Source organism: Cannabis sativa, chromosome 1, assembly GCF_029168945.1.
Source record: "Cannabis sativa cultivar Pink pepper isolate KNU-18-1 chromosome 1, ASM2916894v1, whole genome shotgun sequence".
In the NCBI taxonomy this organism is placed as follows: Eukaryota; Viridiplantae; Streptophyta; class Magnoliopsida; order Rosales; family Cannabaceae; genus Cannabis; species Cannabis sativa.
In genome coordinates this window covers 31,852,299-31,909,670 of record NC_083601.1, presented here as the reverse complement: position 1 = coordinate 31,909,670, position 57,372 = coordinate 31,852,299, and the positions used below count along the sequence as shown (strand labels likewise).

At 34.3% G+C, this 57,372-nt stretch overlaps 4 protein-coding genes, 1 long non-coding RNA gene and 1 other non-coding gene across 15 annotated transcripts; 3 read left to right on the top strand and 3 right to left on the bottom strand.

Moving 5' to 3' along the window:
• Window positions 1-5,195: 5,195 nt before the first annotated feature.
• LOC133029228 (uncharacterized) lies at window positions 5,196-5,816 on the bottom strand. Its single transcript, XR_009683381.1, has 2 exons — window positions 5,560-5,816; window positions 5,196-5,439 (listed from the first exon to the last, which is right to left on the bottom strand). It is a non-coding gene; the product is annotated as an uncharacterized LOC133029228 (long non-coding RNA).
• A 1,389-nt stretch (window positions 5,817-7,205) lies between these two features.
• On the top strand, window positions 7,206-9,499 carry LOC115723531 (casein kinase 1-like protein HD16). 10 transcript variants are annotated; one of them, XR_009685609.1, is made up of 6 exons: window positions 7,206-7,851; window positions 7,950-8,067; window positions 8,149-8,368; window positions 8,473-8,505; window positions 8,626-8,716; window positions 9,243-9,497. XR_009685609.1 is itself a non-coding variant. In XM_061108194.1 (6 exons), the coding sequence occupies exons 1-5, from the start codon at window positions 7,848-7,850 to the stop codon at window positions 8,672-8,674; spliced, it is 303 nt and encodes a 100-aa protein (XP_060964177.1). In that variant the 5' UTR covers window positions 7,206-7,847; the 3' UTR covers window positions 8,675-8,716; window positions 9,243-9,499. The 10 variants fall into 10 exon arrangements, 6 of the variants coding, with proteins under 6 accessions (XP_060964177.1, XP_060964176.1, XP_060964174.1 ...); XM_061108194.1 differs by having other exon boundaries at window positions 7,967-8,067; window positions 8,149-8,264; window positions 9,243-9,499; XM_061108193.1 differs by having other exon boundaries at window positions 7,958-8,067; window positions 8,149-8,264; window positions 9,243-9,498.
• A 2,743-nt stretch (window positions 9,500-12,242) lies between these two features.
• LOC115705998 (protein RNA-directed DNA methylation 3) lies at window positions 12,243-21,621 on the top strand. Its single transcript, XM_061108199.1, has 20 exons — window positions 12,243-12,578; window positions 13,135-13,388; window positions 13,480-13,635; window positions 13,730-13,888; window positions 13,984-14,067; window positions 15,229-15,296; window positions 15,393-15,887; window positions 16,040-16,091; window positions 16,160-16,315; window positions 16,424-16,570; window positions 16,651-16,753; window positions 16,854-17,003; window positions 17,134-17,185; window positions 17,280-17,344; window positions 17,621-17,690; window positions 18,261-18,300; window positions 18,393-18,450; window positions 18,527-18,628; window positions 18,704-18,805; window positions 18,881-21,621. The coding sequence occupies exons 1-20, from the start codon at window positions 12,362-12,364 to the stop codon at window positions 21,355-21,357; spliced, it is 5,007 nt and encodes a 1,668-aa protein (XP_060964182.1). The 5' UTR covers window positions 12,243-12,361; the 3' UTR covers window positions 21,358-21,621.
• Window positions 21,622-23,108: 1,487 nt separating this feature from the next.
• Window positions 23,109-27,361, top strand: LOC115706010 (serine/threonine protein phosphatase 2A 57 kDa regulatory subunit B' beta isoform). The gene is made up of 2 exons (XM_030633505.2): window positions 23,109-24,609; window positions 26,798-27,361. The coding sequence occupies exons 1-2, from the start codon at window positions 23,455-23,457 to the stop codon at window positions 27,125-27,127; spliced, it is 1,485 nt and encodes a 494-aa protein (XP_030489365.1). The 5' UTR covers window positions 23,109-23,454; the 3' UTR covers window positions 27,128-27,361.
• A 4,383-nt stretch (window positions 27,362-31,744) lies between these two features.
• LOC115706008 (probable pectate lyase 18) lies at window positions 31,745-36,794 on the bottom strand. Its single transcript, XM_030633502.2, has 4 exons — window positions 36,043-36,794; window positions 34,833-35,730; window positions 33,931-34,136; window positions 31,745-32,133 (listed from the first exon to the last, which is right to left on the bottom strand). Exons 1-4 carry the CDS (start codon window positions 36,177-36,179, stop codon window positions 31,848-31,850), a joined length of 1,527 nt encoding a protein of 508 aa, XP_030489362.2. The 5' UTR covers window positions 36,180-36,794; the 3' UTR covers window positions 31,745-31,847.
• Window positions 36,795-52,079: 15,285 nt separating this feature from the next.
• Window positions 52,080-52,186, bottom strand: LOC115721458 (small nucleolar RNA R71). Its single transcript, XR_004012480.2, has one exon. It is a non-coding gene; the product is annotated as a small nucleolar RNA R71 (small nucleolar RNA).
• Between the last annotated feature and the right edge of the window lie 5,186 nt (window positions 52,187-57,372).

Below are 57,372 nucleotides of genomic sequence, written 5' to 3'. Positions count from 1 at the left end.
AGGTGGTGGTAGCAATTCAATTGTCGGAAAGTTTAGTTATCATTGTTTGTTTGTTTTTAGTTTGAGTCTTAGTTTACTCGGGGACGAGTAAAGAGTCAGTTTGGGGGAATTTGTTAGGGTATTTTTAGCCTAGGTTTCGGATCTATTTTATGTGCGTTTTTCGCTGTATTGTACGGAATTACGCTTGTTTTCTATGTTTTCAGGTTCTTTGGAATAAAAGAGATCTCGGGGGCAGAAATTCAACAAAAGACGGGTTGAGCCAAGGAAAACACGAATTCTGAAGTATTGTGCACATCTGGTCGCGGCTAGACACAGCTTGGCCGCGGCTAGAACACCAAACGAATGAAGGAAAAAAATGTGCTTCAGTCGCCGCGGCGAGAGGAAGCTTCGCCGCGGCCATAGTGAAGTTACAGAACCTCGTATTTTCAACACCAATCTGGCCGCGGCGACACCATATCTGGCCGCGGCGAGATCCCGTACGGACCAGGGGCATTTTTGTCCATCGAACCCTAAATTTTAGTTATAAATAGAAAACTGCGTTTGGAAGTCAGAGAGAGCGATCAGAAACCCTAAAATACAGCAGAGAGCGGCAGGAAGAGCACAGAGATTCAAGTGACGATCCAAAATTCATCCACCAGCAGTTCTTTTCTTTATTCCTCTTTAATTTATTTATGTTGAATATTGCTATAGGAATGGTTATGGATTTGTTTCTGAACTAAATTTCCCATTTAGGGAGGATGATGATTGTTGTTTAATGTTTTGCCTAGTTAATGTTTAATTACCATTCCTCAATTCTTGTTTGTGAAATTATCTTAATTTGTGTTTAATTTCATGTTTAAGATTGATCACCTTGTGCATGCTCTATGATCTCAATTCGAAATCTGAAAAGTGAGAATTGAGAATGCTAAAATTAAGATAATCGATGTTCTATGTGAAACGAAAGTATTCACATGACTTATGTGACGAGTAGATTATTACTTAATGCTGATTTCATGTTAGTTTAATTAAGGAATTAATTAGATAACATGTGATTTAGAATCTAGAAGATCTGAAAGGAGCTAGGTTATTTCATAATCTGTCATTCACTGCAAGAATAGGATAGTAATTAAGCATTAACGATTTAGGTAAACAACAACAGGATTCTCCTCCCTATCATCTCATATTGCTTAAACTTCAACTGTGTTTTGTGTTTTCTGAATTACTTTACTTTTCTGAAATCATAATTATTTACGATTTGCCAAATAGAATTATAAGTATAGTTTAGTGGTATTTAATCCAATTCCCTGTGGGATCGACCTCACCTGTGTGAGATTTACTACTTGATTGCGTATACTTGCGTAGTGTTTATAAATTATAGCAACAATATTTATTTAAGACATCCTGCAAAATTTTGAGAAATTCAAAAAAATTTAACCACTACTACAAAAACACCCTTTAGAGGCGGTTTTTAAGCCCTTTAGGCGTCGGTTTTCGCGAAATTCGCTACCGACGCCTATCAGGGCGACGCTAAAGGGTTTATTTGAACCGACGCCATATATACCCCTATGGCGTCGGTTATTAGCTAGGAACCGACGCCATAAGGGTATATATGGCGTCGGTTCCTAGCCAATAACCGACGCCATATATGGCGTAGGAACCGACGCCAAAAGTGAGCAGATTTCAGTTTTTTTTATTTTTTTAATTTAATTATATAATTTTAATTTTATATTTATTAATTTATATATTATTATATTTAATTTAAATTACATATTTATTTAAATTTTAAATTACATATTTATTTAATTTAATTATATATTAATTACATTTTAAATTAAATAGTAATTAAATTTGGGTAAAAACATAATTTGATTTCATAAAAATAATTAAATATTACACAAACATGTAAAATTAGTTAAAAATATTAATAAGTTAATAAATCTAATTACAAGTTAATCTATAAAAATTACATAATGAAGAAAAATTCTTCGACCTTTGAACCTCAATCGTCACCGTGAATCACCGCCATCAATTGTTCGATCCACTTTCGCTGTAGTGGTAAAATTTCTGTTTTTGGATCGTATTGCTTCTTACCCCCAAACTGTTAAAAAAATTAAAAATTTATATTAGTTTATGTATATGTATATTATATATTTGTTATTATAAAATTTATATACTATGATCAATAATTAAAACTTACAGCTTTTTGATCTTCTATGTAACGGTTGGGGTTGGCACGTGCGACGATGTCAGTGATATATTTCAAAACATAAAAACTGCATTCTTGGCTTTTAGGTTGTCTTGGACAGTTTGCTTGTGAAATTCCTTGCCACGGGCCAAGATACTGATGTGCGTCCCCTATATACATGAATGCCCTGTTTGGGAAAATTATATTAGCATTTCAATTCGTTAGTTAATTTAAATTCGTTACATAAGAAGTCATTAAATAATTACCTTCCGATCATTTGTTCTATTTCTTCGGGAATTGGGCGGCCTTTTAGAGGGTTTAAATGGATAATTTTCCTTGGCGCAACCACCACTAGCGTCCAATGCATCCTAGAAAATTATATTGGAATATAAGTAAGATAGTATAAAAATAATTTGAAGACATAATATAGAAATGAACAATTAGCACTAAAGAATTTAATAAAGTTTACCCGATATTCCAAGGAATAAAGAACATTTGGTGGTTGCTGTTCATTAATGATAACCAATTAGCCAATCGTCTTGCCGCATCGTCAAAAGATCGACTACGTTCTTCATCGCCGATCCCATGCACCGTGAGAAGCTGCGGGTCGTAAAACTTGAAAATTTTTCTCGGTACCGTTGATGCTCTCCCATATGTGCCTGCCAAAAAAAAGTGTTAGTGCCTTATAATAATTTAACTATAATTTGATATAAGGTTAATTAGATTAAAGAAGAGTATACATCATTCCAAACAGCATTCCCTGGTTGCCGATGTAGTTACACGTAGCAACCTGCTGCAAATCCTCTCCAGATAAAATGATCTGGGTACGCGGTGCAATGAATCCTCGGGGGACAGAAATTGTGATTATATCACGTTTATCTTTGAGCCTTAGGAATTCATGAATCATCCATTTTAGCGAATTAGGGATCAACGCCATCTTCTCTTCCGTGAACAACTCATCTTCCCGTGCACCACGGCTTTGTGGAGAAAGCATCGGAGCTTTCCCCTTTGACGCATCACGTCTTGAGGGCGGTTGAGCGAGTGGACCCTAAACAAAACAGAACATAATATATATATATATCAAATTTTATCTAAATTCTACCGAAATTTCGGCAGCATAACGGTTGTAATTGAATGACCCCAAAAATTTTGAACATGGCTGTATAACGACAAATAACACATATATAACAGTAGTTTGTTCATCCATCCCACCGCAAAGACATATATTCGCGTAACCTACTTCACTACGGATGAATATTGAAGATATTCAAACTCCACTAATCATTAATAATTAATTTCAGTTGAGAAGTTACCTCGGTTGTTAAAATTAAGTGTTTAGGCCAAGGAAGGAACATTTGGTACACGTCCCTAACAGAGGTAGATTCCGGAAAGCAGTTGGCAAATGGTAAGATATCTTTAAAAGCAGCTAAAAATTGAGTAAAACATTTATCGCTCACTCCATTTTCTGCTTTTATGTTGTAAAACTTTACCATTGTTGGTAATCTTAGTTTTTTACAACCATCGAACAGAGGTTTATCAGCATCACTAAGAAAATTATCGAATTTCTCAGGATCATTAAGAAATTCCTCCTGTGCTTCGTTAAGCAAGTCCAATGGATAATCATCGAAATCATTACCCTCGATATCATCTACCCCCCGCTTTCCTAATGGATATGGATCATTAGGTAAATGTTCGCCATGGTAATACCAATTAGTATAACTTCTATTGAAACCTCGTAAATACACATGGTCCTTAATCATTGTAATATTCCCTTTAGATACATTACAACAATCTACACACGGACAATGAATACGATCGTGATTTGTAGAATTCTTTAAGGCAAACTCTAAAAATGCATCGAACCCTACTTGAAATCGCAGTGTGTCTCTCTCCTCACGCATCCATGATTTATCCATAACAAAAATCCTATCCAAAAAAATTCAGTATTTAGTAACTACTTATAGCTAGTTACTAATTACACAATGTAACTAACTAAGTTTCTCACAATTTATTCATATTAATTTATAAATTACTTAAATTCTCGTTTTAGATTAGTTCATATTATTAGGTTGTTTTGTTGATTAGAATGTTATTAAAATGTTAAATATTTTTAATAAATAAAATTGAGGGGAAAATTTTTTGGTAAAGCAATAAAGGTATTAACTAATATTTTCCCCTTTTAATTAACTTTTGCTCTTTATTTTCTTTGAAAATAAAAATCCACATTTTGAGAGAAAAAAAAAATAAAAAAAGAAGGATTTTATATGTTTATTTTGTTAATTTATTTAGTAACTAATTATATCTAGTTACTAATTACACAATGTAACTAACTAAGTCTCTCACACAATTTATTCATATTAATCTAAAAATTACTCAAATTTTCGTTTTACATTAGTTCATGTTATTAGGTTGTTTAGTTGATTATAATGTTGGTAAAATTAAAAAGTTTTCATAAATGTGAATATTATTATTTTTTATGTGACCTAACTTCTTATTACTATGTTATAATTAACTATATTATGAATGGTTTTAGTAAGATTTATCCTAATTCTACCGAAATTTCGGCAGCATAACGGCTGTAATTGGACGTTCCCAAAAATTTTACAAGTGCCTAAAATAACAAACAAAACAGATAAACAATACAAAATTAATCCACCCATCCGACCGCAGTACATGTATTCGCAGAACCTACTTCACTACGGATGAATATTTAAGATATTCAAACTCAACTAACATGCATTGATAATTAATTATATATTAAGAAAAAGTTAGTAAAAGTATATACCTATAATTGCAAGCCCAAATACGCTACACACAAAATTATGCCGAACCCCTATAATATAAAGAAATACAACGAAATTACAAAATTAATTATTTCATAACTTATAACTAGTTATAAAAAATTGTAACAAGTTACTTAGTTACTAAATTATACATACATATATATAATCAATTATATCTCACACTATTATCTCAAAAAAATAAAATTATATCACACACTAATTCCATTTTAAAATTTTTATTTCTAAACTAATGAAATCCCTCCAATGTCATTTTATTCACAATAAATATATATTGCAAAAAATATATAAAATACAATTACAAAATTTATTTTCATAAAAAATATACACACACTATATACACACACACAATATATACACACATTATATACAAATATTCAATAAAATATACAAATACATATATATACTATACATTGTGGTATAAATTATTACCTAATAACCGCAATCCGACGACCACCGTAAAAAATCCCGACACTATACACATAAAACACAATAATATTACTAATAAAATAAAAAAAACTCAAATAATAATTTACAAAAACAAAAAATAAAACAATATACATAATACAATAAGAATAGAAGCAATATTTATACCTTAAACGAGGTTGAGATTGAACAATTTCTCAACAAAAATGGGTGGCCGGATTTCACACCCAAAATTTACTATTTGGGTTCGGATGACACTTTTAGAGGCTAAAAAATCAGAACTTTTTAGGTGTATGTTATTAAGTATCGAAAATGCAGGATTTAAAAAAAAAAATGGGCTGAAATGGTTGAGAAATGGGGGAGATATGGTTGAGGGAAGGTGGTTCGGCGAGGGTTTTGGCTGGGTTTTTTTCTCTCTGGTTTTTGCTGGGTGGGGAAATGGTTGAGTGAAATGAAGGAGGAAGACGAGCCATAGGGTTTATTCAGAGATCGACCCTATGGCGTCGGTTCCTTCATAGGAACCGACGGCATAGGGTACACGTGTCAGGTTTTCGTGTACCACATGCGCGTCGGTTCCTATGAAGGAACCGACGGCATAGGGTATTTCAGAAAAAAAAAATAAAAATTAATTTCCAACCGCCTCTAAATGGTATAATGCAATTTTATACCTACGGTTTTTATCAAAAAACCGCCTCTAAATGTCAATTTCGAACATAGCGGGTATTTTCACACCCTTTAGCTTCCCTTTTTATAAATGGGGTTGAAAAAACTGCCTCTAAAGGCTAACATTGTAGTAGTGAACACACCGAAATCAAGTTCAAATAGTGTGTTGTATGCGCGACTATTTTATTTTATACGCCTGTGAAATAGACTGTTTGAAGTTTGAACACTGTTTTCTATATTATAAATTATTTCAAATTTCTTAAAATTTTGTAAAATATCTTAAATAACTATAATGTACACAGATATGAAAAAAAATTAGACTAAAAAATTCTTTTAGATGTCAAAACAGATAAAGTATGTATAGTGCATCTGAGGGCTGCAATGTAGAATCACCTAGGAGTGTTCATCCAATCCAATCCGCACTTTTTTGGTCAAACAACATCCAATCCGCACTAAGTGCGGATTTCATATTTTGGATCCAATCCGATCAGCATAATAGTTTACATCCGATCCAATCCAATCCACAATAGTGCAGATTGGATCGGTTATTTTGGATCGATTATTTTTTTAATAATAAATTATTTAATATTTCATAGAAAAAAAATTAAAAAAAGACTATTGTTTCTTAATCTCCAATAATAATCTATTTCCATCTCCATTTATATATAAATCAAACCCATATACATATATGTCAATATATAATTTACACTAAAATATATATGTATTTATTACTAAAATAAATAAGTTAGTATATATATTTAAATTTGTGTGTATGTATCTATGTGAATAATTTTTCTAGTGTTTTTTATTATAAAACAAATAAAATACACTAACTCAATATATTACTAAAAAAGATTAATAAATTAGAAGTTTCTGTTTTTTTTTTAATATTACTAGAATATTAATATATATTATATATTATAATTTTTTAAAAATATGACATTTCTTGGTTTAACAAAATATACCTTAAAAATAAAAGAAAATAAAAGAATATTCTGTTAAATTTAACGATAGGTTTGATTTCCCGTTAACAAATAAACCCAATAATTAAACACAAAAAATTAAACAATTTTTTTTTTAAATTAAAAAAAAATTATATTAAAAAAAATCTTCTTATCAACATATCTCTCTAACAGTTTTTTTTTTTAGGTTAACGGGGTTAAATTCCCAATTTATTTTAAAGATCCGTAACATGAAGTCGCCCACAATCCAAATCTGATATTCCAACTATTTGCAAATCGAAGCCAAAAATTCCCGATTGGCGAATCGAAGCCAAAAATGAAGTCACTCAATCAATTCAAACAACCATTCTTTCTTGGAATCAAATTCCACCTTCTTTCGAGTCTACAATGGTGAAGCACCATCAAACCACCTCCGCAAACCAAGAACAAGAAGAAGAAGAAGATATTTATAATATTCTCCTCCCTAACGTCGGGGACCTTCCTCTTACTCCTCCATCGGCTGTTCAATCCAACTTCATCTCCTATTTCGCCCCAGATTTCTTGAAGCCAAGGCACGATCAGTACGTTTATCGTCACGCAAACGGATTATGCGTGATCGGTTTGACTTCGACGCATCTGGCTTTTAAGGAACAAGAAGGAGGAGGTGGAGGCATCACGGCCGTAGATTTCAATGTCGGCAAATCTAATAGAAGCGAGATGAAGGTCACCGGAAAACGCAAGAGGAACCTCAAATATTAGAGACGAATTCGGTTCTTTCCACACAAAACCTCAAAAAATCAGCTTCTTTCACTCCTCCTAGGGCCTCCATTTCATCAGAATCGAAATCCATTGATGGGTATTAATTTTGAAATCTCTTTCTCTTTCTCTTATCATTTTGTTTGAATACAATTAAGTTCACATGATTATTATTCGAAAATGTTTGTTTAATGGCAGTACCAAAGGTTCTGTAGCTTTCCTTGCTCCTCTTGAAGCCATTCTATTTGATATTGATGGGACTTTGTGTGACTCGGATCCTCAACATTATGATGCTTTTCGCCTAATGCTTCAAGAGGTACCTCTCTCTCTCTCTCTATATATATATTATATATAAATATATCAATTATACTAACGAGTGGTAAAAAAACCCAAATAGGGTTCAATGGTGGAGTTCCCATTACTGAAGAATTCTTCATTAAAAATATTAGTAGGAAATTGGGATTTCCAAAAAACAAGCACATTTATGGAGGAAAAAAAAGGCTTGTTTCAAAGGTAATACTATGAAATTACTGCTATTCGAACATTGTTTTTGTTTGCTTGTCTATAGGACATGCTGCTTTGCTTTGGGTGTAAATTTACACAATCACCAACTTTAAGTATATGATCTATTTTATCGTATGGATTATTTATCAGTGTCGTGGCCTCGTCTAGAAACCTTTGGGCTCTTATTATGGATGTTGACACTGGTTTTTCTTCGCAGGTCTATGAGTTATCAACATTTTTCTTGCATAAGGTATTGTAAAGAGGACCGACTACTATGATCTATTGTAGATTATTAACTACAGTGATATTCTGTCATTATTAAATCATGTTGCTAGGCTTTTCATAGTGAGTGTTGCTCATTTTAGATCAGGATTGGATCATGGAACAATGGGAAAAGAATTACTACATCAGTTCAATAGTTGGTGCAACTAACGGTAGCTCTTTAGTCGTTATGTCTGAAGGTAACATTAATTTCTTTGGCTGCATATGAATCAATATCGAAAGTGCCATTAATGTTGGTAGAATAGCGCGTCGTTATGTCCAAAGATAACATTAATTTCTTTGGCTGCATATAAATTAATATAAAAAATGCTATTAATGTTTGTAGAATAGTGTGCTTGCACCTGTAATAATTAGCTATAGCCTATAGGAGCATGAATGTGAGCTTTTTGTTTCACTGTCTGGTCTTGAATGTTCGAGTCAGGCTAGCTTAATTATTTTATTTCTATGGCCATCCTGGTATAGAAACAATCCTGTCAACATACTTATGATAGTGATATTATGGAAAATAATGTAATTTATTTAAACATATGAAAGAATCATACTTAGAGAGTGGATTATTACTTTTCCCCTAAGAAAGGGAATGAGCTTTATATTGCTTAAATTTGAATCGAGACCCGATATTATGTATCTGCTTCTGTATGTGATGTGTTTTGTTATTAAACAAAATCAATGCTTACTGTTACTCTTAATGGTGCATCATTTTAGGTACCCCTTACACCGAACAATCCTACAAAGTAAGTGAATCTTTTCTATACAAGTGGATAAATAAGAAGTGGAAAGAAGGTTTCCATGTCACATCCATGACAACCGCTGGCAATTGATGGGGTTTGGTCATGTGAGAGGTGGTTTGGAGTTTTGAATAATATACATTGTGGTCTTAATTTAAGCTTCTCAAAACTCGGAGTGTTTTTTTGGCTGTTTAATAAAATATCTACGAATTTTGAATCTATTGCACAAAATTTTCAGATTAATATCAAATGCTCAATCGTAACATCCTAATCGTAGAACACGAGACTAATTTCAATCATAGGTTTATATACACAATTATTGTATTCTTAACAAGTTTACTTTTATAAAACAAATCGTTTAAAAAAAATAACTTACAATTACTTATCGAATTCTTAAACAAAAACTACTAAAACTTAAATAAAACTAATATTTACGTGGCTCGCCACGTAACTTTCATCTAGTATATAATTAAGTGCGGATTGGATTAAATCGATTATTTTTTGAGGTCAAACAACATCCAATCCGCACAAGTGCGGATTTTAGATTTTTCAATCTAATCCAATCCGCGCAAGTGCGAATATCTACATTTTGCGAATTGGATTGGATTAGATCGTGCGAATTGAATTAGATCGGATACTTAGTACACCCCTAGAAGAATCACCCAAAAATTTTAGGGAAAAAAACAAAAAAATACAAAAAAGGAAAAAAAATTACAAAAATACTTTGGGCCGGCCCATTAAACATTTATACAGTCCACATACAAATATTTACAAAAATACCACATGCACTAAGCCTTCGGTATGTCGAGAGCGAACCATGAAGATGAAAATACGCGCTCGTTTCAAAAACGAAAAACAACCAAAATGAAACCAAAACGAGAAAAATACAACTATTAATTACGGCAAAATCAATGGAAAGAATACTGCAATGATCTAAAGGCGAAAATGACGAAAAAAAAATCAGAAAAACTGTGGAGAAACTGAAATTACACATTTGTTTTCTATTTTATTCGATCAAAATAACTCCCACTAATATCGAAATCTATATTCATGAAATATAGATCAGAATAAACAGGATACGGAGCTCCCATTAAATCCAAAACAATGTATGATGTGAAAAATTTAAAAAAAAACCTCATGAATAATACATCTACGTTATATACAGTTGCATTTTGATTTATTTTTTGTTTTAGTTGCCTTATAGTTGCATTATCGTTTTATGATAGTTTATATATTATGCAAGAATTTAATTTGATGGGGACTAAGAAATAGTAGTTATACATAGTAAGTTTTGTGCAAATAGTTGCATATTAATTTTATAGTGAAATAATATATGCAAGTAGCAAAACTATAACAAAACTACAAAAACAATGTATGTATACGAGTGCAAATAGTTGCCTTATAGTTGCATTATCGTTTTATGATAGTTTATATATTATGCAGAAATTTAATTTGACGGGACTAAGAAATAGTAGTTATACATAGTAAGTTTTGTGCAAATAGTTGCATATTAATTTTATAGTGAAATAACATATGCAAGTAACAAAACTATAATAAAACTACAAAACAACTGTATGCAAGTGCAAATAGTTGCCTTATAGTTGCATTATCGTTTTATGATAGTTTATATATTATGCAAAAATTTAATTTGATGGGGACTAAGAAATAGTAGTTATACATAGTAAGTTTTGTGCAAATAGTTGCATATGAATTTTATAGTGAAATAACATATGCAAGTAGCAAAACTATAATAAAACTACAAAACAACTGTATACAAACTAAAATACAGGAAAAACTCTTTGAACATCAACATCCATGATAAATCTCATTGTTACCCATTGATGATATAAAAATGGGATGCCCAGGAAGTTAATCTAATCTATTAGCTTTGCCACCTTCACTCATAAATCTTAATCATGTTTGTCCTAATACTTTTCTAATATAAAACATGCTGCATGCAAAATATGAAGCTTGATCTGGTGATTTTCTTTAGTAGGATATGTATTCAATTTAGTGACTAAAAAATTCTTGATTAAATAAATTTTAAATTTTCATACTTATTCTAATCAAAATTAAATTAATAACAATTTATATCTAAATTCAATTTTATTGTGATTAAATTCACATTTGGTTACATGTGACTGAAAAGTTTGTTTGTACTTTTTGTGTATTACAGAGAAAAAAGTAAGAAATTATTATTATTTTTTTTGGTAAGAGAAAAGTAAGAATTATTATTTGAATAGAAACTGATATGTATGGTTCAATACACATGATGGTAGTTGTGAAAAATTACTCATAATATTAATGTGTATAGTTGTAGAGTAGTAGTACGTATATAATATCCATGCAATTAATTACTCTCATCTGACACAGTTTTTACTTTTTTTTTTTTTTAATATTTTAACTCAAACTAGGAATTATTATATATATGTATATTATTATGTCATGCATGGCAATTATAACAACTTGGACCGACAGTAGAGGATGATCAGAAATTTGAAGCACACATTTCAAAAATATTTACTATTCGATCTGAATAAATATAAATATAAATTTACCTGTTTTGGACATTTTCTAATATAAAAACTGAAATAAAATTAAAAATAAAAAGAAAAGAAGAAAAAAAGAGAGTGAAATGATGGATTGATTTATAGAAAATGAAAAAAGAGAGGGAAGAGAGTAGGATTTGATTGATGATGGATGGAATGATGAGTAAGTGGTAAATGTGTAATAAAAATAGGTTTGTAAGTATAAATGTAGTAATAGGCGTGTGAGGGTAATTATGTAATAAAGTGTGTAAAAAGGATTTTTCATGTAAAAATTTCAAAATTTTATTTGTCTATATAAAACAAACCTTTATTACAATTAATTCAGAAAAAAAAAAAGAAAATAATAGAAAACAAATATTATTATGAAAACAGTAAAGGACAGGATTGTCAATTCACCAACATGTTATAAAATTGTGCACAGCTCCACCTGTACATTGTCACGCAAAATCGCAGCTATTCCTCTCTTCTTCTCTCTAAATTTCATGGTCTTCTCATCTTCTCAGACCTCTTCCTACTGTGAATGTGAAACCCTTCTTCCTGCATTGTCATGGGTTTGAAGGGAGTCGCCCAGAAAGGCAAGGGCGTCGCCGATAAGGGCAAGGCCGTTGCCGATAAAGCTTCTCCAGTCGGAAAGCGGAAGCGCAGCGACGACGGGAAGAAGTCCGGTCGTCTTAGGAGTAACCCGGAAGTCTTAAGGTTTTTTGAAGATTCCGCTGACGCCTCCGATGATAGTGATTCGAGCGATATCAGTGACTACTTCAAAGGTGAGAGCAGAAACCCCTTGTGTCTTAAGATTTTGGTTCTTTTTCTTTTCCCCCCCTTTTTTTTCTTTTTGATTTTTAAAGGATTCGAGGTTGATTTTGACATTTTGAAGATTGAAATGGTCACACCCTACTTTCGTCGCATTTCATTGTTTAAATTGTCTAGGGTTTTGGTTTTCATTTTCGGTTTTGATCGTACAGGCGACTTTTTGCATGAAATTGTATGGTGTTTTGTATCCGTTATATGTGCTTGTTCTGCGAAGCTGTGTAAATTTTACTTGATGATTGAAACATTTGAAAGCTAGATAGGGAGTGTTTGATCGTGAGTCGTGTCCGTTGGGTTTTGTAGACAATGTGGGTGTGTGTGTGTGTTCACCTGGATTGTTTGAAATGTTTAAATTTCAATCATTTGTGAGATACTATTCGAAAACATATTTTTTAATCCGAAAATTGATAAATATGTTGTTGTGTTAACGATCAGCTTGACAGTATGAGCTAATTGTTCTCACTAGTGAAACTATGTAAAAGCTGATGCTGAAATTTAAACCAATGGTTGCAGATTTTATGGAAGAGGATTTTGGACTGGGAGAAAATGTTGATACTGAAGCAGGAAAATCCTCAAGTATTCCATTTATTCCTAAAGAAGAGGAGATGGATGAAGAAGAATTTGGTAGAATGATGGGAGATGGATATAACGATGTCTCTCAGTCTGCTTCCTATGCTGAAGGTGATCATGAGAACAAAAGATCAACAGACAGAAGTTCGCGTATGCCTTTTGATGATGATGCAGTTATCTGGAAAGTCAAATGTTCGGTATGATTTTTGGTTTATGGATCACAGTTTTGTTATGACTTATATTCACCTCTCTCTTTCTCTCTCATACTAATTTTCACTTTTCTTGTAGGTTGGACGTGAGAGGTTTTTATCTTTCTGTTTGATGCAGAAGTTTGTTGACTTGAAAGCATTAGGAAAAAAAATGCAGATAATATCTGCATTTGCTCTTGATCATGTGAAAGGATTTTTGTTTATAGAATCTGACAAGCAAAGTAATGTTAATGAGGTACTCTTGTCCTCTCTTTTACGCTCTATTTTAGATAAGGTGGCTGTTATTTTCAGCTGACTTGGGCTTCCCTCCCGTCTTGGTTTAATTCTAGGCATGTTATGGTCTAACTGGTATATATGCTTCGAGAGCAATGCCAGTTCCTAAGAATGAAATTTCTCGCCTGTTCTCTATTCGGCCTCCAAAGAATGAGATTTCAACGGGCATGTGGGTCCGTTTAAAGAATGGAAAATATAAGGGTGACCTGGCTCAGGTATGATTGACTCTAGACTTAGCAGTCATTGATTGTGATACTTTTTCCTCCCTCTACATTTTTATTTTTTCTAAAAGCTAATATTGGCGTTGCAGGTTGTGCATGTGAGTAATCCGCCTAGAAAAGCAGTGGTGAAGCTGATACCAAGAATAGATCTACAAGCGATGGCTGAAAAATATGTACTCCAATGATCTAAATTGCTTCTTCCCTTCTCGTGTGTGTGTGTGTGGTTTGTTTTTATTTTAATTCTGTTGTATATGTGCGTGTTTTGTTGTTTCTTAGTAAGAAATTTTCTGTGGAATTTCTGTTTAATACTCTAGCTGCAATCTGTTTCTTTAGTTAGGAGAACCAGGGTTGGTGGAACCTTTGAGTAGATCTAGCGAATGGTTTTATAATATATATTAGGCTGCTTAGTTCAAGCCTGGCTCCAGTGTTTTTTAGATTTTAGATGCGCTTGGGTTCCCTATCTAGTGATGTAGAGTAGATATTTTGTGTTAGTAGGAAATGTGTTTTTCTTCTTACGAGAAAATGCTTTTTATTGCTTGTCGAATGGGGATTTATGACTTCATAGCCTTTTTGCTCGTGTTTTGCAAGACTTTTCTTTTCCTTTTATTTTTGGTCTGTGTATCTGTTGGTTGCATTTCTCAATTTAGATAATAGCGATAATCTATTTTTGTTTTTTTTTTTTAAAATTAGTTCTTAGCTTCAAGAGTTCGGAAAATGAACAGAGCTAGTGTACTATTTACTTGTAGTTCTTATATAATGTACCTTGTCAGTGCCACTACTACAAATTTAAGATTCAGTTTAACTATCGTGTCTGTGGTTGAAGTTTAAAAATTATTTATGTTAGTATTTATGGATGTTCCCAATCAAGCTACTTCATAAAATGTGACTAAGAAAGTTAATCGAGTTGCCAGCATATTTTTAGTGAAGGGTGCCATTGGGATTGTAATGGTGCATAGGTGGAAGGATGAAAGTTAAAGTGCCCTAAGCCCAATTTCTTAGGATATTTGCTTACCTTTACCAAATCTGATTTCTGCTTGAATTGTCATGATTTAATGTCCTTACACTAATTACTGGGGATAATGTATTATGAATCATAGTAATGATTTTTTAAGTCCTTGTGTATATGTGTTTTTAGTATGTGAAATTTGGTTTTTAATATTGGAAGGTATAGGTTATGCCGCCCATTGTTGGATAATTAAAACGAATATCTTCTGTTTTGTCCATTGTTAATTTGAATGCTCACAATTCATTTTGAAGTTGTCATCTCAAGTTTGAATTGTTTCGTTTGGAAATATTGTTGGCATGATTAGATTTCCCTATTACTTGCGTGTTAGGGTGGAGGAGCTACTGCCAAGAGAGTATCCAATCCAGCACCGCGATTAATCAATTCAAGTGAACTTGAGTAATTTATTTAATCCCTTCCTCTGTATTTTTATGATTCTTAGTTTCATTTCAGTTTTAGTTTCTGAAATAATTTTTATTTATTAAATCTGTTTAGAGAGTTCTTACCTCTCATTCAAACCAAGAAAGATCGTGATACTGGGATGATTGTTCAAGTTCTTGATGGCATGATGATCAAGGATGGATATTTATTCAAAAAAGTAGCCATAGATTCCATAAGCTGCTTCGGTGTTGTTCCATCAGAAGAGGAGGTGATGAAGTTTAGCACTTCTAAGAACAATGAACCTGACAATGCGGAGTGGCTTTCACAGCTCTATGGTGAACAGAAGAAAAAACGTTCCATTAGAAATGATCCATTGCGCGACAGAGTGAGCTCAGGGTCAGTTGCAGGTGGTAAAGGGGAGAGCTCAGGGTCAGTTGCAGGTGGTAAAGGTGAGTTCTCAGGATCAGTTGCAGGTGGAAAAGGAGAGAGCTCAGGGTCATTTGCAGGTGGAAAAGGAGAGGGCTCAGGGTCAATTGAAGGTGGAAAAAGAGAGTGCTCAGAGTCAATCTCCATGAATAGTTTTGAAGTGCATGATCTTGTGTGTGTTGGGTGAGTAGTATATAATAGCTTGTTGAAGAGCAATCTTTCAGTTATGAACTGCTCATGTACAATCTGATTTTTAAAATATTTAATGCTGTTAAAATTTATTTTTATATTTGTTGTTGACTTTCTTATGGTTGCTATTCTATATAATGTTGCAGCCGCAGAGACTTTGGGGTTATCATAGGTGTAGAGAAAGATGATAGTTATAAGGTACATAGTTTAGTTAATACATTCATATTTCTTTATTATGGTGACTGACATTCTGTTCAACACTTCAGATACTGAAAGAGGGTAGAGAAGGACCCATGGTGGTAACTGTTCAACAAAGTGAGTTAAAGAATGAGCCATCGGATATGAAATTTACTGCTTTAGATCACCGCATGAAGACGATTGGTGTAACTGATACTGTGAAGGTTATGGAAGGGCCATTGGAGGTTTGACATTTTATTTAAGATCTTGCCATCTAAATGTAGTTGACTTGGGAAACGTGCTTGTTAAAAGGTGCCTGGAAGATTTTACAATTCTTTCTTTTACTTTTTTAGGGCAAGCAGGGAATTGTTAAGAAAATTTATAGGGGGATTGTGTTTATGTATGATGAGAATGAAACAGAAAATTGTGGTTATTTCTGCTGCAAATCTCGTATTTGTGAGAGAGTGAAGCACACTCCTCCTACCACTTGCAATGAAAAGGTTGGAATTCCTTTCTTATCATGCATGCTTTGTTGTATGCAATTTAGTGTACGCATTGTGATAATATTCTCATGATTCAGGGTGGCGAGTCTAGTTTCCCTTCTTTTGATGATTTCCCATCATCCCCCAAGTCCCCTCTATCCCCTAAGAAGCAATGGCAATCAAGAGACGACAACCGTAATTGTATGTGTGCCCTTGCTTGATTTTGTAATTGAAGTTCTCAAGTTATAGCTTCTGACTAGCAAGACTTTTGCTTTATCACTGATTGGTTTCTTGAATGCAGTTAATCAGACCGATAAGGATGGTATATTCAATATTGGTCAAACTTTGAGAATCCGCATTGGTCCATTAAAGGGGTATCTTTGCCGTGTCATTGCAATACGTCGTTCTGATGTCACAGTCAAGCTTAACTCTAAGCAGAAAATTCTTACAGGTTTTTCAAACCTTGTTTATTATTGATATTTGTGTCCTGTTGTTACTAAGTTGTTTTTAGTTTGTTTTTTCTGTTAGTATATTATATTCTTCAGTTATATGGTTAACTCTTCAGATTGTTATATTTGCAGTTAAAAGTGAGCATCTTTCTGAGGTTCGTGGGAGCAGCTCTGTTGTTCTGAGGTAATCTTCATAATCAATATCTGTTTGTACAAGCATGATTGTCATTCTTAACATGTGCTTACTGTTCTGATGTTCTCGTGTCTCTCTTTTAAAGTGAGGATCCAGAATCTAGTTTCCTGAAACCTTTTGATCTGTTAGGAGGCGAAGGATTGTCTTCAGGTGAGAGTCTGTCTCCTTTTCTACTCTTTCTTTGTTTGTATAGCTAATAAATTCATATTTGTGTTTTTCTTTTTTCCCTTTCAATAATTTTTAAATTTGTGTTGATCCTTGATGGAGTTTGACTTGAAGAATTTTGATTTATTTTGTTTCTTTGTTTGTATGGTTAATAACTTCATATATGTGCTTTTCTTTTTTCCCTTTTCAATAATTTTTTTTTGTGTTGATCTTTGATGGAGTTTTACTGAAGAATTTTGATGTTTTTTGTTTCCTTCGAAGACTGGGCGGGTGGTGCAGGGACATCAGGAGCAGGTGATGGGTGGACTTCTGGTGGAGGGGCTAGTGAAAGGTAGCAATTTGTCCTATTTGTTCATTCTGATTCAGTTTGTACTAATTTTATATGAGGTAGTGATTGTCGATGAATCATCTTGTTTTGGTGAACTTTGGTCATTTAGGATTTTTTTTGGTTTTAATCATGTTACAAATCTCAAAGGTATAGTAACATTTAAAAAAATTGGATTTTGAATGGGCATATATTCCTTTCGAGCTGGGATGATTGTTTAGAAGCAGAACTATTAGTTTGAAAAGGGGGAAATATTTAATGTAAAAGAATCTCAATTATATGTGGTTCTCATTGATCGTTCAGTGGCGTGGCTCACTGTGTAGCTGCATGGTTTTATAACTTCTGAATATTATTGATTAATAGCTGTTATAAATATTTATTTGTTACTATTTATATGAATTAATTTAATTTGATGCAGTTTTTGTTGTAGTAGAAACAAGAAAGAGTGAATATGAAAATAGAAAATCCAATGCATTCCTAGCCATTAATTTGTTTATAATTGTAGCTTTGCCTTTTATGCTCTTTTGCTTTTGTAATGTGCCACTGTCTAATTTAATGTTCCGCTGATGTTTGTAGGAGTTCTTGGACTAATTTATCTACTCCAGGCTCTTCTTCGGTTTGCTCTTAACTTGTTCTGCTGTTTCATTCTCTTTGTGGGTATGGTGCATGTTGGGACATTTGCTGATAATCAACCTTTTTAACATGCAGATGCAGTGGGAATCTGGCAGTGCAAACGATGTTGGTGCTGATAACAATGCTAATAAAGGTATCAAGGGAAATACATTTACTTATCCCAGTCTTGTGACTTATGGAAAGTTTTGTAATAGCATACAAATTTACAGGCGTGGAAGATGCTTGGGGGAAGAAAGTGACTTCTGAGACAAGTGTTGCTTGGGGTGCTCAGGCAGCTGACAAAGATGGTGCTGAAAATGAAGCTAATGAAGGTATCAAGGGAAAACATTTCATTATACCAATCTTGTGAGTTATGGAAAATTTTGTAATAGCATACTACTTTACAGATGTGGGAGGTGCTTGGGGTAGCAAAGTGACTTCAAAGACAAATATTGCTTGGGGTGCCCAGGCAGCTGACAAAGTTGGTGCTGAAAATGATGCTAATAAAGGTATGTAGGGAAAAAAATTACTTGGACTAATCTTGTGAATTATTGCAAATTTTTTAACAGCATATTCCTTTGCAGATGTGGAAGATACTTGGGGGAGTAAAGCGACTTCAAAGACAAATGATGCTTGGGGTGCTCAGGCAGCTGACAAAGTTGATGGTTGTTGGGGGAAAAAAGACAATGATAAAGCTCTTGATTCCTCAAATGGTGCTTCTGCTTCCTGGGAGAAGAACATTAATGTGCATGACAATCAGGATAGTGGAAAAGCTGTGGAAGAACCCTGGGGTAAAGGGAAGAATATTTCTGAAAATTCAGCTGGGAGTTGGGGGGCTGCAACTACTAAAAAGAATCAATTAGATTCTTGGGGCAACAGTAAAAGTGTGGCTGATGACAAAGTCTCTGACGATTCATCTTCTTGGGGTAACAAGGCTTCTTTTCTAGATAAGAAAAACAGTGGAAAATTTGGTTCCAGCGACAATGATGACAGCCGAGATTCAAAGAAAAGTGGTTGGAATTCTGGATCTGGTGAAGAGTCTGTTTGGGGAAAAAAGACCAATTTGAATTCAGAATCTGGGGGTAACAATGAAAATCAAGACTCTGTGTGGGGCAAGAAAAGCAGTTGGAATGCGGAATCTGGTGGTGTAAGTGGAAATCAAGATTCTGGTTGGGGCAAGAAGAGTGAAAACAGTGATAATCAGGGCATGAAGAGTGACAACAGTAATAATCAAGACTCTGTGTGGGGCAAAAAAAATAGTTGGAATGCGGAATCTGGTGGTGTAAGTGGAAATCAAGATTCTGGTTGGGGAAAGAAGAGTGAAAACAGTGATAATCAAGACTCTGTGTGGGGCAAAAAAAGTAGTTGGAATGCGGAATCTGGTGGTGTAAGTGGAAATCAAGATTCTGGTTGGGGAAAGAAGAGTGAAAATAGTGATAATCAGGGCATGAAGAGTGAAAACAGTGATAATCAAGACTCTGTGTGGGGCAAAAAGAGTAGTTGGAATGCGGAATCTGGTGGTGTAAGTGGAAATCAAGATTCTGGTTGGGGAAAGAAGAGTGACAACAGTGATAATATGTGGGGCAAGAAAAGTAGTTGGAATGCTGAATCTGGTGGTGTAAGTGGAAATCAAGATACTGCTTGGGGCAAGAAGAGTGACTGGAACTCAGAATCTAGTGGAACTAATTGGAGCTCAGGAAGTGGTTTTAAGGAAAACCAGTCAGATTTTGGGGATGATAGTAAGCGTAGTGGTGGAAACTGGAGAGGAGGGTTTGGAGGTAGAAGCGGAGATAGAGGAGGCTACAGGGGTAGAGGTGGAGACAGAGGAGGCTACAGGGGTAGAGGTGGAGACAGAGGAGGCTATGGTGGTAGAGGTGGAGACAGAGGAGGCTATGGTGGTAGAGGTGGAGACAGAGGAGGCTATGGTGGTAGAGGTGGAGATAGAGGAGACTTTGGTGGTAGAGGTGGAGACAGAGGTGGCTTTGGTGGTAGGGGTAGATCCGACAGAGGAGGCTTCCGTGGTAGAGGTGGATCAGACAGAGGAGGAGGGGCCTTTGGAGGTAGGGGCCGTGGAAGGAGGGATTGGCAGGACGGAACTACTTCCAATGTTGAAGATTGGAATACTCAAGCAACCCCAGTTACAAATGAATCAACTGAAGCGTGGGGATCGAAGTCTTGGGGTAGTGGTGGAGGCAGTGGTGAGGGAAATACTTCCAAAACAGAAGCGTGGGGTAAGCCACTGCCATCAAAGTCTTGGGGTAGTGGTGATGGAACTACCAATACAGAAGCGTGGGGTAAGCCACCGTCATCAAAGTCTTGGGGTAGTGGTGGAGGCAGTGGTGATGGAACTACTTCCAAAACAGAAGCGTGGGGTAAGCCACCACCATCAAAGTCTTGGGGTAGTGGTGGAGGCAGTGGTGAAAGAACAACTTCCAATACAGAAGCATGGGGTAAGCCACCGTCATCAAAGTCTTGGGGTAGTGGCGGAGGCAGTGGTGATGGAACTACATCCAATACAGAAGCGTGGGGTAAGCCACCACCGTCAAAGTCTTGGGGTAGTGGTGGAGGCAGTGGTAACGGAAGTAGTTCCAAAACAGAAGCGTGGGGCAAGCCACCACCATCAAAGTCTTGGGGTAGTAGTGGAGGCAGTGGTGATGGAACTACCTCCAACGCCGAAGCGTGGGGTAAGCCAACACCACCATCAAAATCTTGGAATAGTCAACCAATTGCTGCAGATGCAAAAGACACATCTGATGCATGGGGTAAGCCACCACCGCCAAAATCTTGGGGTAGTGGTGGTGGCTTCAAAGAACCTAGTTCAACTGCACAAGCTAAGATTTGGAACAGTACAGAATCAAACTCAAGTACTGCCAGTGGAGGTTGGGGTAGTGGTTCCGGCTTTAAAGAACCCAGTTCAACGGCACAAGCTGGCAGTTGGAACAATCAGGGGTCAGAATCAAATGCTGCAAAAGATACAAGTGATGCTAGTGGATCAACTGATTCATGGGGTAAGCCACCATCAAAATCTTGGGGCAGCGATGGTGGGAAAGGAGGATGGTAATCCACTTGTTAGTAGAGAATGCTTTCTTTTCTTTTTCTATTTTAAGAAGGAACATGATCTTCATTCTTGATCTGGGATCTATATAACTCCTGACACAGAATGTTCGTATGGCTTTTGAGGTTAATCACTTTTTATTTTGAGCATATCAGACTGACTAGAGGAAAACCTTTGGGTTATGTTTAGAATTTAGATTTGCTATGCAATCTGTTGTTTATGTACAGTTTTGGAATCTCAATTAGCAATGCGTAGTATTCTATTTAGCTAGTTGTTTGTGGCTGTGCATATGTTATTTCATTTATTCAGAAAGGAGAAAAAAAGAAGCAGCTCTTTGTTTGATCTTCATCAGGATCGCATTGAATTTAAACCAATTCTCAAGTTCGATCACAGGACAGACTTCTCACCATTGGATTGGGATATGTATTGAATAGAATAATACACTAATGACTCGTATGATTGTAAATGTGTAGAAGTTGACATTGTGGAAAAGATTTTACTGGGTAGTAGGTATCCATTTAAAATGATCATCAAGAGTACAGGATGTATATAGATATAATCTAAGTCTAAATCTAAATGATAATTAGCATTTCCAATCCATATGGCTTCCTGATCTAGGCCTTTGGCTAAGCAATGAATAGCAGATACAAATCCCTATAGGTGGAGGTTTAGGTTATGCTCAGAGCTATTACAAACGTAATCAACAAGTGTTGTACAATCAGATTGAAGGTACTTATGGGAGAATGATTTTGACACCATTGAAGCGAGTGGTGGAGTGAATGAGCTTCCATAATGAGAGGCGGGTGGCTTCCCTAACATATTTTCCTTTTAAATTATAAAGCACAACCTTATTTGTGCTACTGGTCTTATTAACACCACTAAAGTAAACATGGTAACTTGTACGATTAACTTACTGCTTAATATAAGTTGTGTAGCCACCTGAATGTTATTTCATTTGATCATTGTAACGAACTTCAAACTTGCATTTACCATGGAGCAAGCCAATCACTGCCAGTTTTTTTTACCTTGGAAATAATCATGAATGGAGCCATGTGGAAGAGAAGGGTGGTTTTGGTTCTCCTCGATCTTTATTTTTTCTTTCCTAAATTCTTTTAAAAGTTATATTTCACTATTTTTTCTTTCCTAAATCCTTTTAAAAGTTATATTTCACATTACACTTTGGTCCACCTTGATTTGAGACTCTGCCATCGTCTCTAGTTTTGGCTAACGTTTTGGCATTTAGCCTTGAATGGGAATTACAAATCTTTATCAATCAAGAAAACCCTACTACTTAAAGATAGATTAGCATAATATAATAATGCTGTACGAATTTAACCTACTACTGTTCTCTAAATATTTATACAAATTGCATTTTAAACCAATCATTATAACATATTATTCTGTTATTTGTCTACTCATTTTCATTTTCTGTACAAAACTGAGAGCAACATAATATAAAAAGGGACTAAACATAAATTCATGTCAAAGAAAAAAAAAACCCCACTTTCTAACGAATAAAATAAATAATAATTCCCGTCCTAAAATAAGAAAAAAAAGTGACAAACTATATTCTTCCAATTAAATAAATAATATTACAATATTAAATATAAATTCCTTGAGAAATAATTAAATTAAATAAACAATTTCTCCGGTTATGGTTGTATAACACAATCTTTTTCTTTTCCTTTATTATCATTTTATCCACACATCACATCATTCATTGCAGACATAATAATATTAATATTAATAATAACACACATCACTTAAAAAGAAAAAAAAATCAAGAATCCATTTTGTGCTCTCTACTCCCAATTTTTTTTTTTGTTGCCATCGCCATTCGCCGCTCCTTTCCTGGCCTATCGGATCAAATGAAACCCATCTCTCTATCTTCTTTCTCTCTTCATCTTCTTCACCCAATTCAGCTTCACACCATTTCATTTCTTTTCTTTCCTTAACTACCACCCAATCCAATCCTTCTTCACTCCCTTCTTTATTAGGTTTTAAATATATATATATATATATATATATATATATATAAATATACATATATTTGTTGTTTACTGATTAATATTGGCGAATCGACCTGTTGAAAGGGGAAAAACAATGTTGAACAAATTCATGAAACGGGGTCACCGGAAATCCAAGTCCGAATCCAACGACAATGCCGGGTTCGGGCTTGGACCCGGGAACGTTACAGTGAACCACGCTTCTCGGACGACCTTCAATTCAGCCGTTGCCAATTCCGAATCACAGAACGTTACTTCATCTCAGGCGCCTCCTCTCAACCCTGGTGGCGTCATCGAAATCCTACCTTTTTTACGAGACGTTTCGGTTTCGGAGCGCTCGGCATTGTTCCTCCGCAAGCTCAAGGTATGTTGGGTACAATGCGATTTTTCAGATACTCTCAAAGGGGTTCGTGAAAAAGAGATCAAGCGCCAAACTCTATTGGAGCTTGTGGATTTCATACAAGCGGGTTCGTGTAAATTGAACGAGACAATGCAGGAGGAGCTTATCCGAATGGTTTCCGTTAATGTTTTTCGGTGTCTGCCTCCGGCGGCTCACGAGAACACCGGCTCTGAAGCCGCCGGTGACCCCGAAGATGATGAGCCTTATTTGGAGCCATCTTGGCCGCATTTGCAAATTGTGTACGAAATTCTATTGAGGTATCTTGTTTCTTCCGAGACCGATACTAAGATAGCCAAGCGTTACATTGATCATGTCTTTGTGCTGAAATTGCTTGAATTGTTCGACTCCGAGGACCCACGTGAGCGAGAATATTTGAAAACTATTCTTCATCGTATTTATGGCAAGTTCATGGTGCATCGACCCTTTGTTAGAAAAGCCATTAATAACATCTTCTACAGGTTTATATTTGAGACTGAAAGGCATTGTGGTATTGCCGAGTTGTTGGAGATTCTTGGGAGTATTATTAATGGATTTGCATTGCCCATGAAAGAGGAGCATAAGTTGTTTCTTTCAAGAGCGCTTATACCACTCCATAAACCCAAATGTATAGCAGTATATCACCAGCCATTGTCCTATTGCATCACGCAGTTTGTGGAGAAGGATTACAAGTTGGCGGATTCAGTTATTCGCGGGTTGTTGAAGTATTGGCCTGTCACAAATTGCCAGAAGGAGGTTCTCTTTCTTGGAGAGCTAGAAGAGGTTTTAGAAGCTACTCAGTCTGCTGAGTTCCAAAGATGCATGATTCCTCTTTTTAGACAGATAGGCCGCTGTCTTAACAGTCCACATTTCCAGGTTCATAAACAAGTTTATAGCTTTGTCACTTAATCCATTTCTCTTAAGGTCGTGGATATACTTAACATGTTTCATATTTCTGTTAGAAGTCAAAATTATTTTTTTTATTTCAATGGAAGATTATTATATTCAGAGTCAATGCGTAAAACAATTTAAGACTGTAATCAGGTAGTTGCTTGGTCGAACTTTTTTCCTTGCATAACATTATTCTACAGAGTGATTAATTGTTGCTTAACTTCTGTAGTTGATGAAATTTTTTGTAGATCCTGCTTCTAATGTCTTTAATTTTGTTGCTTCCTGTTTGTAGCAACTCTTTAATTCACCATTAAGTACATTAACAATTACCTTTAAAACATTTTATCATCTTAAGAAACATAAGCTGCTTTGGCCAATGGCTGAGCAGTTCTAGGCATTTGACAGCACTGAAATCTGCATGTTATTGATATGAATCTTTAAAGAAGGTGAGACACTTATGTTGCTGAAGTTGAGTTGATAATGAGTTATTTTTCCAAACACATGTTGATGCATGTTCTGTTGTTGCTCTTGCGAATTATTAGCACTTGTTCTAATACGTTTTCTTTTTTTGGCTCTTTTGATGATTGAATTTTACCGAGTATTTTTGCTGACTGCTCAGTTTCCTGGACTTTGTGAAGTAGTTAGTGGAATCATCTATTAGTATATATTCCCTCTTTGTTGCTATGTGCTTATTTTAGCTTTAGTTATGATCTGCAATACAGAATCTGGGCTAGTATCTTTGCTTCATTATAGAATTCAGATGTATCAGATCTGTTGTAACATGGTCAGTGTGATTAATGGGGTGCTTGAACCTAATCATAGCATAGTATGTTGGTCAGTGTGATAAAGATCAAAGTCCTTAACAACATTTTTTAGCTGATTAATTGCTCTTGTATAGAAACATATTCTTGTAGATACAATATATTGCGCAAAAATTAACATTATTTTTCTCTCTGTTGGCCAAATTTGGAAACATGCTTACATCTTTCAGATTTGAAATCTCACAGGCTTTAGATTCGATGTCTATGTTAATATTTTCAGTTAAATTTTAACCGCTATGACACTACCAATAATTTTCACTTGCATTACTCTCAATTTATTACTTTCCTTAACTTTTTTTTATTTTACTTGCACCTTTAAAAAGTTTTACTTCCCTGTTACTTGTATACCACAAGTTGCAGTGTACATATTCGGAAATTACTTTTCAACCTGTTAGGCCTTAGGATAAATAAAAAAGGTATATAGGTCATTGTAATAGGGATATTGGGAGAGTATATATAGGAGAGTATTAGAAGGGTTTTGGGTGTGAATCATTTTAGTTAAGTGAGCTTTCGCTCTTGGGAGAGAGCTGGGTCCCTCGAATACCCAGCAACTTGTTCTCTTTTCATTCCAATATCAATATATTAGCTCTATCATCTTTATTTTGCTACTGTTTGGACCGAAATGGAAATTCCTATCACAACCTTAATGTTTTTGTAAACATAGCTTTCAAGCTAACTTAGTTGCGGACTGATTTTGATTGTAGGAGAAATTATTACTTTGATACAGAATAAAGCAGTTGCAAAGTCATATAGTGTATCTATATAGGTCATATATTTTTTACACTCTCGCTCTACTAAACCTCACAACTTTTGGGAGGCTTAAAACACTAGCAAGTTGGTAGGTAGGTGCAAATCATGGGCATGAATATTTGATCTATTGCGTTGTATGTTCAATTAAATAGACTGTATTTTTGTCAGGATTTTTTCTTCTTGGAATTTGCCATTGCTCATCTGAATCATAAAAGGCTTTTTTCTATTAGGTTGTTGTATGTTTAACAATTAGAGTAAAAACAGAGCACTGAATCATTATTATAGGATGGGGAGTATTCTCTACCTACTTCTGAGCTGCCATACTCGTGTCATTGTTTCATGCTATTACTTTAAAATGTGTTCATTATTTGTTCGTGTTAGTCCTTTGTTAGTCTTAGAATGTTTGAGTTTTGTGTATGTCATGGTAGTTTGATAAAAGATATCTGTGGAAACAATATGTATGATTGAATTCGTGATTGTGTCTTAATTTTCAGAGGTTTTGATCTGTAATCTCTGTCATGTCTGAGCAGTTTGCCAACTTTATACATATTTAATTGACTCTTTCATTGGAAAGCCTTTTCTAATACAAATACATCTGACAGGTTGCAGAAAGAGCCCTTTACTTTTGGAACAATGAACATATAGTAAGCTTGATTGCACAGAACCGAAATGTGATACTTCCACTGATTTTTGAAGCACTGGAGAAAAATATTCGAGGTCACTGGAACCAGGCTGTAAATGGGCTGACGGGAAATGTGCAAAGGATGTTCCGAGATATGGATAGCGAGTTGTTTGAGGAGTGTGAGAGGGAGTACTTGGAGAAGGAAACCAAGGCTAGAGATTTGGAAGAGCGGCGAGAATTGACATGGAAGAGACTGGAAGATGTAGCAGCACAAGCTCCGCGAGAGGATAATATGGTATGGGTTAACTGATTAATTTCGGTAGACATGCTTAATATTTGTTTCCACTGTAGTGGCTATTCTTTTTGTTTTGTTTTTGACATTAAAGTCTTAATCTTTTATTAAGACAATAACTGACATAATATAGAAAGGAGAAGAATATATATAAATATATATCAGTTTTTTTTTTTTTCCTGTAACAAAGAATTTGAATTGTTCTTTTGCTGATTATTAATAGTTAAGATGATTCATTCCCATTTCTCCTTATTCCTCTTTCCACTTTCCCGAGATATGAAGAAAATTTTCACAAAAGACCTCAAGGTGAAAATGGCCTCTCTTTCTTGTCTTTCAAAAGGTTCTAAATATTAATTTCAGTCACAATAAATATAATATCAAATTACTGACCGCCATTCTGACTCGAACTTTAAATCTTTCTTTAATGATTTAGTTTTTTTATGAGATGTATCTACTATTTCATTTTTGTTGTACATAATCCAAGTGTAATTAATTTTTATTATTGGAAAAGGAGCCATTGAAGTATTGAACAAGCCATGGACAAATCGAACAGAGTTATGGTAATAAAAGAAAGCAAATTGTAATTATGAATAAATTTGGTCAAACAGTGTGGATAGCCTGATCAAGACATCATTCAAGTACGAGATTCAAAGCTCATTCATTGGCCAAGAATAGAAAGAACAACGTGGCTATCTGGGGAAAAATACCGTTTGGATTTTTTATTCATCATCTTTTTCATCGTTCGGTCGTGATCCTTTTCAAACGAACATTTTACAATTTTGATACAAAATATGCTTGCAAGAGAATGTCGTTCATGTTTATGCCAAAAGAAATGTTGGTATTGATGTATTTTTTTTTTTTCATGGATACCATTTTGTACTTGCTTTCTCTACACATAAAAAGTCTTGTAATGGATTTCAAGGTCTCCCATGCTCATAGATAAAACATATTTTTTAAGAATGATCATTTTGTTTATAAATAAGAATTATAAAGTACAAAGCTCACAATAAGGTGAAATTTCTTAAATTATCTATACAAAACTTCTTAATGGTGTGGCTCCAATTCAACAGTACCCAACCCAGTGCACCCCATTTCACTTGTAAATTATAAAATATTATTAACAATATAAATAAAATACTAAACCGGTCTTCGTTGGGGCGGGAAGTGTCATCCCCGTCCCCGTCCCGTTTAATATTCGAGGACAAAAAATAATCCCTATCCCTATCCCGTTTCCCATTTAGCAGGGAATCCCCGCAGGACCCATCTCCATGAAAAACATGTACATTCCTACTTGTGGATCTTTCCTCTCGCCTATAGTGGGCCATAATCTAAGTTTTGTTTGGCATTCTATTGTGGAATCTCAAAACTTGTTAGAGGAAGGATATCATTGGAGTATTGTCAATGGTGCTTCGGTTGATGTTTTAAATCAACCTTGGTTACCAAGTGAGGAGAATCTTTTTATTGCTTCGACTCATCCTAGTTTGGAGAATATTAAGGTAGCTTAGTCTATGGTTCCAGGTTCTCAGGTTTGGGATGTTTACTTGTATGTTTGTTCTTTTTAATGAGAGGGACAAGTTGCTTATTCAAAGTATTGTTCTTAATGATGGGTTAGAGGAGGATCAATGACATTGGAATAGAGAGGTTTCATGTATATATAGCGTTAAGAATGCCTATAAGTATCTTCAAATTTTAAATTGAAGGTGGGTGAGCTAAATAATTATGATCTTTAGAGGAATCTTTGGACTTTGAAAATCCCACCAAAGGTGCATCATGTGTTATGGAGAGCTTGCTTAGGTATTTTGCCCACATGCACGCAACTTTGGAGAAAAGTGTGAATGTTCCGTTGATGTGTCAAGTGTGTCGTGGAAGAGCCAAGTTTATTATTCATATTATGGTTAAATGTCCATTTGTCTCACTTTGATGGCACCAGTTTGATTCTTTGGTTCTAGGGACACTATATCCTGATTTTTTTAATGTTATGACTGTTTTCTCGAAGGTCAAAGCTAGTCAGGTGGTAATGATTTATTGGGCTTTTCGCATGCTTGTAATGTGTTAGTTTGGCAAGAAAAAAATTTTGTTGCCAATGGAGTTGTTTCATTTGTATTGCTTATCTTAATTAGAAGTTGAGCATCAGTCAATTTGGTTAGTTTTTTTTTCTATATAAAAATTCAAATTTTTGTTTTCGGTCTGAATTGGTGCAATCTAAAAACCGACAGACCAATCCAGAATCTATCTTAAAACTGACCGTTTTGAACCTCGGTTTGGTCGGTTCAAACTGCCCAAACTGAACATCTTTTTTTTTTTCTTGAAAATATGATCCAATTTATTCTATAAACACATTATTTTACATTTTATAACTACAAACATATAAATTACTTGTTCAAAAACTAATTATCTTATTCTTTTAATTTTAATATCAATAAAATAATAATATATTATTAATAACTACAATACATAAAAGAAGAAAAACTTAATAAATTAATATATATATGTATAACAGTCGGTTTATTACCAAAAAAACTGACCATTCAATGGCAGTTTTAACCGTTAGCGATTTTTTTATTTTCGGTTCCGTCAATTTCGATTCCAACGGTGTTCGGTAGGCCAGTTTAAACGGTTTTTTTTATTTTTTAGATTTTATGCTCAGCCCTATCACTGAAATGATGTTCTGGTAAGGGAGTCTACTTCCTCCTATGTTGGTAGTGGCAACAAGCAAAGCATTGAATTTTTCCTATTGAGAACATGATAATGTGAGTGCTTCTATTGTTCGTGTGAATAATAGCTTTGAGATTAGTTGGGTAACGCGTGACCATGAAAGAAATGTCACTTAAGTTAATTCAAAGTTGTTACTTGCTTGTGTACAACCGATTATGACAGAAGTTATGGGAGTCAAAGAGATTCTAATAAGCTTGATCAAACATTAAATTTTTTCTCAAATTGTTGTTGAAATTGATTATCAAGTTGTTGTTCACGCAATTCGTCATACTCTTTAAATGTCATTTCTATTTGGCTTGATTATTTCTGATTGTAAACATTTATTTTTTTCTTTAAACAATGTTTCTATTATCTTTGTTAAACGATCAGCAAACAAGACGATTAATTATTTAGCTTGTGATGCTTATTGTTTTTTAAGTCGTCAATTCAGCCTGATCTCCATGCTATTTTATTAGTGAATTTACAAATTTAATAATACAAAGAAATTTCTGAATGACCAAATTGCAGCCAACAACTATTAAAAATTGTTACATTTATTAGCCTAGTTTTATTATTTCTCCAGTGTAATTTTTGCGCCATGCAATATCTTACAACCAGTCACTAGTCACGGTGTAATTATTGTGGTGTGCCTTTTGTGTTTCTTATATTTATTATTTTTTAAAAAGGAATTTTGTTTTTCTTATAGATCCATGTCTTGTTCCCTCTTATATTTGATCATGCATGTTGGTATATCTTAGGCATAGTTATTTATTATGTGCTAACAAAATAATCACATGTGTTGTTATGGTTTCCTACTTTATTCTAATTCTAACGATACCTTTTCTTCATTTACCAAACAAACTATTAGATAAATAAAAGTTTAGGAACCAAAATAAATATTTGAGAATAATAATGATACTAATAATTGGGCAAAAAATACAATTTAAATTATTAAATTAGGTTATACATTATATTTTTATATAGTATTTATGATAAATTTTAATTTATATTAAAATATTATATATAAATATTAAAATAAAATATTATATTATATATTTAAGTATCTCTATCTCACCCTGATGCCTGTTCAATTTGGACACTGTTCCAGTTGAGTTGTTGTCTAATTTGGTAACAGAGATTTTCATTTAATAAAATGACTCTTATTTTCAAAAAAAATAATATATCTATAAAAGTCAAAATTACATATAATTTTACATAAAAAATATTATATAAAATACAATACGGCCCTACTAAACAAACTCATACTCATAATTTCTTATTTTGTCTTCTTTCGATCTACTTAACACTCCTATAGGAGCTCACATTCGTTGGTCTATATGCTATTAGAAGACTTTTCGTAATGTTAGACAGCTTGGCTGTTTTAGCTGATTCACTCAGACATGCCATGTTAACTACCTTATCAATTTTTCTTTTCCTTTGCAATATGATGATAATTCATTTTTATCTTAGAAGGTTTTGTGTGAAAATTGTTATTATTTAGAGAGAAATGGTAAATGAGATCTACTGGTATAATTCAATATGAGATACCACTTATAAGCACCTTAATAGCATAGATACTATAATAGTGAATTATTAGCTCTTTGAAAAGAGAGACCATGCCAACTCAGCCACTCATATTAACTCCACTCGGCACTTTTCTGCTTGTGTAAGCATGTGGTTTTAATTTGTATCCCATAAACTCACCAAACACTCTCCTAAGTCAAAAAGAGCCCTCAAAATTAGTTTTATGAATCCTAATTTGAAAAGACCCAAAAACTTACAAAAATATTATAATAGTTAATAATAATAATAATAAATCTTTAAAGATTCTACAAAGGAGGGGTCCATTTTGGCTATATGTAACTCCATGTTCTTGATGCCTTTCAAACTACAATAATGGCCAAATATAAACAAAGGTGGGACCCAAACGAATCCAATCCATTTGCGAAATTTTCTTTCTTTTTTTCATTTTTTTGATTTCTTTACTCATCTTCATCTAATTATGAAATTTCACACAATATTGTTTCTTGGTTTTTTCAGCCTTCTATAACAGTGATGATGATAATAATAATAATGGTAATGATAATTGAGCACCACAGTTGGTGGTGAAAGAGATGACTAAAATAATTAAAAGAGACAAAAAGATAGAGAAAGAAGGGGAAGGGGTCGGGGTCATGGGGCCGGCTGCTGATGACGAACCACTCCCAAATATCATTCCGAAGTAGTCGTCGTCGCCATTGGAGGTGGAGGAGGTCCCATGCCCGGTGTTGCTTGTGGCCCCACTTATGCTCCCACCGCCGCTGAATCCAGGTAGTGATACGCTCTTGTCCCTACCATAACGTTAACATTATACATTTTAATAATACCGAAAGAAAAAAGTCATGTAACAATATTCAAATCCAAAATAAACTTTATTTTTTTTAAGAACTAGATTTGATGTAGTACAAGAGTGTGACATCAATACACTAAAGGCTTCCTCAACCGAAACTATAATAAAACTAAACTGATTATGGCATAAACATTTGGTATTGTGGGGGCCAAGAAATAGTAAGCTCTAGTTGTTGATAAAAAAACTCAAGTTCCAAGAAAGAGAAATGGGGGGCCTTAGGCCACCATTAAAAATATAATAAAATATCCTATGAAGAAATCATATTAATAAGATTAGGAACATCCACAGCCCTTAACCATAGTCACTACTCCCACCAAACTTAACCCAACACATCAAAATAGGTAGCAGTAAAAACAAGTGTTAAAATAGAGTGCATTTAACGTTTGTCTTGCCAAAAGCTTCCGTTTTTGGCCACTGATGGACAATTCATCTTGACTGAAAAAAATAACGACAGCTCTTTTCCATGTTCAGACCAATTAGGGACCCCCTTTAAAAAGCTCACTCTTACACTCGATTATAGTAAGAGAGAACAAAGATTTACAAGAAAGAGTAGTGAAAGGACAAAACTTAGAATAGAAAAAAGGCAGTAAAGACTAAAGACTACACAGAAGAGCAAAGGAAAGTAAGTTGAGATGGGACTTGGTGAAGCACCGGTTCTTATGCTGTACTGTGCCCTGTGGTTGTGGCTAGTAGTATAGGTCCAGTTCATATCATATCAGAAGTGGGGTCCAAAATTTCAGATAAAATAACAAAGGGGTCCACTCTTCATTGCTGGAAAGCAAGTAGAGAGAATAAAAACCCAGCCACATTCCCCATACAAACAAACCATGGTTAGTCAATATCAAAATTCCCCAATTTCTCCCAAAAAATTATTAAATAGAGTCCCACTTGCACCCTTTTTTTCTCACTTTTCCCCCTAATACACGTACATGTATTTACTTCCTCATTTGAAAACAATCTTTTCTCAGCAACGAATAATCAAAACAATTAATAGAATGACTATTATACATAACAAGATTATCATCAACCTTTTTCTTCAATACCTCTATTAACTATTATAATGACTTGTTTAGAGAGAAATTAATCAAAATGTCAATGTAATAAACTGAAACGGGTAGAGAGGGGTTTTAAATACCATGGGACAAATTTAGTAGAGTAAAGCTTTCAGTACTGATATGGTCAAATAAATGTCTGACAACTGGACCCCACAAATTACTAATGGGTATCCAACGAGCATAAAAGAGAAGAAAAGAGTGTATGTATACTGCTATGATGTATATAACGTATATACTCTTTACCCAATCCCAAGGTCATAAAAAGATGCAATTTTGCCAAAGGGCAAAAAGGGTTGCCAATAAAAAAATGAAAGACAGACAACTGAAAACTGTAAAGCTACTTGCTTGGCTCGAGCGAGCCAGATTCCATATCATCGCAAGATCACGTGCACCCATGAATACAAATCCCACTATTACATAATTTACATATTCCCACTATTTATTAAATTGTCGTTCCCTGAATAAGGAGAATTTTTTTTTTCTGTGTGTGTGTGAATTAACCAAAACCAAACATACCAAAACCAGAGAATAAATTAAAAAGTAAAGAGTATCACAAAACTTTAACAAAAAAGAAAAGAAAAGGCGATGACAGTTAATGTGACAGGTAAGCTTGAAACTGACTTTATTGTAGGCAAAGACAAAAAAGTCGGAAAGGGTAAAAAGGTAATTAAATAAGATGTTACCTGGGGTCACCGAAGACGCCAGCGGTGGAAGTGAGCTGGTCGATGAGGGCGGCTGATTTGGGCTCAACACTAGAGGCCTTGGCGTACTGTGTGCTAAGCCCTCCCCCGGAGGGCACGAAGAACGCTCCATTTACCATCATGTCCCCTTCTGTCCTCCAGTTCCACCCAGTCCAGTCACCCTCGTTTGTATCCACGCGCTTCGTCACCTAAACCAACAACCAACATGAGAAAATCTCATCAGTCCACGTGTACCTATACAATAGGCGCGTACAATAATTCACAGTAACTTATTACTGCCACCCTAATGGTGGCTGATCTGGCATGCATAAGCACAATCGCTTTCGCAGCTGCCTCTTTCATCTTCAGTTGAGTTCATGCAAAAACTTTCAAAGAAAAAAAAAACAACTTTTTCTTGTCTCGTAGGAAGAACAATTTTTAATTTTTCGCCAATTAACAGCTCTATCTATAGCACAGAAATAAAAAAGAAAATAAAGAAATGAATTTGGAGGATTAAAAAAAGAGGACCATTCTTAAATTTGTCCAATAACTTTGCATGTTGAAAAATTCAGACATGACGTGACACAAGATGCCTACTGGCCATAATAACAGTGTGCGGCGCGTGTTTATGTCATTCACGCGCCACCGTAGCAAGTGGGATGCAATCAATTCCATTATGTCTGTACATTTGAAGAGAAGTCAAAAGAAAAGTTTTCCAAGCACAAAATATCATGAAACAATTATTCCACTTTTGGCAATAGTATTATTAGCCCATACCTCTGAAACCCCTGTGTTTATTTATTTTTCATTTTCACCAAAGGTAATATTAATTATTTCCCTCTTTACCAAAACAAAAAAGAAAGAAAGCAGAAAATTACGAAACTACCCCTAAAGAAGAATCTTACCTCTTTGGCGTTTTGGTTTGCTGGGGCAATGTATCGATTACCCTGGCTGTTAATGGTGGGGTTAGCACTACCGCCGATGGCATACATCTCCCACTGAGTGAAATCGTTGTTGACCACGTGTATGTACCCGCGTCTACACCTGGGCATACGCTGCACCAGCGCCGGCCCAAAATGGTTGAAGGCAATCGTAACCTGCATACCTGAATCTGGCAAGTAGTTATCGTTGTGGCCCAAAAGCATAACCTCATCATGGTGTGAGAAATGGTTGTTCGTGATCGTAATCCCCGTCGAACCCATTATTGCGTCGATCAAACCGTCCGTACAGTAAGACAGCGTGCAGTGGTCGATCCAGATTTTGCGTGCGCTGTAGATGGAGATACCATCGCCGTCCGATACACCTCTCCATCCGACGTGGGTGGGACTCGAGGCAATGTCTGCGTGTCCCGAGGGTTTGCAGTGGTGGATATGGATGTTGTGGATGATGACATTAGAGACCGACTGGAGGGTTAGGCAACCGTTTCCGACGATGTGGACATTGGCGCCACGGCCGTCGATGGTCTTGAAGCTGTTGATTATAAGCTCGTGCTTGAGCTTGATGGTCATATCGGCTGAGAAGACGATCCAGAGTGGCTCTGTTTGGATCACGGCGTAGCGGAGCGTTCCGGGGACTGGACGGGCCACGTCGCGGTCGGAGGAGTCCGTTACGACGTAGATCTGGCCGCCTTTACCTCCCATTGCGTCCTGGCCAAACCCAATGCCACAATCAGCGAGTCTCTGGCGATTCACTTGCCAATTTGAGTTGCAGCGCCAGCAATCGTCGATGGGATTTCCGGTCGAGCACTGATCCTTTTCATGTACGGAAAGCATCTGTCTTCTTGATACTGAGGCATTAACTCTCCTGTAGAGGAATAAAAACAGAGCAATGCCGTGTTTGGTTACTGTGAAAATAATGCTAAGCAAAATGAGCTGAACCAGAGTAAGGGTTTTTTTTTCCTTCATTTCTGTTAAAGAATTAAAAAGCTCAAACTAAAGACTCAAAGGGCTCAAAACCCAGTGAGGATTTATCTTCATTGCGTTGATAAAACAGGGTAGTGTGGCATTAAATCCCAAAAATGGGGGAAAACCCCTAATTGAAAACGACCCAGTTACTTAAATGGTTCAAAGAGTAAAACCCAGATGGGATTTTTTTTTTTTTCATTTTTTGCTTTACCTTTGAACTTCTTGAACCACAGCTTCAGGATCAGGATGCTGGTGAGGGAGGGTGAGATTGAGGGTTAATGTGGCTCTGACAATGGGAGAGAGAAAGCTCGAGAGGCATATTAAGAGAATGCAAGTGGTAGATAACATCCTTGAATGAACAATAATAATGCAAAGAATGGACTATTTTCTTCCCTCTTCTTCTAAGTAGTTCTCTACTTCTTTTCCTTTTCCTTTTTCCCTTGGCCTTCCGTAAAAGACACTGTTCTTCTTTGAAAGATGTCTTTCTTTTTATTCTTCAACGCTCAACAACTTAGGTCTTAGGAAGCTGAATTTTTTTTTGGGAAAATGTGATGTGTTTATATAATAAAAACAAGATCATATATAAAATAATGGAATAATAATTTTATAAGATTACAAACAACAATAGTGACAAGGTTAAGTGGGAACTGAGTTAACTTTCATTGAGGGTTTTGAGGGTTTTTGGTTTTTATCAAGAAGAAAAGCAGAGAGAGAGAGAGAGAGAGAGAGAGAGAGAGAGAGAGAGACCATTGGCAATGGAGATGGAGGAGAGGATTTGAGAGGGAATGTCTCTCTCTCTCTACTTCCTTCCTAATCCTCCCTTGCAGTCTATCTCAGACACTCACATTCCTACCGTGCATGTTAATTATTCTAGGGAAAAAAGGAGCAAAATCGATCTAAAAAGTTAAATAATTTAGAGAGAGAAAAAGAAAAAGAAAAAAACTTATCCAAAATGCTAAGCTGCCCTTTTTTGGTGTTTAGTTTTCTTTTTTATTTTATTTTTGGTGGGGTATAAGTTATAATTATTATTATTAATAATATTATTGATATTATTATGAGTATTATTCTAATAAATCGGCTGCGGATTGGGATTGAGATACTTTGCGGAATGGGAAGAACGGAAGTATTCCAATATCCTAGCCTACACAAAGTCTTATTATTTTGCTTTCGAGTTTGGTTTACAAATAAATAAAAAGATTCATAGGGTTAATCAAGGTTGGAAGGTTTTTGTGCCTTTATTCAGTAATTTTATATTTTGCTAAATTAGATTAGAGGATCACTTAATTGTATAACCTATAAAGTGTGCTTTTTCAAGAAGAAAAGAAGCAATCTACTCATGCTCATCCAGATATGAAAAAGGTTTGAAAAAATCGATAAAGATTCCAATGTTTTTTTATTTTTATTTTTAATTAAATTTCTAAATTCCCCTCGTTGAAATGAATTTTTTGGGTCTTTCTATAAGTTAAAAAAAAATGTTTCCTGTAATTTTGACAAAGACATATATGCATCATCAAAGAGCATGTTAAATAACAAAGCAAAAACAGAATCTTTATAATGTAGCTAGGGAGGTAATGCATTATAATGTTAGGTTGAGGAGAAAACTGTTTGATTAATTAACGAGAATAATCCCACAATTTTCTTTAATTAAACAAGTTGTGTCTATTAATAATATAATAATATATTGAAGAAAAATAGACAAGTTGTATTTAAAAAGTAATAATAAAGCTATAAAACTAGTCATTGATTCATGTTTACCAAATACCAAACCCATAAATTAGCATAATAATTTGTTAAAATCAATTTAATATGACGGCGACATCCTGTCTCCAAAATTGATCAGTGAAACCCAATAAAAGAGTACATATGTTATTATAAGTATAATTAATTTTACTTCAAAACTTTAAACATAAATATAAAACTCATATAGATGTAACAGTCTTGCTAAAAAACTCCACAATCCACATAAATTAAATAAAATAAAATTCATACCTAACAATAATGAGAGAATGAATTATTGATACAGATTGAAGCAGAGCAAAACTTTCCGACCAACTGCGAATATGATTATCCATCCTTATATGTAAGTTAGAACTAAGAGCACATTTTGGGTTTTTTTTCTTTTTGTGGAATATCAAAGTAAATGTTAAAGGGGTTGTCGATTAAGTAAAAGAATTTTGGGAAATTACTTTAATATCTTCAATATACTTACATGGAAGATTCAAGTCTAAAATGATGTTTGAAAGTGGGTTATTTGAGTGTCTATAAATCGTGTTATTCGATCGTTTGTAAATATAGAAACAAATGATTTTAAGAACTTATCAAAAGTTTTATTTATTTTTGTGTTAATGTTTAATGTGATGATGCACATCAACACAAAAGCGGTGGAGAGAGAACTTTTTTAGCTTTATGTCTTTTGTGTTTCTTTATAGCATATATATATAATATAACCTTCCAAGTTTATCCAACTCAAACTATTTGGTACACCCCTCAAAGTAAAAATAAAAAACTCCTCATAAGGTAATTAAAAAAGTTACCTAATACGTTACTCCTATTTTTGTTGACGGTAGTAATAAAAACCAATTGAGACTAGTTTAAGTGTGTTCGAGTTTAGGTTATAGATTGTAATATATAAATGCTTAATTAAAAAAAAATTGATATATTAACTTCAATAAATCTTGTTTATCTTATAATATTTTAGGGAAAAATTTATGGTATACCCTCTAACAAAACATCCAACAAGATTTTAGTTTAATTTTTTTTTCATATACATTACATATTTAGGTTTAACCTTGGCCCTGAGTTGAAATGAGTCATAGGCAAAAACAAAAATTTAGGCTCGATAAATAATATTTTTAAAAATTATTAAAAAATATGTATTTTTTTTTAAAATGTATTTTTTTTTTATTTGGGCCCCTAAAATGACTGAGCCCTAAGCGCTGGCCTAGCCCGCCTATACTTAGGGTCGGCCTTGGGTTTAACTATAAATTTTTGAAAAATTTCAAAAGTTTACAATCTCGAAAAATATAATTTTAATACTTTGTTGCACACGTAATTATTTTATTATATACTAATTTTTTATGTTAAAAATTAAATTTAAATATTTTGTTACACACGTGATTTGTAAATAAGTGTTTTAACTTAATTTTCAGTACTATGAAGTATGAAGTATAAACTATTTAATTTTTTCAAAAAAATTATGAATTAATAATCTTAAATAATTATAACTTTCACAATTTTAAATAAAAAATAAACTAAACATTCTCCTAATCCTAATGATGCCAAAAAAATAGTTAAATAGTAGAACAATTAAAAAGTGTACTGTAGGCTTATTAGGCTTACAAAATAAGGTGAGATCATTAATTTTGTTAGGTTGAGTTACATTTAATAACTTTCTTAATATTATGTGAGAACAAACTTAGTTTTACAATATTGGATGCCCTAATATTGATTTGTAGTCCACAATTGTTTTGCATTGTACACATTGTGCGTGAGGGGCATATTAAAATTCTATATTGGCTGATCATATGTATTCACTTAATAAAGTAAGAACAATTTTAATAAGTTGGTTTTGTTAGCTTGAGTTAGCTCAATAACTTTCTTAATAAATAAAAATTTTACATTGGCTAATCATTGTTATTATTTTCTATTAACAATTCTCTAAATATTAATTTTTTAAGGTAGTTTACAGTGTAAATATTTAAGTTTATTAACTTCTAGTCACAAACAAATATTTAAGTTTAATTTTTGACAGTATTAATCTCTAAGTTTAATTTTTGTGTGTACCTCACCGTTAAATGTCAAGTTAATATCTACGTGTTATATTAGAGATTTTATATATCAATAATGAAAGATAAATCAAGTTATATATAGCTCAATTGTAAAAATAATACAAAGACAATAAAAGAGACTGATTAAATAGATTTTACACGACACTTATATGCACTATCAGGGCCGGCCCTGACTTTTAGTGGGCCATAGTAAAAAAAATTATTTTGGGCCCTTATTTAGAAAAAAATATGGTATTTTTCAAAATCAGTAAAAAAAATAGTATAATTTTAAAAGGTAAATATTTTTTTTGGGCCCTTGGGATAGGTGGGCCCTAGGCACAGGCCTAACCTGCCTATGCCCAGGGTCGGGCCTGTGCACTATATACATAATATATATAAAGAAAGGATGAGTGTGCAATGGTGATAATTTCTTATATCTTATTTTGGTAACCAAATTGGAGGATTAATAAAATCATCACACATGGACTTATTCGAAAGTTTCTCATAAAGAAGTTAATTAAGCTTTGCGATTATATTATAATTCATGACAGTTATGTGTGTCCAATTACTAGCTTTTCTGTCGATCAAAACTGAGATTTATAAATATAAATTTATATCCCCACCAAAGAGGAAAAATGATCGATATAGAAAAGAAAAATCAAAAGGAATAAGACTTGGCACTGCCTATGAGCTATATGTGCCCTGTAAAGTACATGACATATGAAGAATAAACATTTTATACATAGTAATCAAGTACTCTCTCGATCGAACCCACATTCAAATTACTTTTGTTCATATAGATCTATGTACACGCAGGGATGAGTTGGACAATTGTATTTTCTCATTCAATTCTACTTCTATTGATTAATATATATACTTAGTTAGTGATTCAACTGCAGGTATAAGAAGAAGCATACATATATATATTTAGAGGACATTTCTTCTTCTATAAGAGCTTGGAAAAAGACCCTATAAATAAGGGTAAGTTAAAAAAATACCACTTTTATTAATCAATTAATCAAATTTACCTTTAATTTTATATTTAATTGAAACATACCTCTTTTTATATGTATTGTACCCAAAATACCCTAACATAAGAGAGTCACATGGAGAGTATCTTGAAGTGACAGGGGCAAAATTAGTACAATGTTTAAAAAAAGAGGTAAAAATGATATACTTTAAAAAAGAAGGTAAAAATAAAAGAGAACAATATAAAAAGGGTATAGAATGTAATTTCCTCTTATAAACTAATAGGGGGTACGTGTGTAAGACCCAACACAATATTTAATAAAAGGCTAATTAGTAATTTTTCTCCTTAAACTTTGACATATGGTAAATCGTGCCCCCTGAACTTTTTTTGCCGTTAAAAATTCCCCCTGAACTATTGAGATTGTTAAATTTAAGGACTTTTGTCAATTTCATTCAATTTTACTGTTTCAGTGATTGTTTGTGTACTAAACCATGCTCTCCAGACTAACTATGGGTTGGGTTCGGGTTCGAATCGCATGTCTGAATCCGGGTCCCAATTCAGGTTTGGGTTCGGGTCGCAGATTCAAATTCGGGTCCTAGTCTCGGTCTGGGTCGCGAGTCTAGGTCTAGATCTATGTTTGGGTCCGGGTCCCGAGTCTGGGTCCGGGTCCCGAATCTGGGTCTGGGTCTAGATCCCGGGTCCGAGTCTTAGTCTGGGTCCTGGTCCTAGTTCCAGTCCGGGTCTTGGGTCTCAAGTCGTGGGTCTCGGGTTCGAGTAGCAAGTTCAGGTCCCGAGTCCTGGGTACGGATCTGGGTCCCAGGTTTGGGTTCGGGTCTTGGGTCGCGGGTCTGGGTCTAGGTCCGGATTCAGGTCTTGGGTCTGGGTTCGTGTCCGAGTTCGGGTCCGGATTGGATATTGGTGTTGACTCCGAATCTTTGGTATCGTTTGGTAATACTTTTCTAATTAGTTTTCTGTTTTTAAAATTAGAAAAGTGAAAATATTTTTAAAAAACACGTTCTATAAAACTATTTTCACTTTTTCAATTTTTTGATCGAGAATTAATATTTTGAAAACAAAAAAAATTACTTTCAATATTTTTTTAAACAGGTTTTTTTTTAATCAATATTTTGGACTCTGACCATGGACCCAAATACCCCCCATGGCCCTAGCGCCAAACCCGACCTCTGATCTAAACCCAAATCTGACCCCGAACCTAGACCCCATTTAAATAAAATAAAAAAATAAAAATAAAAATGAATTTTACATAATATACTTTTATTTTCTATTTTTAAAATTAAAAAACAAAAGTGGTTGCAGAACATGTTTTTGTTTTTCAAAAATAAAATTTTTAAAACCAAAAATTTTTCTTTCATTTTGTGATTAAGAAATTAGAAAACAAAAGTGTTACCAAACGGTACCTTCGTAAATATTATAATACAAGTTAATACAGACCATTTGTTATGTATTAAATAATACAACATGTATTGTATTAAAAATTTTGGTCGTAATAATTAATACAATACATTATTTTATCCAAATATAGTGTTATTTATTATTTAATACAATACAACATTTATACATCACACCAAACGAACCCTAATATTACATAATATCTCATAACTTTGCAATGAGAGGAAAATCCAATTTTGCACAACTTTTAAATTTTTGGCTTAAGAATTCCAATTATAAAATATTGTTAAATATAGCCATATAATTAATTTTTATATGAGTAGAATTGCCGATAATTTTATACATAGTTTAATATTTTTATATTTAATTTATGTGGGATAATATTGTTTAATATTTCTTTAAAATCGACTATGGTTATTTCTTTTTCATCAAGAATCACCTTATCACAAGTAAGTGCATGTCTTTGTACTATTCCGATCTCGTGTGGCTAACTAAGAATATAACTGATATTATGACAAGAAACATGTGATTTTATCTCAAAACTAATTGGTAAAATTAATTGATAATGAGTGAAATAGTCCATTATCTTATATATGACTCAATACTTTTACATTTAATTCATGTGGAAAAATATTGTAGAGCCCGAACTCCAAACTTTATATATAGTTAGAAAAATTATTTAATACCATAGTCTCCATTGACAAGTCTTTGGGTCTTACCCCTGATGTTAATTTTAAAAAAATGTCAATTATTTAGTGCAGATATTTTGTTTTTCTTAAGAAAATGTTTCTTAATTATTCAATGGAGATTGAAGTATCTAATGGTTGTTAGCAAGCACTAACTAATGAAAAAGTAAAATATTCTATATGTTATCTACCAAACTGGAATGTTATTGTTGAAATTAAAATATGTTTTTAACGTTTGCGCACCAGACTAAATTTTGTTCTTGCAAAATAAAGATCGATAGTATGTAGTAGTTGAAATAGTAGCAATAATATTCTATTTCAAAAAAAAAAAAAGAAATAGTAACAATAATCTTATTAATATTGGCATCTAATAAAACAAAAATCATAATTGATATTGATAACGCGCTAGAATCTTGATAAGGTCGGTCGTAAAACTTGTAAAATATATAACAGTCGACTACTCTATATAACCCATGTTATTTTCATTAATTAGTTATTATATTATTTTTTTCAGAAAATAGTTTATTATATCTATTTTATTAATTAGTATACACTGATTCTATATCTCACCTTCTGAAAGAGATATATTGATACACTACTTACTTATTTTAGCATTTAAAAAAAAAATTAATTTAATTTTTTTCCATATTCATATACTTTATACCAATTTAAAAATATCCTATAAAATTTTAAGAAATTCAAAATAATTTACAATATATAAAATAATGTTCAAACAATCTATTTTACACGCGTATAAAATAAAATAATCACGCGTGCAATACACTGCTTAAACGCATTATCGGCGTGTCAAACTTTTCTGAATTTCTTAAAATTTTGCAGGATGTCTTAAATAACTTAATTTACATGACCATAAGAAAAAAAATTGACTAAAAATTATTTCAAATATTAAAACAGATAGAATTGTATCGATGTATCCTTTTTAAAAGGGTGCATTATAGAATTTCTCTACAATATATTAGGGGCGGCAAAATATGTTATTTTATTCGTGTTCGTATTATATTTTATGTGAGTCAGTTGTGTCGAGTCATTTTTTGAGTTGTATTTAATTTTCTCAACCCTAACCTGACCCGTAAAAAATAATATGGTATTCGTGTTGACTTACTTTGACCCATTTTACTATTATTGAAGCTAGAGTTTAAAGAGAAATGATAAATTTAAATTCTATTAAAAAACTTTTATATGTTTATATATAGGTGGTGTGTGGTGACACATTTTTAATTAGTTTTTTATTTTTGAAATTGGAAAAGTAAAAATATTTTTTAAAAATATGTTTTATAAAAATGTTTTAATTTTTCAATTTTTTAATTGAGAATCAAAATTTTAAAATAAAAAAAAATCACTTTCAATATTTTTTTAAATATTTTTTTTTCTTAATCAATATTTTGGACTCTGACAAGACCCAGATTCAAATCTCCCCACGGCCCTAGTGTTGAATCCGGCCTCTGACCCAAACTCGAATCTGACCCGAACTCAGCCCTAAATTCCACTTAAATAAAATCGAAAAATGAAAATGAACTTTACAAAACACATTTTTTTTCTATTTTTAAAATTAAAAAAAAAATAGTTACAGAATGCATTTTTGTTTTTTAAAAATAATTTTTTTTTATTTTATTTTGTGATTAAAAATTAAAAAATAAAATTATTATCAACCTAATTTTAGTGGCTTTGCTTCTTAATTATTTGACTATTTGTAATATATGACTATGAATATATTTGATTAAAATATAGTAGTGTTTTGGATGAGATTATACAAAATAGTACTGCATAATACACTTCAAATTTGAAAAGCTTGCTTCCTATCATTCACGTGCAGTGGGTTGGGTACGGATGTATCTTGATTTTAATGTCTATTTTTTTCTAAAAAAAATGGAACTTTTATATAATATGGCTAAAGACATTAGAAAAAAATTAATAATATCTAGTGGCTATCTAGTGACTTATATATGTGAAAAAGAAAACTTAATTTATAAGCAAACCTTAAAAATGCAAATGTAATTTTCTTTTTGAAATCAATACAAATGTAAATTTCATAGTTGAAATTTTGTGAAAGTAACTAAGTTTATGGAGACGGCTTTATGTTTCGTCATCAATTGTAAATTTCATAAATATTTCTTTTTCACCTGGGATGTAAATTTCATTGTTGAAATTAATCGAATGTCTGGACAGCTTATAGCAAATATTTGTTATTGTGCATAATTTTTTCTTACTAATTCATAAGATATATAAAGAAATTTATGGTGTAACTATATAAGCTTAACTCTATTTACAGATAAATACTTAATTTTAATTTTTGACGGTAAATAATATGTTATATTATTTATATATAATATAATATATCGATTAAATATGTGTAACAAACTAAAATATATCATAATATATATTAATTGTCAACATTTTGTATCATTTGGGGGAGTTACTTGTTATTATGAGTAACCTCTAGCACTATCACTAATATTAAGAGTGTAAAAAAGTGTTACACATCTTAATTTGAAATTCTTAATGTTATAGGAGTTATAGTGTAAGCATGAGTTACATTTGAATCCATAGCATCCGTGGGAGGTTATGAATATAAATTTCAAATTGTGATGTCATAAACACTTTATAAAAGGGGTCTAAGGTCCTCATTTTGAGATGGAAAATTTTCTATCAAAAAAGTACATTACTAGAAAACCCTAAGGCTTGATAATTTTCAAAGCTATCTGAGAGTTCCTTTTATGCTTAGATATAAGAAGAAATAAGCTTTTGGACAAAAGTGTAATACATTTTCAAGTCATGGGAATCTGAGTGAGTGTATTATATATATATTAGGGAAATTTGATTTTCTATACTTAAAAGTTTTCAAAATTTTTTTTTTGAACCAATACATTTTATACTATGAAAAATATACCTACTTTACCTAAATCCCAAAATTACCCCTCTCAAAATCCCACACCCATCAGCCCTCTCTCTCGCCTCTCTTTCTTTCTTTCTCTCTTTCTCTCGGTGCCGCACCCACAGACCCACGGCAGACCACCCACGCCGTCAACGCTCAAACCATTTCACCGCCCACACCTTCAAATGCACCACCACGGCTCACCTCCACCACCCACCCACTGTACTGCCCCCTCTCACTCTCTTCGTCTCTCTCTCTCTCGAACAAAAAAAAAAAAAAAAAAAAAAAATATGGTCCGATGGTCGGACCACATGGTCCGATGGGTCCGACCAATCGGACCCATCGGACCATGTGGTCCGACCACCATGTCCATCTCTCTTCGTTTTCCTTAAAAAAAAATATATATATATATATATATGGTCCGACCATCGGACCATATGTTTTTTTTTTTTTTTTTTCCCTGTTCGAGAGAGAGAGAGACGAAGAGAGTGAGAGGGGGCAGTACAGTGGGTGGGTGGTGGAGGTGAGCCGTGGTGGTGCATTTGAAGGTGCGGGCGGTGAAATGGTTTGAGCGTTGACGGCGTGGGTGGTCTGCCGTGGGTCTGTGGGTGCGGCACCGAGAGAAAGAGAGAAAGAAAGAAAGAGAGGCGAAAGAGAGAGGGCTGATGGGTGTGGGATTTTGAGAGGGGTAATTTTGGGATTTAGGTAAAGTAGGCATATTTTTCATAGTATAAAATGTATTGGTTCAAAAAAAAAAATTTGAAAACTTTTAAGTATAGAAAATCAAATTTCCCATATATTATTCTCTTACTATATATATGTATTATATTACATGTGTTATAATCTTCTTCTTCTATATTTTCTTTATGGGTGACTATTCAATGGTTACATTTTTATTGTAACCATATGGTTACATTTTTCTTTAACCTGTAATAGCAGGTTACCAATAGGTAAACTTTCCTTTTTTAGATTTAGTTAATTATAATTAACTATTTTCTTAAAATAATTAATTAAATAGACATTCCTTTTTTAGAATTATTTAATTATAATTAACTATTTTCTTAAAATAATTAATTAAATATTTAACAAGACCTCTTTTAGCAATTAATATTTATATTTAAATCCCTAATTGAATTATTTTAATAATTAAGCCATTTAATTATAATATTTACAATAAAATTTATTTTTTTTACAAAAATTAAACTTCTTTTGACACAAATTAAAATTCTCTTCTTATAATAAATTTTTAAATAATTAATTATTTTTGAATTATATTTAATTATTTTGTTACAATTATATGAACTAAGTATGAGGCCTCAAGCTAATCAATCGATAACAAGTGCAGCCATTTTTTTTCTAAAAAATTCTTCAACTTATTTCATTTTTTACTTTTTAAATATTTAAATAAAAAAATTAAATAATTAAGTGTAATAATTTAAAATTAAGATTACAAGAATAATAAAATTTAAATTATGAAATTATATGTGTATAATTTTAAATTATAAAAAGTTTTGTTATAAAATTCTAAATAATTTAAGTATAAAAAAATAAATTGCTAAAAGATCCTTATAGAGTAATAAATTGCAAGAAATTAATTAATAATTATAAATAATTTAATTTTAAAATATAATTAATCTTAATTAAAGTTTTATAAGGAAATAAATGATTAGGTTACTTTCAGGTTATAAGTTATTTATAATTTATTTTTATTTAATTTCCAAATTAATCACAACCATTTAATAGTAATCCAATGGCTTAAAAAAATGTAACCATGATGGTTACAATAAAAATGTAACCATTGAAACCTCTTCCATATATATATATATTTCGTTAATTTTAAGGAATTTTATTGCTACATCAACTTTTTCAAAAATATTATCTCAAAAAAAAAAAAAAAAAAAAAAAAAAACTTTTTCAAAATATTATTCTAAACTTTAAAATTTATTTATAGGTAATTTATATATATAAAACTATAAAAAATAACAACGTAAAAATGCAATTAATAATATTATTTATATAAACTATTAGACCTTTCTTGATATGTTTGGACAGAAGAAAGAAAACAATCGATAAAGAACAGGCCGCTATATAGCTAGGAAAGAGAGAAGACACCTTTCTTGACAAGTAATAATATTATTTGAAGTATGCGACCCAAATATGAAATTATACTAATAACGGTTTTAACACCTTTGATAGTGCTTATATATAGAGAGTTACGCGTGTATTTATTATATAATAATCCATTTAATATATAATTACAAGTATTAGTTCTTGTATTTAATTATCATGAACACTAGAACACAGTGTTAACAGTCACAGTAGTTAGTTTTCAGTTGTATGTCTGTTATGTTAGTTAGCCGTTTGTTCTGTTATTTCAATTATCCTGTAACAACTTTCATGTGCCTATAAATAAAGACTTTGTTCATGAGAGGATGCAAGTAACTACTGCATTTTTACTCTCATTTCACATTCACTATGTTTTTTCTTTGGTTCTTGGTGCTCTGCACCAGTCGAGTGTTTTTACACTCTTACATGGTATCAATCGCTGTTCTGACATTTCTCAATGTCGTCTTCTACCTCTGATCCTGGTGCTACTGCTACCGCTGCTACTCAATCGAATTCCTGGAATCCGTTCTCGCATTCCCTCACATCTACTCTCACGATCAAACTTGACCGCACCAACTATCTTTCTTGGAAATCGCAAGTCATACCAACTGTGATTGGTCATGAACTTGATCAAATTCTGTTCACAGGTGTTCCTCCATCAAAAACTCTTGTTAATGGTGATCCAAATCCTCAGTATTCTCAATGGAAAAAGAAGGATCAACTTCTACTATCTTGGTTACGCTCTTCAATGACTGAAGTCATTCTTGCTTCTGTCGCCACTTACACATCCTCATTCTCAGTTTGGAGTGCCCTCGAACAAAAATTTTCAAGCCAAACGAAAGCAAGATTGCTTCAGCTGAAAGGCCAATTTTCTCGTGTTCACAAAGGTAACCTTTCCATATCAGAATACATTGAAAAAGTTCAGTCAATTTCAGATGCTCTCACAGTGGCAGGTTCACCAGTTCAAGATCAAGATCTGGTGCTTCAAGTTCTAAACGGACTTGGTCCAGAGTTTGACTCTGTGGTTTCTGGTATAACCTCAAGAAGTGACAATCTTACAATTGAAGAGGTTCAAGCTCTTCTTTTCTCTCATGAAAGTAGGCTTGAACATCATCATCAAATGGATGAACTGTCTGTGAAGGCTCAGGCAAATCTTGCCTTTGGTTCTGGGAGATCAGGAGGTGTTCGACCCTATTCCTCAACAAGATTTGGTTCTACTGATGGCTCTACTCAATCTCAGGGACGAGGCAGAGGCTTTTACAGAACTCCCTCAAATCGAGTTGTGTGTCAAGTGTGCTTGAAAATGGGTCACACTGCACCTGTGTGTCACTACAGGTTTGATAAAACCTGGCAAGTTCCAAAGCCAAATCCCAACCATCCCCGTGCATATCTGACTGAACAAGAGTTTGACTGTGATCCTTTGGCTTATGCAACAACCATGGTACAAGATTTTGGGGATGATTACCACTGGTTTGCAGACACGGGAGCCACTCACCATGTCACCTCTGATGACACTGTTCTTGACAATCCTACACCATACACATGTTCTGAATCTTTGGCTGTTGGCAATGGTAAGAGACTAAACATCCTCCAAACAGGTTCTACATTCTTACCCTCATTTGATTCCTCTTCTTTGGCTTTAAGATCTGTCCTTCATGTCCCATCTATTACTAAAAATCTAGTTAGCATCTCTAAACTAACTGATGATAACAATGTATTTCTTGAATTTCACAAGCATTGTTGTTTTGTCAAGGACAAACAAACGGGAGCTGTGCTACTCAAAGGGAAACGTAAACATGGTCTATACTCTCTTGGTGATGCTTCCTGTTCATCAAGATCCAATGTTGAGTGTCTTCATGTCACCTCTGATTTTACCTCTTCAAATTCTTGTAATCGTGACTGTCTGTGTAATAAAGAGATCCCTGAATCTCTTCCTTCTTGTAATTCAAATTTCATAAATAAAAATTCTGGTTTGTCATCTAATTCTCCAAGTGTTTTTCTTTCCACACGTACACATGATATAAACAATTGGCATTGCAAATTGGGGCATCCTGGCAACAATGTCCTAAACAGAATTTTAAAGCATGTTTCTCATACTGGCCAAATTAAATTCTGCAATGCTTGTCAATTAGGAAAGAATCACAAGTTGCCATTTACCACTTCCACTAGCCATGCCAGTCAACCCCTTCAGCTGGTTCACACTGACTTATGGGGGCCCTCCCATGTTCCTTCCAAAGATGGCTATAGGTATTATATCATTTTTATAGATGACTACAGTCGTTTTTCCTGGGTATACCCTCTTACTTTAAAATCTCAAGCCTTTGACATGTTTGTCAAATTCAAAAGCATGGTGGAAAAACAATTTGAATTACCCATCAAAGCTGTTCAAGCTGATGGAGGGGGTGAATATCGACCTTTTGCTAAGTTTCTCTCTGTTAGGCTATTTTTGGCCTAGGTTTCGGATCTATTCTATGTGTGTTTTTCACTGTATAGGGACGGAATTACGCTTGTTTTCTATGTTTTCAGGTTCTTTGGAATAAAAGAGGTCTCGGGGGCAGAAATTCAACAAAAGACGGGCTGAGCCAAGGAAAACACGAATTATGAAGTATTTTTCACATCTGGCCGCGCCTAGACACAGCTTGGTCGCGGCTAGATTACAAAATAATCAATATTTAGAAGTTGCTCCAGTCGCCGCGGCGAGGTTGTATATGGCCGCGGCTAAAAGCTCCTTACAGAACAGTCGATTTTTACCACTTATCTGGCCGCGGCGAGAATGTATATGGCCGCGGCGAGATCCCGTACGGACCAGGGGCATTTTCGTCCATCGAACCCTAAATTTTAGTTATAAATAGAAAACTGCGATTGGAAGTGAGGGAGAGCGATCAGAAACCCTAAAATACAGCTGAGAGCGGCAGGAAGAGCACAGAGATTGAAGTGAAGATCCAGAATTCATCCACCAACAGTTCTTTTCTTTATTCCTCTTTAATTTATTTATGTTGAATATTGCTATAGGAATGGTTATGGATTTGTTTCTGAACTAAATTTCCCATTTAGGGAGGATGATGATTGTTGTTTAATGTTTTGCCTAGTTAATGTTTAATTACCATTCCTCAATTCTTGTGTGTGAAATTATCTTAATTCGTTCTTAGTTTCATGTTTAAGATTGATCACCTTGTGCATGCTCTATGATCTCAATTCGAAATCTGAAAAGTGAGAATTGAGAATGCTAAAATTAAGATAATCGATGTTCTATGTGAAACGAAAGTATCTGCATGACTTATGTGACGAGTAGATTATTACTTAATGCTGATTACATGTTAGTTTAATTAAGGAATTAATTAGATAACATGTGATTTAGAATCTAGAAGATCTGAAAGGAGCTAGGTTATTTCATAATCTGTCATTCACCTCAAGAATAGGATAGTAATTAAGCATTAACGATTTGGGTAAACAACAACAGGATTCTCCTCCCTACTATCTCATCTTGCTCAACTTTCAATTGTGTTATTAAGTTTTCTGAATTTCTTTCATATTTTACTGTTTTTAAATCATAATTGCTTTCGATTTGCCGAATAGAATCATAAATATAATTTAGTGGTATTTAATCCAATTCCCTGTGGGATCGACCTCACCTGTGTGAGATTTACTACTTGATTGCGTATACTTGCGTAGCGTTTATAAAATATAGCAAGAAGTTTTTGGCGCCGTTGCCGGGGAATTGTTAAAGATTAATATTACATAAAATTATACTAACTTCTACTTTGGTATATTTTCTCTTGCTGATTTTTCTAACCTTTTTCTTGCAATATTTTCTTGATCTATTTCAGGAATCCTAAGTGCATGCGCCGTCAAGGACAAACAATCATATTACCAGTTGATCCTGAAATCGAGAAAACTTGCAGGAGGAATCAAAAGAACAAGAGGCAAGAAAGAGTTTCAGCAACTGCTGAAACATCAGAAATCATGGCTGCCAATGTGAACAATAATGCTGGAAACAATGGGGGTAATAACGGTAATAATGGAGGTGCCGTGGAAGATCAAGCTAATGGCCGTAGCTTGAGAGATTACATTCTCCCTACTCTGACGGGAGTGCAGTCATGTATCAGGCCACCGGCAGTGGATGCAAACAACTTCGAGATTAAACCTGCCATCCTTCAAATGGTGCAGTCTTCAGTTCAGTTTGGTGGCCTCCCTTCTGAAGATCCTAATCTGCATCTCTCTAACTTCATGGAACTTTGTGAAACCTTTAAGGTTAATGGAGTTAGCGATGATGCTATTCGACTGAGATTGTTTCCATTCTCGCTCAGAGAACGAGCCAAGAGTTGGTTGAATTCCTTGCCACCCAATTCTATTCCCACCTGGAATGATCTGGCAACAAAATTCTTGTCAAAGTTCTTTCCTCCAGCCAAGTCTGCAAAGCTGAGAGGAGAAATCAATAATTTCTGCCAACAAGATAATGAATCTCTCCATGAGGCTTGGGAGAGGTTTAAAGATCTGATCAGGAGGTGTCCTCATCATGGTATAGAGAAGTGGATGATGGTTCACAACTTCTACAACGGGCTGGTTGGTAATACTAGAACTCTAATAGATGCAGCAGCGGGCGGAGCTTTTATGAGAAAGAGTGCTAATGAGGCGTATGATCTATTGGAGGAGATGGCTCTAAACAATCAGCAGTGGCCAACTGAAAGGAGTCAATCTAAGAAGGTAGCTGGTGTGTTAGAAGTTGATGCCATCACAAAGTTAACAGCTCAGGTTGAGGCATTGACAAAAATAATTGCAGGGCAAGCTAAACAAGCCCAAATTGTTTGTGAGTTATGTGGAGGAAGTCATCACTTTTCGGAGTGTCAAGCAGATGTGGATGATTTGCCAATGGATGAAGCTAAAGCCATTGGGAAATTTTCACAGAACAACAACAACAACAATTATGGGTTCAACCAGGGTAACAACCGAAGAAATAGTGGGTTCTATCAGCAAAGAAATCAGAACCAACAGTTTAATCAAAGAATAAGCCTCTCGTGGAAATTCTAGTTTGCAAACGATTTATCGCTCCAAGCTTTATGACTGAAACTAGATCTTTAATTAAAGACCTGCAGACTCAGATGGGCCAGTTAGCAACTCATGTAGCAACCCGCCCTCAAGGAAATTTGCCTAGCATAACTGAAGTCAATCCCAAAGAAAACTGCAAAGCAATTACCTTGAGGAGTGGTAGGAAGTATGATGGGCCTGAGCTACCGCAACCAGTTGAGGTAGATGAAGAAATAAACGCTCAACCAGTGCAAACACCAACACCAACAGCAGAGAAGGCTACTGAAAGCTCAGCACTACCACAAACAGTCTCCACCTATTAGCATTGATCATCATGTGAAGATACCCTATCCTCAGAGGCTCAGAAAGTCAAGCTTAGACAAGCAGTTCACCAAGTTTCTAGAAGTCTTCAAAAGACTTCACATTAACATTCCTTTTGCTGAAGCTCTAGAGCAGATGCCAAGTTATGTGAAGTTTATGAAGGAAATTTTGTCAAAGAAGAGGAAGATGGAAGATTATGAGACAGTGGCTCTAACTGAAGAGTGTAGCGCTATTCTACAGAAGAAACTCCCTCCAAAACTCAGAGATCCAGGGAGCTTCACTATTCCATGCATTATTGGAAAAATTGAAGGAATAAATGCACTATGTGATTTGGGAGCCAGTATAAACTTAATGCCTTTGTCAGTGTTTAAAAGACTGCAGCTGGGTGAAGCAAAGCCAACCACGGTAACTCTTCAATTGGCGGATCGATCACTAGCTCATCCTAGAGGAGTCATTGAGGATGTGTTAGTAAAAGTTGACAAGTTCATCTTTCCAGCTGACTTCATTGTTCTGGATATGGAAGAAGACAGCAATGTTCCTATCATCCTGGGGAGACCTTTCTTGGCAACAGGGAAAGCACTAATTGATGTTCAGAAAGGAGAGTTAAAGCTGAGGGTACAAGGAGATGAAGTTGTATTTAATGTGCTCAAAGCAATGACCTACCCTACGGCTAGTGACAACTGTTTTGCAATTGATGTGGTGGACCAGTTGGTGGAGACAAAGACGCATGCTGAAGACCCTCTTAATCTGACTTTGGTACAAGAGGAGGTGGTGGAACAAGACGGTAAGGAAGCTTATGAGTATGCTTTGTGGCTCGACTCTTATGGACCGCTGAATAAAAAATACTATGAAGAGTTAGGAGTCATACCAACAAAGCCTACCCCATCTACTGAAAAGCCTCCTCAACTAAAGTTAAAAGTCCTACCAGAGCATCTCAGGTATGAATATTTGGGAGAAAATAAAAGACTTCCTGTTATTGTGGCATCTTCCCTATCTTCTGTAGAGACAGACAAGCTATTACGGGTTCTAAGGAAGCATACAAAAGCCATTGGATGGACTTTAGCAGATATTAAAGGGATCAGACCTTCAACTGTAATGCACAGAATCTTAATGGAGGAAGGAGTGAAGCCTACCATTGATGCACAACGAAGATTAAATCCACCAATGAAGGAGGTTGTCAGAAAAGAAGTCTTAAAGTGGTTAGATGCCGGGGTAGCGTATCCTATTTCAGATAGTAAATGGGTGAGTCCAGTCCAAGTTGTTCCAAAGAAAGGAGGGATGACGGTGGTGAAGAATGAAAAGAATGAACTCATCCCAACCAGAACTGTCACGTGATGGAGAATTTGCATTGACTACCGGAAACTCAACAAGGCCACAAGAAAAGATCACTTTCCACTCCCATTCATTGATCAGATGTTAGACAAGTTGGCAGGACAAGAGTACTATTGTTTCCTTGATGGGTACTCAGGGTATCACCAGATAGCTATAGCACCGGAGGATCAAGAGAAAACAACATTCACATGTCCATATGGTACTTTTGCTTTTCGACGAATGCCATTTGGGCTGTGTAATGCTCCAGCAACATTTCAGAGGTGTATGATGGCCATATTTTCAGATTTAATAGAAAAGTGCATCGAGGTGTTCATGGATGATTTTTCAGTGTTTGGTTCATCGTTTGACCAATGTTTAAGTAACTTGGAATTGGTTTTAACAAGGTGTGAAGACTCTAATTTGGTGTTGAACTGGGAAAAGTGCCATTTCATGGTTACAGAAGGAATAGTGCTGGGACACAAAATCTCGAAAGAAGGTATTGAGGTTGACAGAGCCAAAGTATCTACAATTGAGAAGTTGCCTCCTCCAGTTTCAGTTAAGGGAGTTCGAAGCTTTTTGGGTCATGCCGGGTTCTATAGAAGATTTATCAAAGACTTCTCCAAAGTTGCCAAACCGCTATCCAATCTTCTCGCTAGTGGAGTACCTTTTGAATTTGGGAAAGATTGTCTTGAAGCATTCCAGATTCTTAAGGATAAGTTAATCTCAGCACCGATCGTGACTACACCAAACTGGGAATTACCTTTTGAAATCATGTGTGATGCAAGTGATTATGCGATTGGAGCAGTTTTGGGACAACGGGTTGACAAGGTATTCAGAACTATTTATTATGCAAGCAAAACCTTCAATGATGCCCAACTGAACTACGCTACTACAGAAAAAGAGATGCTGGCTATAGTGTTTGCATGTGACAAATTTCGACCCTACTTGATTGGCAATAAAGTGATAGTGTATACAGATCATTCAGCAATCAAATACTTGATGACTAAGAAGGATGCTAAACCACGACTGATTCGATGGGTTCTTCTTTTGCAAGAATTTGATCTAGACATAAAAGACAAGAAGGGTACTGAGAACTTGGTGGCAGATCACTTGTCAAGACTAGAGCTGGAAGAAAGTCAGAATACGAAAGAGGTACAAATAAATGAACAATTTCCTGATGAACAACTCTTTAGTGTGAGGGAAAGTCTTATGGTACCATGGTATGCTGATTATGTTAACTACTTAGCTGCCAATATCACTCCTCCTGAGCTATCTCGTCAACAATTAAAGAAATTCTTTTCTGAGGTGAAACATTACTACTGGGAAGAGCCAATCCTCTACAAGCACTGTGCATATCAGATAATAAGAAGGTGTGTGCCTGAAGAGGAGATGTACTCTATTCTTAATCACTGTCATGCTCTACCATGTGGGGGACACTTCAGTGGAACTAGAACAGCTGCCAAGGTGTTGCAAAGCAGATTCTTTTGGCCAACACTTTTCAAAGATGCTAGTACTTTTGTGAAGGCATGTGATCGTTGTCAGCGTACAGGAAACATCTCAAGCAGAAACGAAATGCCTTTGACCAGAATCTTGGAAGTAGAGTTGTTTGATGTATGGGGGATAGACTTTATGGCTCCTTTTCCTTCATCGTTTAGCAATCTATACATTTTACTAGCTGTGGATTACGTATCAAAATGGGTAGAAGCTGCAGCAACACCAGCTAATGATGGAAAAACAGTTCTTCGGTTCCTTCAGAAAAATATATTCACAAGGTTTGGTACTCCCCGAGCGATCATAAGCGATGAAGGGAGTCACTTCTGCAACAAACAGTTCGAAGCACTTCTTTCAAAGTATGGTGTTCGTCATAGAACTGCCCTCCCCTATCATCCGCAAAGTAATGGCCAAGTTGAGATTTCTAACCGGGAAATAAAGATGATTCTGGAGAAAACGGTGCAGAGATCAAGGAAAGATTGGTCAATAAAGCTGGATGACGCATTGTGGGCCTATAGAACAGCGTTCAAAACGCCAATAGGGATGTCACCATATCGGTTGGTGTTTGGAAAGGCGTGTCATTTACCGGTGGAGTTAGAACACAAAGCGTATTGGGCAATGAAAACTCTGAACATGGACTTAAAGGCTGCTGGGCAGAAAAGACTATTACAGTTGGATGAATTGGAAGAATTTCGAAACGAAGCTTATGAGAACGCTAAGATTTACAAGGAAAGAACTAAAAGGTGGCATGACCGAAATTTAGTCAGAAAGGAGTTTCAACCTTGTAACGCCCTAATCTATAGGGACGCCACGTGTGTGATTTTATAAACTAGTTTAATACTACTAGAATAATTAATTATTAAAAACCGTGGTAATATTAAAAACTTGACTAAAATAAAACACTAAAAATGGACATTATAACAGCATAAAAAATGTGTTCTGGGAATCCCTGTTGTAAAAAGTTTTGCTAAAAAAATGTATACGACAACCATTTAAACATAAAATCAAAATACACAGCAGATACAGCCAGTCTAAAATAACTCCTGGTAACTCGGCATGCAGGCCGGCGAGGTGAATATGTACATTGCTGGAGAAGACTGCCACCTCATGGTTGATCTAGCTTTTCTTTGCCTTTACCTGCACCACATAGCACCCGTGAGTCACAAGGACTCAGCAAGAAAAGTAATAATAACAATCATATAGCTTATTATTCGAATATTGTCATTTATACACAATAAGAATCAAACCATCCCACTTTGTTCATAAGATGAAATCCAAATCACTACTGGCATCTGCCACGAATAAACATTAGTATACAGATATTTGGTAATACAAAACCATTATACCAATAATGGAATTCATATTTATTTAATCATATAAATACTATATATGTTACCTCATAAAGCAACCATCTTCATGACATCATGTTGCCTAATTAGGCAAGTCGATGCTTTAATCTGATGATCTTGTATTGTATCGCCTAATCAGGCAAGCCCGTGCCATAGCCTGGCACCCATATGTCGCATAACTGCATCACCTAATCAGGTGAGCCTATGCCCAA

Coding starts and splice junctions, on each gene's coding strand:
- LOC115706008 (XM_030633502.2), bottom strand. CDS start 36,179: ATGTTATCTACCACTTGCATTCTCTTAATATGCCTCTCGAGCTTTCTC. Junction 35,731..36,042: donor GTGGTTCAAGAAGTTCAAAG/GTAAAGCAAAAA, acceptor ATTCCTCTACAG/GAGAGTTAATGCCTCAGTAT. Junction 34,137..34,832: donor CAAACCAAAACGCCAAAGAG/GTAAGATTCTTC, acceptor TTGTTGGTTTAG/GTGACGAAGCGCGTGGATAC.
- LOC115706010 (XM_030633505.2), top strand. CDS start 23,455: ATGTTGAACAAATTCATGAAACGGGGTCACCGGAAATCCAAGTCCGAA. Junction 24,610..26,797: donor TTAACAGTCCACATTTCCAG/GTTCATAAACAA, acceptor TACATCTGACAG/GTTGCAGAAAGAGCCCTTTA.
- LOC115705998 (XM_061108199.1), top strand. CDS start 12,362: ATGGGTTTGAAGGGAGTCGCCCAGAAAGGCAAGGGCGTCGCCGATAAG. Junction 13,389..13,479: donor TCTGGAAAGTCAAATGTTCG/GTATGATTTTTG, acceptor CTTTTCTTGTAG/GTTGGACGTGAGAGGTTTTT. Junction 16,092..16,159: donor AGAAAGATGATAGTTATAAG/GTACATAGTTTA, acceptor TCAACACTTCAG/ATACTGAAAGAGGGTAGAGA.
- LOC115723531 (XM_030653026.2), top strand. CDS start 7,915: ATGATTATTATTCGAAAATGTTTGTTTAATGGCAGTACCAAAGGTTCT. Junction 8,068..8,472: donor TTCGCCTAATGCTTCAAGAG/GTACCTCTCTCT, acceptor TTTTCTTCGCAG/GTCTATGAGTTATCAACATT. Junction 8,506..8,625: donor CAACATTTTTCTTGCATAAG/GTATTGTAAAGA, acceptor ATTTTAGATCAG/GATTGGATCATGGAACAATG.